At 51.1% G+C, this 64,465-nt stretch overlaps 10 protein-coding genes across 11 annotated transcripts; 4 read left to right on the top strand and 6 right to left on the bottom strand.

The window, feature by feature from the left end:
* Positions 1-3,836: 3,836 nt before the first annotated feature.
* LOC136374724 (SLAM family member 5-like) lies at positions 3,837-6,411 on the bottom strand. The gene is made up of 5 exons (XM_066340116.1): positions 6,315-6,411; positions 5,879-6,172; positions 5,530-5,802; positions 4,666-4,803; positions 3,837-4,307 (listed from the first exon to the last, which is right to left on the bottom strand). Exons 1-5 carry the CDS (start codon positions 6,361-6,363, stop codon positions 3,904-3,906), a joined length of 1,158 nt encoding a protein of 385 aa, XP_066196213.1. The 5' UTR covers positions 6,364-6,411; the 3' UTR covers positions 3,837-3,903.
* A 1,189-nt stretch (positions 6,412-7,600) lies between these two features.
* On the bottom strand, positions 7,601-11,551 carry LOC136374731 (SLAM family member 5-like). Its single transcript, XM_066340123.1, has 4 exons — positions 11,355-11,551; positions 10,920-11,213; positions 10,572-10,844; positions 7,601-7,749 (listed from the first exon to the last, which is right to left on the bottom strand). The coding sequence occupies exons 1-4, from the start codon at positions 11,407-11,409 to the stop codon at positions 7,601-7,603; spliced, it is 771 nt and encodes a 256-aa protein (XP_066196220.1). The 5' UTR covers positions 11,410-11,551.
* Positions 11,552-13,081: 1,530 nt separating this feature from the next.
* Positions 13,082-17,614, bottom strand: LOC136374730 (SLAM family member 5-like). The gene is made up of 6 exons (XM_066340122.1): positions 17,368-17,614; positions 16,183-16,275; positions 15,734-16,027; positions 15,385-15,657; positions 14,743-14,868; positions 13,082-13,092 (listed from the first exon to the last, which is right to left on the bottom strand). Exons 2-6 carry the CDS (start codon positions 16,238-16,240, stop codon positions 13,082-13,084), a joined length of 762 nt encoding a protein of 253 aa, XP_066196219.1. The 5' UTR covers positions 16,241-16,275; positions 17,368-17,614.
* Positions 17,615-18,152: 538 nt separating this feature from the next.
* On the bottom strand, positions 18,153-21,925 carry LOC136374726 (SLAM family member 5-like). The gene is made up of 5 exons (XM_066340117.1): positions 21,256-21,925; positions 20,820-21,113; positions 20,472-20,744; positions 19,858-19,971; positions 18,153-19,483 (listed from the first exon to the last, which is right to left on the bottom strand). The coding sequence occupies exons 1-4, from the start codon at positions 21,308-21,310 to the stop codon at positions 19,865-19,867; spliced, it is 729 nt and encodes a 242-aa protein (XP_066196214.1). The 5' UTR covers positions 21,311-21,925; the 3' UTR covers positions 18,153-19,483; positions 19,858-19,864.
* Positions 21,926-23,977: 2,052 nt separating this feature from the next.
* LOC136374729 (SLAM family member 5-like) lies at positions 23,978-27,458 on the bottom strand. Its single transcript, XM_066340121.1, has 6 exons — positions 27,379-27,458; positions 25,841-26,134; positions 25,494-25,766; positions 25,352-25,381; positions 24,824-24,925; positions 23,978-24,474 (listed from the first exon to the last, which is right to left on the bottom strand). The coding sequence occupies exons 1-6, from the start codon at positions 27,431-27,433 to the stop codon at positions 23,978-23,980; spliced, it is 1,251 nt and encodes a 416-aa protein (XP_066196218.1). The 5' UTR covers positions 27,434-27,458.
* A 2,065-nt stretch (positions 27,459-29,523) lies between these two features.
* Positions 29,524-32,800, bottom strand: LOC136374722 (CD48 antigen-like). The gene is made up of 6 exons (XM_066340114.1): positions 32,653-32,800; positions 31,666-31,758; positions 31,217-31,510; positions 30,880-31,143; positions 30,115-30,127; positions 29,524-29,659 (listed from the first exon to the last, which is right to left on the bottom strand). The coding sequence occupies exons 1-6, from the start codon at positions 32,798-32,800 to the stop codon at positions 29,524-29,526; spliced, it is 948 nt and encodes a 315-aa protein (XP_066196211.1).
* A 3,667-nt stretch (positions 32,801-36,467) lies between these two features.
* On the top strand, positions 36,468-42,829 carry CD244 (CD244 molecule). 2 transcript variants are annotated; one of them, XM_066340124.1, is made up of 8 exons: positions 36,468-37,144; positions 38,500-38,790; positions 39,187-39,318; positions 40,021-40,097; positions 41,062-41,103; positions 41,636-41,704; positions 42,290-42,349; positions 42,563-42,829. In XM_066340124.1, exons 1-8 carry the CDS (start codon positions 36,661-36,663, stop codon positions 42,620-42,622), a joined length of 1,215 nt encoding a protein of 404 aa, XP_066196221.1. In that variant the 5' UTR covers positions 36,468-36,660; the 3' UTR covers positions 42,623-42,829. The 2 variants fall into 2 exon arrangements, with proteins under 2 accessions (XP_066196221.1, XP_066196222.1); XM_066340125.1 differs by lacking the exon at positions 40,021-40,097.
* Positions 42,830-44,798: 1,969 nt separating this feature from the next.
* Positions 44,799-50,206, top strand: LOC136374723 (SLAM family member 8-like). Its single transcript, XM_066340115.1, has 4 exons — positions 44,799-44,975; positions 46,932-47,255; positions 48,627-48,887; positions 50,007-50,206. The coding sequence occupies exons 1-4, from the start codon at positions 44,921-44,923 to the stop codon at positions 50,087-50,089; spliced, it is 723 nt and encodes a 240-aa protein (XP_066196212.1). The 5' UTR covers positions 44,799-44,920; the 3' UTR covers positions 50,090-50,206.
* Positions 50,207-52,058: 1,852 nt separating this feature from the next.
* On the top strand, positions 52,059-59,272 carry SLAMF1 (signaling lymphocytic activation molecule family member 1). Its single transcript, XM_066340118.1, has 7 exons — positions 52,059-52,224; positions 54,141-54,461; positions 55,170-55,466; positions 57,150-57,251; positions 57,616-57,680; positions 58,784-58,930; positions 59,038-59,272. The coding sequence occupies exons 1-7, from the start codon at positions 52,173-52,175 to the stop codon at positions 59,080-59,082; spliced, it is 1,029 nt and encodes a 342-aa protein (XP_066196215.1). The 5' UTR covers positions 52,059-52,172; the 3' UTR covers positions 59,083-59,272.
* Positions 59,273-60,646: 1,374 nt separating this feature from the next.
* On the top strand, positions 60,647-64,057 carry LOC136374728 (SLAM family member 5-like; the record flags this gene model as incomplete). Its single annotated transcript, XM_066340119.1, has 3 exons — positions 60,647-60,724; positions 63,416-63,706; positions 63,785-64,057. Coding segments are annotated over exons 1-3 (619 nt in total), but the record flags the coding sequence as incomplete, so codon positions are not given.
* Between the last annotated feature and the right edge of the window lie 408 nt (positions 64,058-64,465).

The following is a 64,465-nucleotide window of genomic DNA, read 5'->3' as shown; positions in this document are numbered from 1 at the left end:
GGCTTCGGCCTGGTTGGTGAACATCACCATCAGTCATCCTTTCCGGTGGAATCTCACCCATCTCAGGCAATCTCACCATCCCAGCGATGAGAACCCTCCCACCCTCCTCTGGCTGACCCCCAGGACCAGCTCCAGGAGCCCTCTGGGTCCATCCCTTCTCTCCCGTGACCACCCCATGATCTCAGTCACGACCATTATGTTACTATTTCACTATTTCAAGGAAGAAGGAACCGATTTCATCAAATTTCTTTCCACTTCCCAATTCCAATGAAATCACATGTTGAAAGCCCGGAACTGAGTGTTTTCTTCCCAATTTTTCTAACACGGAACTGATCCCAGCTCGGAATTTTTGGCTCCCTCAGCCTCAGGCTCCTCTTGGACACGGACAATGGAATCTCTCTGAGCTCATGGAAGGAAAAAGCTGCTGGGGGAGATACAGTTACAGGAAATTCGCTGTTAAAAAACCCATGAGCTGGTTCATATGTGATAAAACCACTCGGGGGCTGCAGAGACGGGCTGAACCTTGCACAATTTCTCTATTTTCAGCCAACCCACCACCTGATGAAACCACCAAAACTCGCAAGGAGCAGAAGGAGCTGCAGGTGGAGCAGGAGAACACCTGGGCCAGAGGCTGCACCAGAGGTGGACCTGGGCACAGCTTTTAGAAGGTTCCCGTGGCCAGGGGAGGGGCTGGGGCAGGTTTCCCCCCTTTGGTTGCCCCATTGTTCCCTTTGGTTGCCCCATCTGAGGGGGGCTGCCCCAATCCAGGCCCATGACCCTCATTTCGTCCCTGAAACCTTTTAGTTTTTATAAAAATTCTTTTCCCAGAAAATTTTTTGTCTCAAAGCGAAAGACGCGTTTTTACAAACTGTGAATTTTTGTTCACTCCTTTGCCTGAGAGGGATTTCTACTCGATGTCCCTCTGGTTTAACTGGTGTCATTTCAAAAGTCTGTCTTTGTTTCGCCAATCAAATTGGCCTGTGTAAAATAATATATAAAAATATATTTTATATATATATATATAATATATTTTTATATTATATATATTATATATGTATATATAAATATATACTTTTTTTAAAAAAAATAGAAGTAATTTTTAGCCTTCTAAAGTGAAATTCTGGAGAGGTTTGGGTCGGGAGGTGTATGTTATAATGTTAATTAATTAACGTTATAATATTTATTAATTAACATTATGATGTACATTATGGTATGTGTGTTATAATGTACATTATTTTATGTGTGTTATAATGTACATTATGATACGTGTATTACAATTTACATTATGATAGGTGTGTTATAATGTAAATTATAAATGTCTATTATAAAACTGACTTTTCCCAAGGTGTGTGCTCTTACAATTAATGACTTTGTGGCGAGGATATCAGTTTTTATTTCCGCTGTCAGTAAAGAAAATGAGGCAGAGTGACAGTAGTGATGCAATAGCTCCTTGAACTGTTTGGTCAGGGAAACACCCAATAATCATTTTAAAAATTTCTGCTATTGATAGAATATGATTAAATTGTCTCTTTGACCAAAATAACACCAATAAACATGAATAAAAACTCTGCTATTGATAAATACACTGAAATTTTCTGTTTGATCAAAATAACACAAATAAACACATAAAAAAACCCCTCTGCCATCAATTTATCAATTATCTCTCATCTGAAAAAAATCTATAGACCAAACTCTGATAACAAAGACACAAGCAAAGAACACACCAAATGTGCTCTAAAAAGGGCAAACCCGAAAATAGGCCATGCAAAACAGTTCCTAGAATACAGAAACATGTTTATGAGAAAAAATACCAATATTCAAGCAAACTGAAGCCGTAGAAATGGTATTTAAAGAAAACAACTCTGAAATAAAAGGTTGTGGATTCAGCTGAACGCTGCACTTCCTTTTTGCTTTTTCTCTTCCCTAATTGCATTGTTTTTTGTCATCAGTATTAAACCTGTTTTTCTTCACGTTGACCAAGAAAGTCAAAACTTTTTGGTTTTTTTATCACGGAGGGAATTTAAATTTTCCCGCTGCACCTCCTGAAACCTTCCCCTGCCCCGACCGTCCACGGTCACTTCCCGTGGGATGACCTCTGGCCAGGAGCTCCCCGGGCAGCAGCTGGACACAGCTGGAGCAGAGGTGGACCTCGGGCTCCCACCCACACCTCAGAGACCCACGGCAGCCCCAGATGCCAACATCTGGCACAAACCCAACCCCGCCGAGCTGCTCCCGCCCTCCCCTGACCCTAAAACCCCCCAAAACCACCCCAAAATCTGGTTCCCGAGGGACCAGGAGCACGGGGCACTCACAGGTTTGGGTGAGGAGCGTGAGGACGGCGAGGAGCTGGATCCAAAACTCCTCCATGGGTGTCCGGGGCACAGAGAGGATCTGGGACACAGCACTCAGGAAATTCTCGTACCGAGAAAGAACAAAGAAGAACTGCCTCGGCCTATCAGTTTTTGGGGGTTGGCTGAATGTGGTTTGTGGTAAATGGGTTTGAGGAGTGTCAAGTCACCCTCACCCCAGAGCGTTTAAAGGAAAAATAATTTCATTTTCCAGACGAAGGTGAGAATGGCTCGAGAGCAGCGGAGACAGAGTGTCACCGTGGTCACGTGTGGGACAAATGACTCAGGTGCTCCATGATGACCAGCCTGGACAGCGTTATCCCAGCGAATATCAGAGTTTGGGAATATCATGGATTGGAGATCTCCAGGGTGACCCTCAACCAGATCCTGGACTGGTTTGGGTGGGAAAGGACCTTAAAGCTCATCCCTCTGTCCCAGGTGGGTCATGCCTGTCCAGCCCAGCCTTGGACACTCACAGGGATGGGGAATCCATGGAATCACCTGGGCCGGGGCCTCCTCATCCTCCCAGGGAACAATTCCTGCCAAAATCCCGCCCAGGTTCCCCCTCTGTCGTGTGAACCCCTTCCCCTTTTCCAGGCTCTCCATCCCTTGGGAAAAGTCCTCCTTCATTTTTTCCTGAAGGCCCTTCAGGTTCTGCAAGGCACCGGAGAAGGTGGCACCAAAAAAATCCGTCGGGAGGATTTTGGGGCTGAAATGAGGAGAATTTGGGGGCTGAAAGAAGAATTTTGGGATTTGGAATGAGGAGGACTTTGGGGTTGGAATGAAGGAGGACTTTGGGTGGAAAGGGCATTTTGCGGTTGGTTCTTCCTCCCAACATGTCCTCATCCTGCCACTGCCGTGTCCAGGGCTGAGGCCACTGGGAGCCATCGTGATGTCCCAACTGTCCCCAGTGCTGGTGACAAAAGTAAACCAAAACCTCTCCAAAACACGGAGGAGGAGGAAGAGGAGGAGGAAGAGGAGGAGGAAGAGGAAGAGGAGGAAGAGGAAGAGGAGGAGGACAAGGAGGAAGAGAAGGAGGAGGAGGAGGAAGAGGAGGAGGAGCAGCAGCAGCAGCAGGAGCCGGAGCAGGAGGAAGAGGAGGAGCAGGTGGGGGGCCCAGGGTTTGGATTGGATGGAGAGGAAGGATGCAGGAATTCGGGAATTCCAGGGAACAACGCTGGCAGGAGCAGGGTGGGCTTTGGGGGTATCTGGCAGGAGTTGGGTATTGGTGGATATTGTGAATATTTGTGAGAATTTGTGAATATTTGTGAATATTCGGATAGTTGCTAATTTGTTAATATTTGATTTTGGGCTCTTTGCCCCAGCTGCCACTCTTGTGGCCCAGGATGTGAACATCCCCCTCAGGATAGTTCAAAATTCCGGATTTTTGCGTCCCTTGAGGTGTCACCGTGCCCTGACAGCCACGGGTGACAGCACCAGGAGCTCTGTCCTCACCGGGGGACCACCTGGGGGTGGGGAGGGGACACACAGGGGAGGTTGTTGAGTCTGGCTCCTGCCAGGTGATCTCTGAGGGCACGGAGTGAGTCACGCTGGTCTATGGCCAGTCCTGGGGATGGTCAGGGCTGCTCCGTGTCAGGTGTCGGCATTGATCAGAGCTGGTCTGTGTCCGGTCCTGGTGATGGTCAGAGCTGGTCCATGGCCAGTCCCAGCATTTTTCTGAGCTGCTCCATGAATTTTGACGGCAACGGACAGAGCTGGTCTGTGGCTTGTCCCGGCGTTCGGCAGAACTGCTCCATGAATTTTGCCGGCGATGGGCAGACCTGGTCAATGCAGACCTGGTCAATGGCCAGTGGAAGTGATGGTCAGAGCGGGTCTGTGGCTGGTCCTGGTGATGGTCCAAGACAACTTGCGGTGTCAATACAGTCCCGGTGGCCCGGCTCAGCCGTGGCAGAAATCTCCGCTGAGCAGCTTTGCCGCCCCGGCGCCACGGCCAGTAACCTGTTGGAAGGGCAGAAGAAAGAGAGATTTTCCTGGATTCTGTTCATTTTTAAATGTGCTTCACCACAATGTGAATGTGTGTCAATCTTCAAACCCAGCCAGCTGATTGGCTCTTCAAACCCATCCAGGTGTTTGGCTCCGCCCCACAGGGAACCACACCCACAGCCCGTGGGCTGTTTCTCAGCTGAAACCCCAACAAACGGTTAAACCATGAGAGGGAGACAAGACTGAGTCAGGAGAGCCCCAAATCTGCCCCAAATCACCCAAAATCCACCCAAAATCTGCCTCATCCCGGCTCTGGCCCCTCCCAGGTCCCACCTCCTCCCCAGGGCTCCAGGGATGGTTTATCCGCTCTCACCTCGGGATTTGCGCAGGAAAATGAGGAAACCCAATAAAATCACGACCAGGATGCCAAATATGACCCCGACCGTGACCCCGACTGTGACCCCGACTGTGACCCCGACTGTGACCCCGACCCCGCTGCTGGAGGTGGCACCTGGAAAAAGGGAGAAGATCCCAAAATCAATCCGCTTCTTCCTGGCCTCGGGAATTTGGCCTCCAACCCCTCCCCGATCCCTCATTCCAGGAGAACTCAATCCCAGCCAGGGCAGAGGATGAGGACGAGCGGCTTGGCCGGAGCAGCAGCGGGAGAATCCCCAAAATCCTCAAAATCCTCAAAATCCCCAAATCCCCAAATCCCCAAATCCCCCCAAATCTCCCAAATCCCACATTTGTTGGTTTGGAAAGGAACTCCTCAGGATGAGGATGAGCAGCTTGGCAGAAGCGGCGGTGGGAGAATTCCAGAATCCCCAAATCCCCACCTGGCTCACAGGGGAGGGGGATCAGCCCAGCCCAACCTCAACATTCCCATCCCATCCCAGTCCCATCCCAATCCCAATCCCAATCCCAATCCCAATCCCAATCCCAATCCCAATCCCAATCCCAATCCCAACCTTTCCCAGGCTCTCAGGGGACTGGGATCAGCTCCTCTCACCTTTCCCCCCGTTTTTCCCTGAGCCTCATGGGAAGTGAGATCAGCCCATCCCAATCCCAACATTCCCATCCCACCCACCCCAAAATCCAACCCTCCCATGGCTCTCAGGGGACCGGGATCAGCCCATCCCAACCCCAACATTCCCAACCCAAACATTCCAATCCCAACCTCAAAATTCCCATCCCACCTTCCTGTGCCCCTTTCCCTGTCCCTGTCCCCGGCTCTCACCTGGGAACAGCTCCTCGGGATTGGTGACAGTGACACTCCTGCTGCTGACAGCGTTCCGTGCCGTGCACCTCAGTGGCCCCAGGTTGTCCCAGGTGGATTTATCCACCACCGCCAGCACAGCAGACTTCTCTCCCCACTGCTGGCCCCACCCTGTCCAGGTGTAGGAGACGTTCCCAAAGCCATCTCCGGGCACGGAGCAGCACAGGGAGAGGAGGCAGGAGCTGCCCAAGCAGTCCTGGGCCTCACAGGTCACCGTGGGCTCTGGCAGCTCCCCTGGGGACACAGGGGGGTCAGAAATTTCTCTTTTTTTTTAGTGTAAAACCCCCAAAACAACACTAAAATCACCTACTGTACACGAGGAGGGTGAAGGTGGATATTTTTCCATTTATGATTACAGAGTAGGTCCCGGCATCCTCCATCCTCAGCTGGGTGATGCTGAGTGCCCGGCCCCTCTCAGAGACAATGAAACGGGTTTGGTATTCCTCTTTTGAAAATTTGAATCGAGGAGAACCCCCAAATTCCACAGTCACTATGGGATCATCCCCAAATCTCCACAGCGCTGCATTTCCGCCTGTGTCAGGGCTGCGGAAGGTCACGGCCCCACCCACGGCCCTGATCAGCTCCGGGGTGTCACTGGCGCTGCCTGGGGACAGAAAGTGGGGACAGAACACGGGGTGAGGGTGGGATGGAGGTGCTGAACCAAGACGAGGAATCCGATCCCTGCCTCAGCCCCAAAACCACCCCGAAATCTCCTTCCCCAGGGGCCAGGAGCACGGGGCACTCACCGGTTTGGTGGAGGAGCGCGAGGAGGGCGAGGACCCAAAACTGCTCCATGGGCTGAGACAGAGATTTGAAAATTCCAGCGGGTCCTTTAGAGGAAAGTGAAGAACACGGATGTTAAATAGCGCTTTAGAATAGACGAGATCACATTTTAGAGGACACTCAGTGCACACCGAACGCCCTTTGGGATATTTTTAGGCACCGGCAGCATCGGGAGCCTCAGGTGATGACCAGAACCAGCCCAAGGAGCAGAGTAACAGGGCCGAGAACGCAGATAAAGGAAAGAACAGACTCTGAGGTGGTGAAAACACACCCAAGGGGCCAAAGCAACACGGGAGAGATGAAGGTGAAGGGATAAAACAGAGGAAGAGTTTGTTTCTTCATCCTTGGAGGACCACCGGAGACCACCACAAGGGGCTGAGCGCGCCCAGAAAGGGCGTGGAGTTAATCATTGCACCAAGCGAGGGCGGGTACCCCTGCACGGGTGAGCTGCGGCTGTGAGATTTTAAACTCCGGACTTTGTACCGAGTGTGTTTGCAGTTAGCCGGTAATGGACAGAGCAAGGCAAACAGGGAAATATATTGTAGAAAAAGGAGAAGAGTAACCCTCCCTGCCAACGGTCAAGGGAATTTCAGTGAATTTTTGCCTGAAGAGTTGCTGGTCTGTGGACGATCAGAGAAGTTTTTGCTGGCTGTGGTGTGGGTACCAGTGTGCCAGAGACACCCCGTGTTCTGGGAGGCTGAAGGGCTGAAAGATTCGGAGCGAGGTTCTGTATGCGTGTTGTGCGTTCAGTGACATGTATTCAGAGTGTTCACCGCAGAAGAAGCTGTGCATCGTTTAATTCTCAGCCCTCCCCAGGCTCCTTCCCTGCAGGGCTCGGTCCCCGTCAGATTCCCCCAGACCCTTCCCAGTTCTGTGTGGTCCCCACTTGGATTCCCCAAGACCCTTCCCAGCTCCGTTCAGGTCCCTGCCCTGATTCCCCCAGACCCTTCCCGGCACGGCTCGGTCCCCCCTCGCTCACCTTCGCTGCCTACTCCGTCCCCGCAGGAGCTGTCCTATGCTGCTCACCGCTGCACACCTTCCCTCCAGCTCACCTGGCTCAGGTGCTCCTTCCACCTTGACCTTTACCCCCAGCGTCACCGGCAGGGGGCGGGTAGAGGCCGTGCCAGCAAAGATCCGGTAAACTGAATCCGAGGTGCATCTCAGATATTATCTCTGCGGTAATGAATCTGTAACTGCAACAGTCCAATGCCTTTCTGGTTTTCTGTAGTAAACACCTGAACACCTGTGGTTATCTCCTCACATCTGCCTCCCCTCCCAGCAGCGGTGGAAGCCTCATCCTGTTCTCCCCTCGGCACCCGTCGCTGGGACCCCAACGGGACGGCGGCAGGCAAAGGTGGTTAAACTGCCGAGAGCGGACAGCGAGGGCAGCCAGGAAACCTACATCCGGGAGTATCAATTGGTTTTATATCTAATTAAGCTTTCTGTGGAATAAAACAAAGTCCTTCAGAAACCCCCTGTGGATTTCTAGACCGCCTGAGGGGTGCTGTGAGCCGCCACACCTCACTGGATCCGGTGTCTGAAATAGGGATAAACACCCAGTAAACTCATTCCGGGGGCGGTCTGCGGGGGATATTAGACACAGAGTTCAAAAACTCAGGGACACGGATGCACCAGTCCCGGAGAGGGTTCAGTGCTGGCCAAAGCCCCTGACCAGAGTTCTTTACTCCTTCCCTGCTGGGAGACAGGGGTGAGGAGGTGGAGGACAAAACAGGCCCAGAATTTAAAGAGGAGAAAGGGAACTTTATTGAATGTGCTAAAATTAATTAGGATTAAAATGAAGTTAAAGGGACATAAATAAAAACAAAAAAAAGAATTACAGTAAAAAAGAGATAATACTGAAAATGAAGATAAAAAAGGAAAAGACCAAAATCAAAGCAAACCTCTGAAACACTTCTCCTTCCCCCCACAGCCTCTTTCCTTTCCCACTGACACCTTAAAGAGACAAAACCTGGGACTTTCAGTCAGTGTACCAACTCAAAACAATCCTTCTTCACTTCCTTTAGCGAGAGGAGTCTCCCTGGCCGTGCCGTGGAGATTTCTCCACAAGGAACAGTTTTAATTTCCACGAGCACCGGCCGCCCGGAAATCTGCAGTCATGGATCCTGCCCACCTCTCTCCGCGTCCCTGGGCCGTGCCAACAACTGGGGGCTCTTTCTAAGGAATGGGCTGTTCCAGGGTGAAAACAAAAGTTCTTTCAGCCCGTCTCTGGGGACAAACTTCTCACGGGGCCACGGCTCCATCTGCTCATTCCAAGGCCGGCGCTTCTGCCGGCGGCTGTGGCTGGAACGGGACATCCCGTCCCCGGCGCGTTCCGTGAGTGACAGTGACACACAGACCCCGAGACAGCAAATGTATCTTCAGCGCAGCCTCACAAAGGACTTCCAGCCCCAGGCTGAGGCATCTCCTCAGAGCCCTCCGGTGCAGGTTTTGGCTCCTTCCTCACTGACCCCAGTGCGCCCAGGTTGTTATCTCTACGTGTCTTCACCCTTTTCTTTCTCCTCACTCGGGGAGGGAATTGGTGTTCGGAGGTCTTCAGGTTCTAGGAATTGATTATTTACAGAGTTCTGTAGTGCTGAAGGGCTCATGTCTACAAGGGTCTCCATGGGAGAGGTTGCTGAGTCTGGTTCCTGCCAGGTGGTTGCTGAGGGCACGGAGTGAGTCACACTGGTCTATGGCCAGTCCTGGGGATGGTCAGAGCTGGTCCATGACTGGGGCCGGCATTGGTCAGAGCTGGTCTGTGGCCGGTGCCAGTGTGGGTCAGAGCTGCTCCATATCAGGTGCCGGCGTTGGACAGACCTGGTCCCTCGCTGGTGCCGGCGTTGGTCAGAGCTCCTCCATGTCAGGTGCCGGCGTTGGACAGACCTGGTCCCTCGCTGGTGCCGGCGTTGGTCATAGCTCCTCCATGTCAGGTGCCGGCGTTGGACAGACCTGGTCCGTGGCCGGACCCGGCGTTCGTCAAAGATGCACCATGACTTTTGCCAGCTACGGGCAGAGCTGGTCCTTGGCCGATGCAAGTGATGGAGAGAGCTGGTCCGTGACTGGTCCCGGTGATGGTCAGAGCTGGTCCATGCCCAGTCCCAGTGATGGTCAGAGCGGGTCCATGGCCAGTCCTGGTGAAGGTCCCGGCCAAGTTGCGGTGTCGCGACAGTCCCAATGACCTCTTCCAGCAGAGATGGAAATCCCAACTGAGCTGCTTCGCCGCCCCGGCGCCATGGCCAGTAACCTGTTGGAGGGGCAGAAGAAAGTGAGATTTTCCCTGGTTTTGTTCGTTTTTAAATGTGCTCCACCACAATGTGAATGTGTGTCAATCTTCAAACCCAGCCAGCTGATTGGCTCTTCAAACCCATCCGAGGGGTTGGCTCCACCCCACAGGGAACCACACCCACAGCCCGTGGCCTGTCCCACAACTCAAATCCCTGTCTGTTAAACCATGACCAGGAGATAAGATTGAGTCAGGAGAGCCCCAAATCTGCCCCAAATCACCCAAAATGCACCCAAAATCTGCCTCATCCCGGCTCTGGCCCCTCCCAGGTCCCACCTCCTCCCCTGGGCTCCAGGGATGGTTTTCTGATCTCACCTCGGGATTTGCAGAACAAAACGAGGAAAAGCAACAAAACTACAACTGTAGCTCCAGTCCCAAGTATCACCCCAGCTATGACCCCATTCCCAAGCTCGATGCTGGAGGGGGCGCCTGGAAAAAGGGAGAAGGTCCCAAAATCAATCCGCCTCTTCCTGGCCTCAGGAATTTGGCCTCCAACCCCTCCCCAATCCCTCATTCCAGGAGAACTACTCCCAGCCAGGGCAGAGGATGAGGACGAGCGGCTTGGCCGGAGCAGCAGCTGGAGAATCCCTAAGATTCTCAGAAATCCCCAAACCCCCAAATCCCCCAAATCCAACATTTGTTGGGTTGGAAAGGAACTCCTCAGGATGAGGATGAGCAGCTTGGCAGAAGCAGCGGTGGGAGAATTCCAGAATCCCCAAACCCCCACCCGGCTCACAGCGGAGCGGGATCAGCCGAGCCCAACCTCAACATTCCCATCCCACCCCAACCCAAAATCCAACCCTCCCATGACTCTCAGGGGACTGGGATCAGCCCATCCCAACCCAAACACTCCCAACGCAAACATTCCAATCCCAACCTCAAAATTCCCATCCCACCTTCCTGTGCCTCTTTCCCTGTTCCTGTCCCCGGCTCTCACCTGGGAACAGCTCCTCGGGATTGGTGACAGTGACACTCCTGCTGCTGACAGCGTTCCGTGCTGTGCACCTCAGTGGCCCCAGGTTGTGCCAGGTGGATTTATCCACCAGTGCCAGCACAGCAGGCTTCTCTGCCCACCACAGACCCCACCCTGTCCAGGTGTAGGAGATGTTCCCAAAGCCATCTCCAGACACGGAGCAGAGCAGGGAGAGGAGGCAGGTGCTGTCCAAGCAGTCCTGGGCCTCACAGGTCACCGTGGGCTCTGGCAGCTCCCCTGGGGACACAGAGGGGTCAGAAACCTCTTGGTTTTTTAGTGTAAAACCCCCAAAACAACACTAAAAACACCTACTGTACACCTGGAGGATGAAGGTGGATATATTTCCATTTATGGTCACAGAGTAGGTCCCGGCGTCCTCCATCCTCAGCTGGGTGATGCGGAGTGCCCGGCCGTCCTCAGAGACAGTGAAACGGGTTTTGTATTCCTCTTTTGAAAATTTGAATCGAGGGGGATCCCCAAATTCCACAGACACTATGGGATCATTCCCAAAACTCCACAGTGCTCCATTTCCCCTTGTTTTGGGGATGCGAAAGGTGATGGCCCTGCCCACGGCCCCGATCAGCTCCGTGGTGTCGGTGGCGCTGCCTGGGGACAGAAAGTGGGGACAGAATACGGCGTGAGGGTGGGATGGAGGTGCTGAACCAAGACGAGGAATCCAATCCCTGCTCAGCCTCAAAACCACCCCGAAATCTCCTTCCCCAAGGGCCAGGAGCACGGGGCACTCACCGATTTGGTGGAGCAGGGTGAGGACGGTGAGGAGCTGGACCCAAAACTCCTCCATGGGCTGAGACAGAGATTTGAAAATTCCAGCGGGTCCTTTAGAGGAAAGTGAAGAACACGGATGTTAAATAGCGCTTTAGAATAGACGAGATCACATTTTAGAGGACACTCAGTGAACACCGAACACCCTTTGGGATATTTTTAGGCACCGGCAGCATCGGGAGCCTCGGGTGATGATCAGAACCAGCCCAAGGAGCAGAGTAACAGGGCCGAGAACGCAGATAAAGGAAAGAACAGATTCTGAGGTGGTGTAAACACAACAAAGGGGCCAAAGTAACACGGGAGAGATGAAGGTGAAGGGATAAAACAGAGGAAGAGTTTGTTTCTTCATCCTTGGAGGACCACCAGAGACCACCACAAGGGGCTGGGCGCGCCCAGAAAGAGCGTGGAGTTAATCATTGCACCAAGCGAGGCCGGGTACCCCTGCACGGGTGAGCTGCGGCTGTGAGATTGCAAAATCCGGACTTTGTACCGAGTGTGTTTGCAGGCAGCCGGTAATGGACAGAGCAACGCAAACAGGGAAATATATTGCAGAAAAAGGAGAAGAGTAAGCCTCCCTGCCAACGTGTCAAGGGAATTTCAGTGAATTTTTGCCTGAAGAGTTGCTGGTCTGTGGACGATCAGAGAAGTTTTTGCTGGCTGTGGTGTGGGTACCGTGTGCCGGAGACACCCCGTGTTTTGGGAGGCTGAAGGGCTGAAAGATTCGGAGCGAGGTTCTGTATGCGTGTTGTGCATTCAGTGACGTGTATTCAGAGTGTTCACTGCAGAGGAAGCTGTGCATCGTTTAATTCTCAGCCCTCCCCAGGCTCCTTCCCTGCAGGGCTCGGTCCCCGCTCAGATTCCCCCAGACCCTTCCCAGTTCTGTATGGTCCCCACTTGGATTCCCCAAGACCCTTCCCAGTTCCGTTCAGTCCCCGCTCGGATTCCCCCAGACCCTTCCCGGCACAGCTCGGTCCCCCCTCACTCACCTTTCGCTGCCTGCTCTGTCCCCGCAGGAGCTGTCCCATGCCGCTCACTGCTGCACATCTTCCCTCCAGCTCACCTGGCTCTGGTGCTCCTTACACCTTGACGTTTACCTCCAGCGTCACCCGTCAGAGGGCGGGGTAGAGGCGGCGCCAGCCGAGACCCAGTAAACTGAATCCAAAGTGCATCTCAGATATTATCTCTGGGGTAATAAAGCTGTAAACTGCAACAATGTTATGACTTTCTGGCTTTCTGTAGTAAACACCTGAACACCTGTGGTTAACCCTTCGCAGCTGCCTCCCCTCGCAGCAGCGGTGAAAGCCTCATCCTGTTCTCCCCTCGGCACCCGCGCTGGGACCCCAACGGGACGGCGGCAGGCAAAGGTGGTTAAACTGCCGAGAGCGGACAGCGAGGGCAGCCAGGAAAGCGACACCCGGGAGTAAAAATTGGTTTTATATCTAATAAAGCTTTATGTGGAATAAAACAAAGTCCTTCAGAAACCCCCTGTGGATTTCTAGACCGCCTGAGGGGTGCTGTGAGCCGCCACATCTCACTGGATCCGGAGTCCGAAATAGAGATAAACACCCAGTAAACTCATTCCGGGGGCGGTCTGCGGGGGATATTAGACACAGAGTTCAAAAACTCAGGGACACGGATGCACCAGTCCCGGAGAGGGTTCAGTGCTGGCCAAAGCCCCTGAGCAGAGTTCTTTACTCCTTCCCTGCTGGGAGACAGGGGTGAGGAGGTGGAGGACAAAACAGGCCCAGAATTTAAAGAGGAGAAAGGGAACTTTATTCAAAGTGCTAAAATTAATTAGGATTAAAATGAAGTTAAAGGGACATAAATAAAAATAAAAAAATAATTACAGTAAAAAAGAGATAATACTGAAAATGAAGATAAAAAAGGAAAAGACCAAAATCAAAGCAAACCTCTGAAACGCTTCTCCTTCCCCCCACAGCCTCTTTCCTTTCCCACTGACACCGTAAAGAGACAAAACCTGGGACTTTCAGTCAGTTTACCAACTCAAAACAATCCTTCTTCACTTCCTTTAGCGAGAGGAGTCTCCCTTGCCGTGCCGTGGAGATTTCTCCACAAGGAACAGTTTTAATTTCCACCAGCACCGGCCGCCTGGAAATCTGCAGTCGTGGATCCTGCCCACCTCTCTCCACGTCCCTGGGCAATGCCAACAACTGGGGGATCTTTCTAAGGATGGGCTCTTCCAGCGTGAAAACAAAAGTTCTTTCAGCCCGTCTCTGGGGACAAACTTCTCACGGGGCCACGGCTCCATCTGCTCATTCCAAGGCCGGCGCTTCTGCCGGCGGCTGTGGCTGGAACGGGACATCCCGTCCCTGGCGCGTTCCGTGAGTGACAGTGACACACAGACCCCGAGACAGCAAATGTATCTTCAGCGCAGCCTCACAAAGGACTTCCAGCCCCAGGCTGAGGCATCTCCTCAGAGCCCTCCGGTGCAGGGTTTGGCTCCTTCCTCACTGACCCCAGTGCGCCCAGGTTGTTATCTCTACATGTCTCCAGCCTTTTTCCTCACTCGGGGAGGGAATTGGTGTTCGGAGGTTTGTTTGTCTTGAGGTTCTAGGAATTGATTATTTACAGAGTTCTGTAGTGCTGAAGGGCTCATGTCTACAAGGCTCTCCATGGGAGAGGTTGCTGAGTCTGGTTCCTGCCAGGTGGTCGCTGAGGGCACGGAGTGAGTCACGCTGGTCCTGGTGATGGTCAGAGCTGGTCCATGACTGGGGCCGGCATTGGTCAGAGCTGGTCCGTGGCCAGTGGCAGTGTGGGTCAGAGCTGCTCCATGACTGCGGCCGGCGTTGGTCAGAGCTGGTCCGTGGCTGGTGCCGGCGATGGAGAGAGCTGGTCTGTGGCCTGTCCTGGTGATGGTCCCAGACAACTTGCGGTGTCGATACAACTTGCGGTGTCCTGGTGGCCTCGCCCAGCCGTGGCAGAGATCTCTGCTGATCTGCTTTGCCGCCCTGGCACCATGGCCAGTAACCTGTTGGAAGGGCAGAAGAAAGAGAGATTTTCCCCGGTTTTGTTCGTTTTTAAATGTGCTCCACCACAATGTGAATGTGTGTCAGTCTTCAAACCCAGCCAGCTGAGTGGCTCTGCAAACCCAGCCATCTGATTGGCTCTGGAAACCCAGCCAGGGGATTGGCTCCATCCCATAGGGAGCCACACCCACAGCCCGTGGGCTGTTTCTCAGCTGAAACCCCAGCAAATGGTTAAACCAAGACAGGGAGATAAGACTGAGTCAGGAGAGCCCCAAATCCACCCCAAATCTGCCCCATCCCGGCTCTGGCCCCTCCCAGGTCCCCCCTCCTCCCCAGGGCTCCAGGGATGGTTTATCCGCTCTCACCTCGGGATTTGCGCAGGAAAATGAGGAAACCCAATAAAATCACGACCAGGATGCCAAAAATGACCCCGACCGTGACCCCGACTGTGACTCCGACTGTGACCCCGACCCCGCTGCTGGAGGGGGCGCCTGGAAAAAGGGAGAAGATCCCAAAATCAATCCGCCTCTTCCTGGCCTCAGGAGTTTGGCCTCCAACCTCTCCCCGATCCCTCATTCCAGGAGAACTCAATCCCAGCCAGGGCAGAGGATGAGGACGAGCGGCTTGGCCGGAGCAGCAGCTGGAGAATCCCCAAAATCCTCAAAATCCCCAAATCCCCAAACCCCCAAATCTCCCAAATCCCACATTTGTTGGGTTGGAAAGGAACTCCTCAGGATGAGGATGAGCAGCTTGGCAGAAGCAGCGGTGGGAGAATTCCAGAATCCCCAAACCCCCACCTGGCTCACAGCGGAGCGGGATCAGCCCAGCCCATCGCAAACATTCCCATCCCACCCCAACCCAAAATCCAACCCTCCCATGACTCTCAGGAGACTGGGATCAGCCCTTCCCAACCCAAACATCCCCAACCCAAACATTCCCATCCCAACCTCAAAATTCCCATCCCACCTTCCTGTGCCCCTTTTCCTGTCCCTGTCCCCGGCTCTCACCTGGGAACAGCTCCTCAGGGTTGGTGACAGTGACACTCCTGCTGCTGACGGCGTTCCGTGCTGTGCACCTCAGTGGCCCCAGGTTGTGCCAGGTGGATTTATCCACCATGGTCAGCACAACAGACTTCTCTCCCCACCGCTGGCCCCACCCTGTCCAGGTGTAGGAGACGTTCCCAAAGCCATCTCCAGACACGGAGCAGAGCAGGGAGAGGAGGCAGGTGCTGCCCAAGCAGTCCTGGGCCTCACAGGTCACCGTGGGCTCTGGCAGCTCTCCTGGGGGCACAGGGGGAGTCAGAAATCTCTTGGTTTTTTAGTGAAAAATCCCCAAAACAACACTAAAATCACCTACTGTACACCTGGAGGGTGAAGGTGGATATTTTTCCATTTATGATTACAGAGTAGGTCCCGGCATCCTCCATCCTCAGCTGGGTGATGCTGAGTGCCCGGCCCCTCTCAGAGACAGTGAAATGGGTTTTGTATTCCTCTTTTGAAAATTTGAATCGAGGAGAATCACCAAATTCCACGGTCACTATGGGATCATTCCCAAATCTCCACAGTGCTCCATTTCCGCTTGTTTCAGGGCTGCGGAAGGTCACGGCCCCACCCACGGTCCGATTCTGCTTCGGGGTGTCACTGGGACTGGCTGGGGACAGAAAGTGGGGACAGAAAGTGGGGACAGAACACGGCGTGAGGGTGGGATGGAGGTGCTGAACCAAGACAATGAATCTGATCCCTGCCTCAGCCCCAAAACCACCCCGAAATCTCCTTCCCCAGGGGCCAGGAGCACGGGGCACTCACCGGTTTGGTGGAGCAGGGTGAGGACGGTGAGGAGGGTGAGGACCCAAAACTGCTCCATGGGCTGAGACAGAGATTTGAAAATTCCAGCGGGTCCTTTAGAGGAAAGTGAAGAACACGGATGTTAAATAGCGCTTTAGAATAGACGAGATCACATTTTAGAGGACACTCAGTGAACACCGAACGCCCTTTGGGATATTTTTAGGCACCGGCAGCATCGGGAGCCTTGGGTGATGACCAGAACCAGCCCAAGGAGCAGAGTAACAGGGCCAAGAACGCAGATAAAGAAAAGAACAGACTCTGAGGTGGTGAAAACACACCCAAGGGGCCAAAGCAACACGGGAGAGATGAAGGTGAAGGGATAAAACAGAGGAAGAGTTTGTTTCTTCATCCTTGGAGGACCACCGGAGACCACCACAAGGGGCTGGGCGTGCCCAGAAAGGGCGTGGAGTTAATCACAGCGCCAAGCAAGGGTGGGAACCCCTGAGCGGGTGAGCTGTTCCTGTGAGATTGTAAACTCCGGACTTTGTACCGGGTGTGTGTGCAGGCAGCCAGGGAGGGACAGAGCAAGGCGCACCAGGGAATGTTTGGCAGAAAAAGGAGAAGGGGAACCCCCCCTGCCAGGGCGTCTCGAGGGAATTTCAGTGAATTTTTGCCTGAAGAGTTGCTGATCTGTGGGCGGGGGTGGCGGTCAGAGGTGTTTGTGCTGGCTGTGTGTGGGTACCGTGTGCCGGTGACACCCCCGTGTTCTGGGAGGCTGAAGGGGGTGAAAGATTCAGAGTGAGGTTCTGTGTGTCTGTTGTGCGTGTTGTGCCTGTTGTGGGTTCAGCGATGGATATTCAGAGGCTTCATGCAGAGGAAGAAGCTGTGCGTTGTTTAATTCCCAGCCCGCCCCAGCCCGAGAGAAGCATTTCATTCCAGGGAATTCAGGACGGCCCGGAGAGCGAATAGGTCGATGGATTTTTCCCATCTCCGGAGTTTCTCCATCTCCCGTACCCACGGGACCGGGGAGCCGCGTGGGGTGGGCGGTGCGGGAGGGTTGGAGGGCTCGCTTTCCCCACGCCACGGGTCTGTCGGAGTGACGAGCCGCTGGAGCCCGGCTTCCCCCGCTCCTTCTCTTCCCGGCACGGCTGGATCCCCGCTCGCATTCCCCCAGACCCTTCCCGACCCCTCTCGGTCCCCGCTCACCTTTCTCTGCCCGCTCCGTCCCCGCAGGAGCTGTCCCATGCCGCTCACCGCCGCACTCCTTCCATCCAGCTCACCTGGCTCAGGTGTGACTCAACTCAATGTCTCTCCCTGCATCTTGACCTTCCCCTCCCAGCTCCAGCATCACCCACGGCGGGACACCCGGTGCAGGGTTTGTAACCCGCGTACAAAGCGCGCCTCAGATATTATCTCTGCGATGACACAGGTGTGACTGCGACAGTCCAAAGGCTTTACAGCCTTCTGAATGTGGACTTTTCCTCTTTTGATCCCCTCGCAGCTGTCTCCCCTCCCAGCAGCGGTGGAAGCCTCATCCTGTTCTCCCCTCGGGACCCGCGCTGGGACCCCAACGGGACGGCGGCAGGCAAAGGTGGTTAAACTGCCGAGAGCGGACAGCGAGGGCAGCCAGGAAAGCGACACCCGGGAGTAAAAATTGGTTTTATACGTGATAAAGCTTTCTGTGGAATAAAACAAAGCCCTTCAGAAACCCCCTGTGGATTTCTAGACCGCCTGAGGGGTGTCATGTGCTGCCACACCTCACTGGATCCGGAGTCTGAAATAAGGATAAAGACCCAGTAAACTCATTCTGGGGCGGTCTGCGGGGGATATTAGACACAGAGTTCAAAAACTCAGGGACACGGATGCAGCAGTCCCGGAGAGGGTTCAGTGCTGGCCAAAGCCCCTGACCAGAGTTCTTTACTCCTTCCCTGCTGGGAGACAGGGGTGAGGAGGTGGAGGACAAAACAGGCCCAGAATTTAAAGAGGAGAAAGGGAACTTTATTCAATGTGCTAAAATTAATTAGGATTAAAATGAAGTTAAAGGGACATAAATAAAAACAAAAAAAAGAATTACAGTAAAAAAGAGATAATACTGAAAATGAAGATAAAAAAGGAAAAGACCAAAATCAAAGCAAACCTCTGAAACGCTTCTCCTTCCCCCCACAGCCTCTTTCCTTTCCCACTGACACCTTAAAGAGACGAAACCTGGGACTTTCAGTCAGTTTACCAACTCGAAACAATCCTTCTTCACTTCCTTTAGTGAGAGGAGTCTCCCTGGCCGTGCCGTGGAGATTTCTCCACAAGGAACAGTTTTAATTTCCACCAGCACCGGCCGCCCGGAAATCTGCAGTCGTGGATCCTGCCCACCTCTCTCCGCGTCCCTGGGCCGTGCCAACTACTGGGGGCTCTTTCTAAGGATGGGCTGTTCCAGCGTGAAAACAAAAGTTCTTTCAGCCCGTCTCTGGGGACAAACTTCTCACGGGGCCACGGCTCCATCTGCTCATTCCAAGGCCGGCGCTTCTGCCGGCGGCTGTGGCTGGAACGGGACATCCCGTCCCCGGCGCGTTCCGTGAGTGACAGTGACACACAAACCCCGAGACAGCAAATGTATCTTCAGCGCAGCCTCACAAAGGACTTCCAGCCCCAGGCTGAGGCATCTCCTCAGAGCCCTCCGGTGCAGGGTTTGGCTCCTTCCTCACTGACCCCAGTGCGCCCAGGTTGTTATCTCTACGTGTCTTCACCCTTTTCTTTCTCCTCACTCGGGGAGGGAATTGGTGTTCGGAGGTTTGTTTGTCTTGAGGTTCTAGGAATTGATTATTTTCAGAGTTCTGTATTGCTGAAGAGCTCATGTCTACAAGGCTCTCCATGGGAGAGGTCACTGAGTCTGGTTCCTGCCAGGTGGTCGCTGAGGGCACGGAGTGAGTCACGCTGGTCCGTGGCCAGTCCCGGTGATGGTCAGAGCTGCTCCATGTCTGGGGCCGGCATTGGTCAGAGCTGGTCCGTGGCCGCTGCCAGCGTTGGTCAGAGCTGCTCCATGTCTGGTGCCGGCGTTGGACAGACCTGGACCGTGGCCGCTGCCAGCGTGGGTCAGAGCTGCTCCATGTCTGGTGCCAGCGTTGGTCAGAGCGGGTCCGTGGCTGGTGCTGGTGATGGTCAGAGCTGGTCTGTGGCCGGTCCTGGTGATGGTCAGAGCTGGTCCGTGACCGGTCCTGGTGAAGGTCCCGGCAACCTTGCAGTGTTGCGACAGTCCCAATGACCTTGTCCAGCAGAGGCGGAAATCCCAACTGAGCTGCTTTGCCGCCCCGGCGCCATGGCCAGTAACCTGTTGGAGGGGCAGAAGAAAGAGAGATTTTCCTGGGTTTTGTTCGTTTTTAAATGTGCTCCACCACAATGTGAATGTGTGTCAATCTTCAAACCTAGACAGCTGATTGGCTCTGCAAACCCAGCCATCTGATTGGCTCTTCAAACCCATCCACGTGTTTGGCTCCACCCCACAGGGAACCACACCCACAGCCCGTGGGCTGTCCCGCAACTGAAACCCCAACAATCTGTTACACCATGACAGGGAGATAAGACTGAGTCAGGAGAGCCCCAAATCTGCCCCAAAATCCACCCAAAATCTGCCCCATCCTGGCTCCGGCCCCTCCCAGCTCCCCCCTCCTCCCCTGGGCTCCAGGGATGGTTTTCCGCTCTCACCTCGGGATTAGCGCAGGAAAATGATGAAACCCAATAAAATCACGACCGGGATGCCAAATATGACCCCGACCGTGACCCCGACTGTGACCCCGACCCTGCTGCTGGAGGGGGCACCTGGAAAAAGGGAGAAGATCCCAAAATCAATCCGCTTCTTCCTGGCCTCGGGAATTTGGCCTCCAACCCCTCCCCAATCCCTCATTCCAGGAGAATCGATCCCAGCCAGGGCAGAGGACGAGCGGCTTGGCCGGAGCAGCAGCGGGAGACTCCCGAAATCTCCCGAATGCCAGAACCCTTGAATTCCACAAATCCCACATTTGTTGAGTTGGAAAGGAACTCCTCAGGATGAGGATGAGCAGCTTGGCAGAAGCAGCGGTGGGAGAATTCCAGAATCCCCAAACCCCCACCTGGCTCACAGCGGAGCGGGATCAGCCGAGCCCAACCCCAACATTCCCATCCCACCCCAACCCAAAATCCAACCCTCCCATGACTCTCAGGAGACTGGGATCAGCCCTTCCCAACCCAAACATCCCCAACCCAAACATTCCCATCCCAACCTCAAAATTCCCACCCCACCTTCCTGTGCCCCTTTTCCTGTCCCTGTCCCCGGCTCTCACCTGGGAACAGCTCCTCAGGGTTGGTGACAGTGACACTCCTGCTGCTGACGGCGTTCCGTGCCGTGCACCTCAGCGGCTCCAGGTTGTGCCAGGTGGATTTATCCACCAGTGCCAGCACCTCAGACTTCTCTCTCCACTGCTGATCCCACCCTGTCCAGGTGTAGGAGATGTGCCCAAAGCCATCTCCAGACACGGAGCAGAGCAGGGAGAGGAGGCAGATGCTGTCCAAGCAGTCGTGGGCCTCACAGGTCACCGTGGGCTCTGGCAGCTCCCCTGGGGACACAGAGGGGTCAGAAACCTCTTGGTTTTTTAGTGTAAAACCCCCAAAACAACACTAAAAACACCTACTGTACACCTGGAGGATGAAGGTGGATATATTTCCATTTATGGTCACAGAGTAGGTCCCGGCGTCCTCCATCCTCAGCTGGGTGATGCTGAGTGCCCGGCCCCTCTCAGAGACAATGAAACGGGTTTGGTATTCCTCTTTTGAAAATTTGAATCGAGGAGAATCACCAAATTCCACAGCCACTATGGGATCATCCCCAAATCTCCACAGCGCTGCATTTCCACCTGTGTCAGGGCTGCGGAAGGTCACGGCCCCACCCATGGCCCTGATCAGCTCCGGGGTGTCACTGGCGCTGCCTGGGGACAGAAAGTGGGGACAGAACATGGGGTGAGGGTGGGATGGAGGTGCTGAACCAAGACGAGGAATCCGATCCCTGCCTCAGCCCCAAAACCACCCCGAAATCTCCTTCCCCAGGGACGAGGAGCACGGGGCACTCACCGGTTTGGTGGAGCAGGGTGAGGACGGTGAGGAGCTGGACCCAAAAGTGCTCCATGGGCTGAGACAGAGATTTGAAAATTCCAGCGGGTCCTTTAGAGGAAAGTGAAGAACACGGATGTTAAAATAGCACTTTAGAATAGACGAGATCACATTTTAGAGGACACTCAGTGAACACCGAATGCCCTTTGGGATATTTTTAGGCACCGGCAGCATCGGGAGCCTCGGGTGATGATCAGAACCAGCCCAAGGAGCAGAGTAACAGGGCCAAGAACGCAGATAAAGAAAAGAACAGACTCTGAGGTGGTGAAAACACACCCAAGGGGCCAAAGCAACACGGGAGAGATGAAGGTGAAGGGATAAAACAGAGGAAGAGTTCGTTTCTTCATCCTTGGAGGACCACCGGAGACCACCACAAGGGGCTGGGCGCGCCCAGAAAGGGCGTGGAGTTAATCACGGCGCCAAGCAAGGGTGGGAACCCCTGAGCGGGTGAGCTGTTCCTGTGAGATTGTAAACTCCGGACTTTGTACCGGGTGTGTGTGCAGGCAGCCAGGGAGGGACAGAGCAAGGCGCACAAGGGAATGTTTGGCAGAAAAAGGAGAAGGGGAACCCCCCCTGCCAGGGCGTCTCGAGGGAATTCCAGTGAATTTTTGCCTGAAGAGTTGCTGATCTGTGGACGATCAGAGAAGTTTTTGCTGGCTGTGTGTGGGTACCGTGTGCCGGTGACACCCCGTGTTCTGGGAGGCTGAAGGGGGTGAAAGATTCGGAGCGAGGTTCCGTGTGCCTGTTGTGCGTGTTGTGCCCGTTGTGGGTTCAGCGATGTGTATTCAGAGGGTTCATGCAGAGGAAGAAGCTGTGCGTTGTGTAATTCCCAGCCCGCCCCAGCCCGAGAGAAGCATTTCATTCCAGGGAATTCAGGACGGCCCGGAGAGCGAATAGGTCGATGGATTTTTCCCATCTCCGGAGTTTCTCCATCTCCCGTACCCGCGGGACCGGGGAGCCGCGTGGGGTGGGCGGTGCGGGAGGGTTGGAGGGCTCGCTTTCCCCACGCCACGGGTCTGTCGGAGTGACGAGCCGCTGGAGCCCGGCTTCCCCCGCTCCTTCTCTTCCCGGCACGGCTGGATCCCCGCTCGCATTCCCCCAGACCCTTCCCGACGCCTCTCGGTCCCCGCTCACCTTTCTCTGCCCGCTCCGTCCCCGCAGGAGCTGTCCCATGCCGCTCACCGCCGCACTCCTTCCGTCCAGCTCACCTGGCTCAGGTGTGACTCAACTCAATGTCTCTCCCTGCATCTTGACCTTTCCCTCCCAGCTCCAGCATCACCCACGGCGGGACACCCGGTGCAGGGTTTGTAACCCGCGTACAAAGCGCGCCTCAGATATTATCTCTGCGATGACACAGGTGTGACTGTGACAGTCCAAAGGCTTTACAGCCTTCTGAATGTGGACTTTTCCTCTTTTGATCCCCTCGCAGCTGCCTCCCCTCCCAGCAGCGGTGGAAGCCTCATCCTGTTCTCCCCTCGGGACCCGCACTGGGACCCCAACGGGACGGCGGCAGGCAAAGGTGGTTAAACTGCCGAGAGCGGACAGCGAGGGCAGCCAGGAAAGCGACACCCGGGAGTATAAATTGGTTTTATATCTAATTAAGCTTTCTGTGGAATAAAACAAAGCCCTTCAGAAACACCCTGTGGATTTCTAGACCGCCTGAGGGGTGCCGTGAGCTGCCACACCTCACTGGATCCGGTGTCCGAAATAGGGATAAACACCCAGTAAACTCATTCCGGGGGCGGTCTGCGGGGGAAATTAGTCACAGAGTTCAAAAACTCAGGGACACGGATGCACCAGTCCCGGAGAGGGTTCAGTGCTGGCCAAAGCCCCTGAGCAGAGTTCTTTACTCCTTCCCTGCTGGGAGACAGGGGTGAGGAGGTGGAGGACAAAACAGGCCCAGAATTTAAAGAGGAGAAAGGGAACTTTATTCAATGTGCTAAAATTAATTAGGATTAAAATGAAGTTAAAGGGACATAAATAAAAACAAAAAAAGAATTACGGTAAAAAAGAGATAATACTGAAAATGAAGATAAAAAAGGAAAAGACCAAAATCAAAGCAAACCTCTGAAACGCTTCTCCTTCCCCCCACAGCCTCTTTCCTTTCCCACTGACACCTTAAAGAGACGAAACCTGGGACTTTCAGTCAGTTTACCAACTCGAAACAATCCTTCTTCACTTCCTTTAGCAAGAGGAGTCTCCCTGGCCGTGCCGTGGAGATTTCTCCACAAGGAACAGTTTTAATTTCCACGAGCACTGGCCGCCTGGAAATCTGCAGTCATGGATCCTGCCCACCTCTCTCCGCGTCCCTGGGCCGTGCCAACAACTGGGGGCTCTTTCTAAGGATGGGCTGTTCCAGCGTGAAAACAAAAGTTCTTTCAGCCCGTCTCTGGGGACAAACTTCTCACGGGGCCACGGCTCCATCTGCTCATTCCAAGGCCGGCGCTTCTGCCGGCGGCTGTGGCTGGAACGGGACATCCCGTCCCCGGCGCGTTCCGTGAGTGACAGTGACACACAAACCCCGAGACAGCAAATGTATCTTCAGCGCAGCCTCACAAAGGACTTCCAGCCCCAGGCTGAGGCATCTCCTCAGAGCCCTCCGGTGCAGGGTTTGGCTCCTTCCTCACTGACCCCAGTGCGCCCAGGTTGTTATCTCTACGTGTCTTCACCCTTTTCTTTCTCCTCACTCGGGGAGGGAATTGGTGTTCCGAGGTTTGTCTTGAGGTTCTAGGAATTGATTATTTTCAGAGTTCTTTAGTGCTGAAGGGCTCATGTCTACAAGGGTCTCCATGGGAGAGTTTGCTGAGTCTGGCCCCTGCCAGGTGGTCGCTGAGGGCACGGAGTGAGTCATGCTGGTCTGTGTCCAGTGCCTGCAAGGGTCAGAGTTGCTCCGTGTCACGTGCCAGTGTTGGACAGACCTGGTCCGTGGCCGCTGCCAGCGTGGGTCAGAGTTGCTCCATGTCAGGTGCTGGTGTTGGTCAGAGCTGGTCTGTGGCTGGTGCTGGTGATGGAGAGAGCTGCTCTGTGGCCGGTCCCAGTGATGGTCAGAGCTGGTTCGTGGCCGGTCCTGGTGAAGGTCCCGGCCAAGTTGCGGTGTCGCGACAGTCCCAATGACCTCTTCCAGCAGTGGCAGAAATCCCAACTGAGCTGCTTCGCCGACCCGGCGCCATGGCCAGTAACCTGTTGGAAGGGCAGAAGAAAGAGAGATTTTCCCCGGTTTTGTTTGTTTTTAAATGTGCTCCACCACAATGTGAATGTGTGTCAATCTTCAAACCAAGCCAGCTGAGTGGCTCTTCAAACCCAGCCGGGGGGGTTGGCTCCGCCCCACAGGGAACCACACCCACAGCCCGTGGGCTGTCCCGCAACTGAAACCCCAACAATCTGTTACACCATGACAGGGAGATAAGACTGAGTCAGGAGAGCCCCAAATCTGCCCCAAAATCCACCCAAAATCTGCCCCATCCCGGCTCTGTCTCCTCTCAGGTCCCCCCTCCTCCCCAGGGCTCCAGGGATGGTTTTCCGCTCTCACCTCGGGATCTGAATAACAAAATGAGGAAACCCGATAAAATCACCATCACAACTGAGACCCCGACTGCGATCCCGATCCAGACCCCGCTGCTGGAGGGGGCGCCTGGAAAAAGGGAGAAGATCCCAAAATCAATCCGCCTCTTCCTGGCCTCGGGAATTTGGCCTCCAACCCCTCCCTGATCCCTCGTTCCAGGAGAATCGATCCCAGCCAGGGCAGAGGATGAGGATGAGTGGATTGGCGGGAGCAGAGGCAAGAGAATCCCAGAGTTGTTGGTTGGAACCTCTCGGGGTTGGAGTTTGGGGCTACCACTCCTCAGCCCCCTCCCTGGGAGCTGCGGGAAGATCCGGAACATTCCCTGGGAAGGGTTTTTGGGAGGAGCTGGAGGGGGCTGGGCTCAGGCTGCCCAATGCCCTGTCTGGATGGACATGGAAAAGCTGCTCCGGACACTTGGGGACACTCGGGGACACTTGGGGACACTCGGGGACACTCAGGGACACAGCTGGACAAGGACAGGGGGTGGCAGCTCACCTGGTCCAGGAAGGTGTGTGGAGTTTCCTGCTGAGGGGAGAGAACAGGGACAGGGGTCAGCGCTGCCCTGGGCACCCCGAGATCTGGAGAGTGGGATCACATTCCCATCTCACCTTTCCCTGTCCCTGTCCCCGGCTCTCACCTGGGCACAGCCCCCCGGGGTTGGTGACAGTGACACTCCTGCTGCTGACGGCGTTCCGTGCCGTGCACCTCAGCGGCTCCAGGTTGTGCCAGGAGGATTTATCCACCAGTGCCAGCACAGCAGACTTCTCTCCCCACCGCAGACCCCACCCTGTCCAGGTGTAGGAGACGTTCCCAAAGCCATCTCTGGGCACGGAGCAGAGCAGGGAGAGGAGGCAGATGCTGTTCAAGCAGTCCTCGGCCTCACAGGTCACCGTGGGCTCTGGCAGCTCCCCTGGGGACACAGGGGGGTCAGAAAATTCTCTTTTTTTAGTGTAAAAACCCCAAAACAACACTAAAATCACCTACTGTACACGAGGAGGGTGAAGGTGGATTTTTTTCTCCCAGAGGTCACAGAGTAGGTCCCGGCGTCCTCCATCCTCAGCTGGGAGATGCTGAGTGCCCGGCCGTCCTCAGAGACAGTGAAACGGGTTTTGAATTTGTCTTGATAAAATACTGGTCGAGGGGGATTCCCAAATTCCACGGTCACTATGGGATCATCCCCAACACTCCACCGTGCTGCATTTCCCTCTGTGTTGTCAATGCGGAAGGTGACGGCCCCGCCCACGGCCCTGATCAGCTCCGTGGTGTCACTGGCGCTGCCTGGGGACAGAAAGTGGGGACAGAACACGGGGTGAGGGTGGGATGGAGGTGGGATGAAAAGCTGGGATCGAGGCGGGATGAAGATAAGATGAAGATGGAATCAAGGTGGGATCAAACAGGGATCAATGTGGAATCAAGGTGGGATCAAGGATGAACTCAAGGTGGGATCAAGGATGAACTCAAGGTGGGATGGAGTTTCTGAGCCCAGATCCCGAAGCCCACTGGGCCCGGGGTCTCTGGAGGCTCAGGGGGCTCACGGGAGGGTCCCTGGGAGGAGGAAGAGCACGAGGCCACCCCCAGGTGCTTTTTGGTTTCCAGGAGAGGAACCAAAAGGGAAACGGGAACCAGGAGCTGCAGATGGGAAGGTCCGGAGGGGAAGGGTCACTCTGGGTGACCTCAGCAGGACACGGACCTCCAGGTGAGATCTCACCATTGCAGTTGGACTCTCACCATTCCAGGTAGGATCTCATCATTCCAGATGTAATCTCATGATTCCCGTTGGGATCTCACCATCCCAGCGATGAGAACCCTCCCACCCTCCTCTGGCTGACCCCCAGGACCAGCTCCAGGAGCCCTCTGGGTCCATCCCTTCTCTCCCGTGACCACCCCACGATCTTGTTTACCACCATATCCCCATTTCAAGGAGGAAGGAACCGATTTCCTCATTTTTCTCAACTTCTCATTTTCCCAAGGAAAACTGAAACCCACGCTGCCGAGTCTAGACTGGGAATTGAGTTTTTCTTCCCAATTTTTTCTAACGGGGAACTGATCCCGGCTTGGAATTTTTGGCTCCCTCAGCCTCAGGCTCCTCTTGGACACGGACAACTGAATCTCTCTGAGCACATGGAAGGAAAAAAAGCTACTGTGGGAGAAAAACTGACAGAAAATTCACAGTTTAACAAAACATGAACTGGTTCTTGTGTGATAAAATCTCTCAGGGGCTGCAGGGAGGGGCTGAAACTTGCAGTTTCATTTTCAGCCAAAACCCACCACCTGATGAAACCACCAAAACCCACCAGGAGCAGAAGGAGCTGCAGGTGGAGCAGGAGAACACCTGGACACAGCTGGAGCAGAGGTGGACCTCGGGCTCCACCCACACCTCAGAGACCCACGGCAGCCCCAGATGCCAACATCTGGCTCAAACCCAACCCCGCTGAGCTGCTCCCGCCCTCCCCTGACCCTAAAACCCCCCAAAACCACCCCAAAATCTGGTTCCCGAGGGAGCAGGAGCACGGGGCACTCACAGGTTTGGGTGAGGAGCGTGAGGATGGCGAGGAGCTGGATCCAAAACTCCTCCATGGGTGTCCGGAGAACGGAGAGGATCTCGGACAACAAGCACTCAGGAAATCGTGGTAACGAGAGAGGAACCAGACAGAAACTGCCTCGGCCTATCAGCTTTTGGGGAGTAGCTGAATGTGCGTGTGATAAGTGGCTTTGAAGAGTGTCAAGTCACCCTCACCCCAGAGCGTTTAAAGGAAAACTAACCTCATTTTCCAGAACAAGGTGAGAATGGCTCGAGAGCAGCGGAGACAGAGTGTCACGGTGGTCACGTGTGGGACAAATGACTCAGGTGCTCCATGATGACCAGCCTGGACAGCGTTATCCCAGCGAATATCAGAGTTTGGGAATATCATGGATTGGAGATCTCCAGGGTGACCCTCAACCAGATCCTGGACTGGTTTGGGTGGGAAAGGACCTTAAAGCTCATCCCTCTGTCCCAGGTGGGTCCATGCCCTGTCCAGCCCGGCCTTGGACACTCCCAGGGATGGGGAATCCATGGAATCACCTGGGCCGGGGCCTCCTCATCCTCCCAGGGAACAATTCCTGCCCAAAATCCCGCCCAGGTTCCCCCTCTGTCAGTGTGAACCCATTCCCCTTTTCCAGGCACTCCATCCCTTGGGAAAAAGTCTCCATCAATTTTTCTTAAGCTCCTGAATTTGTCACCTCTGCCATCTGATTTGGGGTTGGTTTGGTGTAGAACAGAAAACAAAGGGCAGGAAATGCTGCTGACAATTGTCTTTATGTACGTTACTTGAGTTAACAACCCACTGGGGACTGGTTTTGGTGTGAGAAAAAAAAAAAACAACCGAGAAGTCTCCCTGGTGGCTTTAAGGGGCCCTGAGGGATGGAAATATCTCAGATATCCACAGAAACACCTCCAGTGTCCATCGGGAGGGTTTGGGTTTGTAGCCATGCAGAAACACCAATCCAGTGCAGAGGTTTGGGTACTCCAGTCGGAGTTTCCCACCCATGCACCAGTCCCGGACAGGGTTCAGTCATGGCCAAAGTCCCTGACCAGAGTTCTTAATTCCATCTCTGCTGGGAGACATGGGTGAGGAGGAGGAGGGCACAACAGACCCAGAGCTTTAAAGGGTAGAAAAAAAAATTTTATTCGAAGGAATAAAATTAATTAATTAAATAATTAATTGATTTAATCAATAAGTTAATTCATTAAATTAAAAATTATTTAATTCGAGGTTGATTTAATATTAAAGAAATTGAGATTAAAAGAAAACTACATTTAAAAAATGAAACAACAATTAAATGAGAATAAAAACAGAAAATCGGAAGAAATCTTGGGAGCATTCCTCCTTCTCCCCACAGCCTCTTTCCTTTCCCACTGACACCGTAAAGAGACAAAACCTGGGACTTTCAGTCAGTTTACCAATTCAAAACAATCCTTCTTCACTTCCTTTAGCGAGAGGAGTCTCCCTGGCCGTGCCGTGGAGATTTCTCCACAAGGAACAGTTTTAATTTCCACCAGCACCGGCTGCCCGGAAATCTGCAGTCGTGGGTCCTGCCCACCTCTCTCCACGTCCCTGGGCCGTGCCAACAACTGGGGGCTCTTTCTAAGGATGGGCTGTTCCAGGGTGAAAACAAAAGTTCTTTCAGCCCGTCTCTGGGGACAAACTTCTCACGGGGCCACGGCTCCATCTGCTCATTCCAAGGCCGGCGCTTCTGCCGGCGGCTGTGGCTGGAACGGGACATCCCGTCCCCGGCGCGTTCCGTGAGTGACAGTGACACACAGACCCCGAGACAGCAAATGTATCTTCAGCGCAGCCTCACAAAGGACTTCCAGCCCCAGGCTGAGGCATCTCCTCAGAACCCTCCGGTGCAGGGTTTGGCTCCTTCCTCACTGACCCCAGTGCGCCCAGGTTGTTATCTCTACGTGTCTTCACCCTTTTCTTTCTCCTCACTCGGGGAGGGAATTGGTGTTCGGAGGTTTGTTTGTCTTCAGGTTCTAGGAATTGATTATTTACAGAGTTCTGTGGTGCTGAAGGGCTCATGTCTACAAGGGTCTCCATGGGAGAGTTTGCTGAGTCTGGCTCCTGCCAGGTGGTCCTTGAGGGCACAGAGTCACACTGGTCCGTGGCCAGTGCCGGTGATGGTCAGAGCTGGTCTGTTGCTGGTCCTGGTGAAGTTCCTGGCCACCTCACAGTATCGATACAGTCCCGGTGGCCCGGCTCAGCCATGGCAGAAATCTCAGCCAAGGTGCATTGCCGCCCCGGCGCCATGGCCAGTAACCTGTTGGAGGGGCAGAAGAGAAAGAGATTTTCCCCGGTTTTGTTCGCTTTTAAATGTGCTCCACCACAATGTGAATGTGTGTCAGTCTTCAAACCTAGACAGCTGATTGGCTCTGGAAACCCAGCCATCTGATTGGCTCTTCAAACCCAGCCAGCTGATTGGCTCTGGAAACCCAGCCAGCTGATTGGCTCTGGAAACCCAGCCAGCTGATTGGCTCTTCAAACCCAACCAGGGGGTTGGCTCCACCCCACAGGGAACCACACCCACAGGCTGTCCCGCAACTGAAACCCCAACAATCGGTTAAACCATGAGAGGGAGATAAGACTGAGTCAGGAAAGCCCCAAATCTGCCCCAAATCCACACAAAATCCACCCAAAATCTCCCCCATCCCGGCTCTGGCCCCGCCCAGGTCCCCCCTCCTCCCCTGGGCTCCAGGGATGGTTTTCCGCTCTCACCTCGGGATTTGCACTGGAAAATGAGGAAACCCAAAAAATCATCAGGACCAGGATGCCAAATATGACCCCGACCGTGACCCTGACTGTGACCCCGACCCCGCTGCTGGAGGGGACGCCTGGAAAAAGGGAGAAGATCCCAAAATCAGTCCGCTTCTTCCTGGCCTCGGGAATTTGGCCTCCAACCCCTCCCCAATCCCTCATTCCAGGAGAACTCAATCCCAGCCAGGGCAGAGGATGAGGATGAGTGGCTTGGCCGGCGCAACAGCGGGAGAATCCCCAAAATCCTCAAAATCCCCAAATCCCCAAATCCCCAAATCCCCCAAATCTCCCAAATCCCACATTTGTTGGGTTGGAAAGGAACTCCTCAGGATGAGGATGAGCAGCTTGGCAGAAGCAGCGGTGGGAGAATTCCAGAATCCCCAAATCCCCACCTGGCTCAGAGCGGAGTGGGATCAGCCCAGCCCATTCCCAACATTCCCATCCCATCCCAGACCCATCCCAATCCCAATCCCAACATTTCCCAGGCTCTCAGGGGACTGGGATCAGCCCATCTCACCTTTCCCCCCGTTTTTCCCTGACCCTTATGGGAAATGAGATCAGCCCATCCCAATCCCAACATTCCCATCCCAACCTCAACATTCCCATCCCACCCCACCCCAAAATCCACCCATGGCTCTCAGGGGACCGGGATCCGCCCATCCCAAACATTCCCACCCCACCCCACCTTCCTGTGCCCCTGTCCCTGCCCCTGTCCCCAGCTCTCACCTGAGCACAGCACCTCGAGGTTGGTGACATTCCTGCTGCTGACAGCGTTCCGTGCTGTGCAATTCACCAGCTCTGGCTTGTCCAGGGAGGATTTCTTCACCCCAAACTTCACAGACTGCCCTTCCCACCGCTGACCCCACCCTGTCCAGGTGTAGGAGACATTCCCAAAGCCATCTCCAGGCATGGACCAGTGCACGAAGATGTTGCAGCTGATCCCCGAGCAGTTCAGGGTCTCACAGGTCACCGTGGGCTCTGGCAGCTCCCCTGGGGGCACAGGGGGGTCAGAAACCTCTTGTTTTAATGTAAAAACCCAAAAGAGAACACTAAAGTCACCTACTGTACACCTGGAGAGTGAAGGTGGATATATTTCCATTTATGTTCACAGAGTAGGTCCCAGCATCCTCCATCCTCAGCTGGGTGATGCTGAGTGCCCGGCCGTCCTCAGAGACAGTGAAACGGGTTTGGTATTCCTCTTTTGTAAATTTCCATCGAGGAGGATCTCCAAATTCCACGGTCACTATGGGATCATTCCCAAATCTCCACAGTGCTCCATTTCCACTTGTTTCAGGGCTGCGGAAGGTGACGTTCCCGCCCACGGTCCGATTCTGCTTCGGGGTGTCACTGGGACTGGCTGGGGACAGAAAGTGGGGACAGAAAGTGGGGACAGAACACGGGGTGAGGGTGGGATGCAGGTGCTGAACCAAGACAATGAATCTGATCCCTGCCTCAGCCCCAAAACCACCCCGAAATCTCCTTCCCCAGGGGCCAGGAGCACGGGGCACTCACCGGTTTGGTGGAGCAGGGTGAGGACGGTGAGGAGGGTGAGGACCCAAACGTGCTCCATGGGCTGAGACAGAGATTTGAAAATTCCAGCGGGTCCTTTAGAGGAAAGTGAAGAACACGGATGTTAAATAGCGCTTTAGAATAGACGAGATCACATTTTAGAGGACACTCAGTGCACACCAAACGCCCTTTGGGATATTTTTAGGCACTGGCAGCATCGGGAGCCTCGGGTGATGACCAGAACCAGCCCAAGGAGCAGAGTAACAGGGCCGAGAACGCAGATAAAGAAAAGAACAGACTCTGAGGTGGTGAAAACACACCCAAGGGGCCAAAGCAACACGGGAGAGATGAAGGTGAAGGGATAAAACAGAGGAAGAGTTCGTTTCTTCATCCTTGGAGGACCACCGGAGACCACCACAAGGGGCTGGGCGTGCCCAGAAAGGGCGTGGAGTTAATCACGGCGCCAAGCAAGGGTGGGAACCCCTGAGCGGGTGAGCTGTTCCTGTGAGATTGTAAACTCCGGACTTTGTACTGGGTGTGTGTGCAGGCAGCCAGGGAGGGACAGAGCAAGGCGCACAAGGGAATGTTTGGCAGAAAAAGGAGGAGGGGAACCCCCCCTGCCAGGGCGTCTCGAGGGAATTCCAGTGAATTTTTGCCTGAAGAGTTGCTGATCTGTGGACGATCAGAGAAGTTTTTGCTGGCTGTGTGTGGGTACCGTGTGCCGGTGACACCCCGTGTTCTGGGAGGCTGAAGGGGGTGAAATATTCGGAGCGAGGTTCCGTGTGCCTGTTGTGCGTGTTGTGCCCGTTGTGGGTTCAGCGATGTGTATTCAGAGGGTTCATGCAGAGGAAGAAGCTGTACGTTGTTTAATTCCCAGCCCGCCCCAGCCCGAGAGAAGCATTTCATTCCAGGGAATTCAGGACGGCCCGGAGAGCGAATAGGTCGATGGATTTTTCCCATCTCCGGAGTTTCTCCATCTCCCGTACCCACGGGACCGGGGAGCCGCGTGGGGTGGGCGGTGCGGGAGGGTTGGAGGGCTCGCTTTCCCCACGCCACGGGTCTGTCGGAGTGACGAGCCGCTGGAGCCCGGCTTCCCCCGCTCCTTCTCTTCCCGGCACGGCTGGATCCCCGCTCGCATTCCCCCAGACCCTTCCCGACGCCTCTCGGTCCCCGCTCACCTTTCTCTGCCCGCTCTGTCCCCGCAGGAGCTGTCCCATGCCGCTCACCGCCGCACACCTTCCATCCAGCTCACCTGGCTCAGGTGTGACTCAACTCAATGTCTCTCCCTGCATCTTGACCTTCCCCTCCCAGCTCCAGCATCACCCACGGCGGGACACCCGGTGCAGGGTTTGTAACCCGCGTACAAAGCGCGCCTCAGATATTATCTCTGCCATGACACAGGTGTGACTGTGACAGTCCAAAGGCTTTACAGCCTTCTGAATGTGGACTTTTCCTCTTTTGATCCCCTCGCAGCTGCCTCCCCTCCCAGCAGCGGTGGAAGCCTCATCCTGTTCTCCCCTCGGGACCCGCGCTGGGACCCAACGGGACGGCGGCAGGCAAAGGTGGTTAAACTGCCGAGAGCGGACAGCGAGGGCAGCCAGGAAAGCGACACCCGGGAGTATCAATTGGTTTTCTATGTGATAAAGCTTTATGTGGAATAAAACAAAGTCCTTCAGAAACCCCCTGTGGATTTCTAGACCGCCTGAGGGGCGCCGTGAGCCGCCACACCTCACTGGATCCGGTGTCTGAAATAAGGATAAACACCCAGTAAACTCATTCCGGAGGCGGTCTGCGGGGGATATTAGACACAGAGTTCAAAAACTCAGGGAGACGGATGGGTGGAGTCCTGTTGGAGGGTTTTATCAACTGGGAAAAGGAACACGAACAAGGAATGAGAGAGTTCGGGATACAGGAGGAAGGGAGAGGAGAACACGGGAGCAGCCCAGACTGGGCAGAGACCAGTGTGAGAACTGGTTTGGCCGCTGGAAAAATGAGTGTCGGGGACAAAGCTGAGGTGGACACAAGAGACACAGTCCTCTGTGTGCAAAGTGCATTTCTAAACCCATTCCCCCTTTTCCAGGATCTCCATCCACCTGGGAAAAAGTCTCCATTTTTTCCTGAAGGCCCTTCAGGTTCTGCAAGGCCACGGAGAGGTGGCCCCAAAAAAATCCTTGGGAGGATTTTGGGGCTGGAATGAGGAGGAATTTTTGGGTCTGAAAAAAGAATTTTGGGGTTTGGAATGAGGAGGATTTTGGTATCTGGAAGGAGGAGAATTTTGGGGCTGGAAGGAGAATTTTGGGATGGGAATGAGGAGGACTTTGGGGTTGGAATGAGGAGGATTTTGGGGCTGGAATGAGGAGGAATTTGGGGTCTGGAATGAGGATAAATTTTGGGCTGAAATAAAGAGGATTTTGGGGCTGAAACGAGGAGGATATGGGGGTTGGAAAGGACATTTTGGAGTCAGTTCTTCCTCCCCAAATGTCCCCATCCTGCCACTGCCGTGTCCGGGCTGAGGCCACCGGAGCCACCGCGATGTCCCCAGAGACAAAAGGAAACCAAAACACCCCCCCTAAAAAACACCAACCCCTCTAGCGGCAATTAAAATTAATTCTCCGCCACTTTCGGGGCTGAGCAGCGGCAGCAGGAGGAGGAGGAAGAGCAGAGGAAGTCCCCGCCAGCCCCGAGGGGTCCCCGCAATTTCCGCGGCTCTTTCGGGGGGGACAGTCCCCAGATGTCCCCTCCCGGGTGTCCCCGCTGTCCCCTGGCGCTGCTGGCGCTGCTGCTGGGCCTGGCTGGGCGCCGAGGTGAGGAAGAGTGGGGTTGGGATGAAGAGGAAGGATGCGGGAATCCCGGGGAAACTCCAAGGAAAAGCTGGAGCGGGGAGAGAAGTTTTTGGGAGGGATGGAAAGGCGAATTTTGGGTTGTTTTGGGTTTTTTTTTACTCCGTTTTCTCACCTCGTTCTGCCCAGGGAAAAGTCGGGGCCAGTTCCTCTTGCCCCGGGCAGAACTTCGGATGTGGAATTGGGCTGAAAAGTCACGACTTCCCCGTCCCGGCAGCTCCAGAACCCGCAGCTTTGACTTCTCCTCTTTTTTTCCAAACTCTTTTTTTTCCAAACTTGAATCTTTCTGCTCGAAGGATTTTCCCAGGATTTTGGGGCAGCTGCTGATGGCCCAGGTTTTTGGGGTTTTTTTTCCTTAAAGACAGAGATTTGGGGTGTGGAATCCGCGGGATTTGGTCCTGGAGCTCCTCCAGGTGTCTGGAGCATCTTCTGGACACGCCTCGGTGGGGCCTCGGCAATTTTTTGGCCCCTGAAAACTCCGGGATTTGCAGAATCCTGGGATTTTTGAGGTCGGGAAAGAGCCCCCAGGTCATCGAGGGGTTGGTTGATCCTCATCTGGTCACCTGGAATTCCAGAACTTTCCTCCGGCACCTCCAGGGATGGATCTGACCCTCCCCAAACCCCTCCTGATGATTCCCGACCCTTTTTCCATGGAAAAATCATCCCAAATTTCCAACCCTGGCCCAGCTCGAGGCTGTTCCCTCCTGTCCCGGCGCCGTTCCCTGGGATCAGATCCCAAATTCCCCTGGAGGATCCCAAATTCCCCTGGAGGATCCCAAATCCCCCCTGGATCCCCCTTTTTCCCAGGCTGAGCCCCCCCAGCTCCCTCAGGAGAACCCCGGGATTCTCCCTGAGCAGCCAGAAAAGACAATTTTTTGGGAAAAAAAACCCTTTTCCACAATCCCACCCATAAATAATCCCCTCTCCCACTCCTCCAGGAGAAGGATTTTCCTCCTTTCTCCGCTCCAAACCTCCGGAATTCCCGATTTTTTCCCTGAGCCTTGGGGCGTCTCCCCACAACCTGCAGCAAATCTCAAATTTTGGGATTTCCATAACCCAACCAGCGGCTCAGGATGCGCCAGGGGGAGGAATTTCCTGGCAAAGGGGGGGAAAAAAACCCCAAAACCCCTTTGGGATGGGTGGGATTTGAATTTAGGGGGGATTTCGTGAGGCGGAGGCGCGCCGAGGTGACCACAAGGAGCACTCAGGAAGTGGCCGGATGTTCCGTGGGGTTATTTTTAGGGTCCTGCGACATCCGGGGCCGCTCTCGACAAGAGAAAATTCAGAAAGTTGAGAAGAAAAAAAAAAAAATAAATAGACCCCAAAAAATAAATAAAAAGGGGGCGAGGGAGGGGATGAAATTCCCTGGGTTTGGGAAGGGGAAAAGGGGCTGGGGGGAGAGGGAATTTTGGGATTGGGATGGGGAATGGGCACAAAACCGGTTTGGGATAATGGGGAGAAAATGGAATTTTGGGGATGGAGAATGGGCACAGAACCAGTTTGGGATAACGGGGAGAGAGGAAATTTTGGGATGGGGAATGGGCATAAAAGTGGTTTGGGATGATGGGGAGATAAATGGAATTTTTGGGATGGAGAATGGAGACTTGACCAGTCTGGGATAAGGGGCAGAGTGTGGGAATTTTGGGATGGAGATGGGGAATAGCTGAAGAACCAGTCTGGGATAATGGGGAGATAAATTGAAGTTTTGGGATGGGGAATGGGCACAAAACTGGTTTGGGATAATGGGGCAAAGTGGAATTTTTGGGATGAGGATGGAGATGAGGAATAGATGAAGAACAAGTCTGGGATAATGGAGAGAGAGTGGAAGTTTTTGGAATGGGGATGAGGAATGGGCACAAAACCCGTTTGGGATGATGGGGAGAGAATGGAATTTTTGGGATGGGGAACAGACCCTTGACCAGGATAACGGGGAAAGAGTGGGAACTTCGGGATAGGAATGGGAAATAAACACTTGACCAGTTGGGGATAATGGGGCAGAGAGTGGAAATTTCGGGATGAGGAATAGACACAGAACCAGTTTGGGATGACGGGGAGGAAATCCAATTTTTGGGATGAGGAACGGGCACAGAACCAGTCTGGGATAACGGGGAGAAAACTGAATTTTTGGGATGGGGAATAGACACAGAAACACTTTGGGATGGCGTGGAGGGAACGGAATTTTTGGGATGGGGACGGTGAATGTCCCCCTGGGACCCTGCAGGTCTGGGCTGGGGGTGTCACCAGCAGTGACCGTGTCCCCTTGGGACCTGTGGAACCTCTCCTGGGCTCACAGCCTCCTCCTGGGTCTGTTTTAGGAGTTTTGGGATCCCTGGAATGCCGCGATCGAGCCGTGTCCGCCGGATCTTCGCTGTGCCTGGAGCCGGAGAAACCCCCGTGGGAGTGGACAGAGATCCACTGGAGAGCCAAAAAGGATCCCAGGACTCAGGAGAGGATCCTGACAGCCAACAGGACAGGGATCGTGTCCCGCCCCAAGGGATCCTTCCAGGGCAGGGCGGAATTCCGGCTGGAGCCGCTGGCGCTGTGCCTGTCCCCGGTTCTCCGGAGGGATCACGGCGTCTACACGGCCGAGTTCGAGAATTCCTCCGGGATTTTCTCCCGGTGCTTCCAGGTCACTGTGTGGGGTAAGCGCGGCTGAGGCCTCGTGTCCCTGTGTCCCTCTGTCCCCTCTGTCCCCTTTGTCCTCGTGTCCCTGTGTCCCCCTATCCCCTCTGTCCCCCTATCCCCTCTGTCCCCTCTGTCCCCTCTGTCCCCGTGTCCCTCTGTCCCCTCTGTCCCTTTTGTCCTTCTATCCCCATGTCCCTTGTCCCCATGTCCCCTCTGTCCCTCTGTCCCTCTGTCCCCCTGTCCCCTGTCCCCTGTGACCCTCCCTGTCCCCACAGACCCCATCCAGGAGCTGTCCCTGAAATCCCAACTCCTGCGGCGGGATCCCGGCTGGTGTCTCATGTCCCCTCTGTCCCCTGTCCCCTGTCTGTCCCCTCTGTCCCTCTGTCCCCTTGTCCTCCTGTCCCCTGCTACCCCTGTCCCTCTGTCCCCTGTCCCCTATTTGTCTGTCCCCTCTGTCCCTCTGTCCCCCTGTCCCCTGTGACCCCTGTCCCCGTGTCCCCTGTCCCCTGTGACCCTCCCTGTCCCCACAGATCCCATCCAGGAGCCGTCCCTGGAATCCCAACTCCTGTCACGGGATCCCGGCTGGTGTCTCCTGTCCCTCTGTCCCTCTGTCCCCTGTCCCCTGTTTGTCTGTCCCCTCTGTCCCCTTGTCCTCCTGTCCCCGTGTCCCCTGTGACCCCTGTCCCCTATCCCCTGTCCCCTGTCCCCGTGTCCCCTGTCCCCTGTGACCCTCCCTGTCCCCACAGACCCCATCCAGGAGCCGTCCCTGAAATCCCAACTCCTGTCACGGGATCCCGGCTGGTGTCTCCTGTCCCCTGTCCCCTGTCCCCTATTTGTCTGTCCCCTCTGTCCCTCTGTCCCCTGTCCCCTGTGACCCCTGTCCCCTGTGTCCCCTGTCCCCTGTGACCCTCCCTGTCCCCACAGATCCCATCCAGGAGCCGTCCCTGGAATCCCAACTCCTGCGGCGGGATCCCGGCTGGTGTCTCCTGTCCCCCTGTCCCCTGTCCCCTGTGACCCCTGTCCCCTGTCCCCTGTGACCCCTGTCCCCTGTGACCCTCCCTGTCCCCTCAGACCCCATCCAGAAGTCGTCCCTGGAATCCCAACTCCTGCGGCGGGATCGCGGCTGGTGTCTCCTGTCCCCTGTCCCCTGTGACCCCTGTCCCCTGTCCCCGTGTCCCCTGTCCCCTGTGACCCTCCCTGTCCCCACAGATCCCATCCAGGAGCCGTCCCTGGAATCCCAACTCCTGCGGCGGGATCGCGGCTGGTGTCTCCTGTCCCTCTGTCCCCTGTCCCCTGTCTGTCTGTCCCCCGTGTCCCCTCTGTCCCCTGTCCCCGTGTCCCCTGTCCCCTGTGACCCTCCCTGTCCCCACAGATCCCATCCAGGAGCCGTCCCTGAAATCCCAACTCCTGCGGCGGGATCCTGGCTGGTGTCTCCTGTCCCTGCTCTGCTCCAGCCCCGGGAACGTTTCCTACACCTGGACCTGTCCCGGGGATCCCGTGGAATTATCGGAATTCCCAGAAATCCCGAAATTCCCAGAAATCCCAGAATTCCAATCCTGGATCATCCGGAGGGTCCCCGAAGGCGCCGAACCCCAAAATTGCCGCTGTAACGTCAGTAACCCCGCGGGGTGGAGAACGGCCAGCGCCAACCTCACCTGCCCAGGTGTGTTCGGGAACCTTCTCCACGGAGTTTGGGAGATTTCCCACGGAATTTGGGAGATTTTCCACGGAATTTGGGAATTTTTCCACGGAATTTGGGAATTTCAGGGAATTAGGAGGGGATTTTTCCATGGAATTTGAAGTTTTTATATACATACACACATATATATATTATATATATATATATATAATATTTCTTATCTTTAGCCTACAATTATTTAATTTAAAATTTAATTTAATTTAATTTAATTCTTATCTTTAACCTATAACATTATTATTAAATTCGATATAAAGTGAAAGTATCAATTTCAGGATCCAGGGAATTCCTGGAGGGATTTGGTTGGGGAGGGACCTTTAAATCCCCTCCCCAATTTTGGGATTTTGGGAATTTTTTTTCCAGGAATTCCGGGGAATTTCAGCCACTGGATGCTGGTGACCGTGGCCTTGACCTTGACCTTGACCTTGACCTTGACCCTGCTGCTTGTGGGCTGCTGCTGCTGGAGGAGGAGGAGGAGGAAGAATTCCCGGGAAGGTTTGTGGGGAATGTCGGAGCGGGATCCCCAAAATCTGGGAATTCTGATCCCAAACTGACCCTTGGAACCCCAAATTTGGGGATTCTGATCCCAAACTGACCCCTGGAACCTCAAATTTGGGGATTCTGACCCCAAACTGACACTTGCAATCCCAAAATCTGGGAATTCTGACCCCAAACTGACCCTTGGAGCCCCAAAATCTGGGAATTCTGACCCCAAACTGACCCTTGGAGCCCCAAAATCTGGGAATTCTGACCCCAAACTGACCCTTGGAGCCCCAAAATCTGGGAATTCTGACCCCAAACTGACCCCTGAAACCTCAAATTTGAGAATTCCGATCTCACATTAACCATTGGAACCCCAAAATCCGGGAATTCTGACTCCTGGAATCTTCCAGTTTTGGAATTCTGATCCCAGAATGACCCTTGGAAGCCCCAAATTTTGGGAATTCTGACCCCGGGATGGCTCTTGGAACCCCGAAATTTGGGAATTCGGATCCTAGACTGACCCTTAAATCCCCCAAATTTGGGAATTCTGATCCCAGAATGACCCCTAAACCCCCCAAATTTGGGAATTCTGACCCCAAACTGACCCTTAAACCCCCCAAATTTGGGAATTCTGACCCCAAACTGACCCTTAAATCCCCCAAATTTGGGAATTCCGACCCCAAACCCCCCAAATTCGGGAATTCTCTCCCCCAGGGCCCCCCGGAGGCCCCCCGGAGCAGCCGCTGACTCTCTACGCCGAGGTGGGGCCGAGGAAACCGCGCCAGGAGCCCGTGAGTGCCCCCAGGGAATTAACGGCCTCTAATTAATAGTGCATAATTAATGTCATTAGTGATCGGCCTCATAAATAATGAAAGGAATGATTAATGCAGTGTATTGGAGTGGGATATGATACAATATAATGTAATATATCTGATGTGATGTAATGATATAAAATAAAATAAAATAAAATAATATAGTATAATAATAAAGTATAATATAGTATAATATAATATAATTACAATAACACAACATAACAATATAATAAAATAGAATAGAATAGAATAGAATAGAATATAGTAATAAAGTATAATATTGTGTGATATAATACAATATAATATAATTACAATAACAATACAATACAATACAATGTAATATAATATAATATAATATAATATAATATAATATAATATAATACAATACAATACAATACAATACAATACAATATAATACAATATAATATGAAAACAATAAACCCAATAAAAAGGAACAAAGATAAAAAGAAACAATAAAAAGAAATAACGAACAATAAAAAAGGGGCAATCGATGCTAAATAACAAATAAAACCAACGAATAATAGATAATAAATAAGCCCGACAATTAATAAATAATAAGAACTAATGAACACGCAATAAGAAATATTAAGCCTTGATAATAACTATTAATGAACAAATTAATAATAATTCATAACAATTTTTCTAAATGGACAACACATAAATAATGAACAATAAACGGTAAACAACAAGCAATACACAATAAACACTAAATAATAAATTAAAAATAAATTGAAAATAAAAATAAAAATGAAAATAAAGATTAAACCTTTGCTTTTCCATGAGGAAATTCCTTCTGTTTGGGAATATCCCAAATTTGATCTTTTAATTTGAGGATGTCCCAAATTTTAATTTTTTTTATTTGGGAAGATCCCAACCTTTGATCTTTTTAACCATTTTTGGATTTTTATTTTAGTGTCCGCAGGAAGGAGCCACCATTTACGCCGTGGTCAATCCCAGGACTCAGGTGAGAGCCCCTTAATTTCAATTTTTATTTGAATTTTATAGGAAAAAAAATACATCTTTTTTCAAACTTAAAAAAAAATTATCCAATTTTAAAATTTGATTTACAAAATTTTATTCCAAAATTTTTTATTTCCGAAACCTTTATAATTTGATTGACGTTTTATTCCATTTTTTTATTTCCAATCTGTTTAAAATTTGATTTAAAAAAAAATCATTTTATCACGTTTTAAAAAACTTTATTCCCGTTTTATTCCCAAAGTTTTTAAGATGTGATAAAAAAATTTCATTTTCTCAAAATTTGTCACATTAAAAAAAATATTCCTTTTTTTTTTTTAGGGAATTTTTAGGGAATTGGGAGGGGAATTTTTCTGTGGAATTTGGGGATTATTGAGATATAATTTTTATATTTTATATATTAATTATATTATATTGTATTGTATATTATATTATATTATATTATATTATATTATATTATATTATATTATATTCTTTATATAATACCATGGTTTATATTTTTTCCTCCCCTCTGGCAGGAACATCCCAGGAATTGGGAAAAATCCCAAAATTTAACCCTTTATTCCACGGTCCAGTTCACTCGGCGGGTGAGAAATTGTCCCCAAATCCTGAAATTTTGGGATCATCGTCCCACTTTTCCTAATGGGAATATTTAAATTTTTCCTTTTTTTTCCCTCTCCCTTTTTTTCCTCCCCATTTTTTCCCCTTTTTTCATTTTTTTTTTCCCTTTTCCCTCTTTTTTCCCCCTCATTTTCCCCCTTTTTATCCACGTTTTATCCCCTTTGTATCCCCCTTTTTTATCCCAATTTTCCCCTCTTTTTTCCACCTTTTCTCTCCCTCTTTTTTCCCTTTTCCCCCCTTTTTATCCCCCTTTTAACCCCTTTTTAAAAACTTTTTTCTTCCCTTTTTATCCCCCCATTTTCCCCTCTTTTTCCCCCATTTTCCCCCTCTTAATCTCCCTTTTCCTCCCCTTTTTCTCCCCTTTTTCTTCCCCTTTTCATCCCCTTTTTTCTGTTTTTTCCCCATTTTTTCCCTTTTTTCCCTTTTTTAATACCCTTTTTTATTCCCCTTTTTTCTCCGCCTTTTTCCCTCCTTTTTTCTCCATTTTTTAACCCCTTTTTTCCCTTTCTTTCCCTATTTTTCCCCGTTTTCCCCCATTTTTTCCCCCACAGCCTTCCTCCACCCAGAGGAAGAGGCTGGACCGAGCTTTGATCTCCACCGCTTACTTGGAGGTAACAAAAAAACCCATTTTTAGGGGAGATTTTATCCTCAAAAAACCTCCCAAATCCTAGATTTTTGGGGGAATTTTGATCCCCACCAAAAAACCCAAATCCCGGATTTTTTGGGGATTTTTGATCCCCCCAAAAAACCCCCAAATCCCGGTATTTTTTTAGGATTTGTGATCCCCAAAATAATCCCAAATTTCACCTTGTTTTTTCTCGCAGGATATCGGAGGTTACCAGAGTTTGGGATTCCCAAAACCTGCCGGACACCAGCGTCCCTAAAATCCCCCAAATTCCCACAGGAATAAAAAAATATCCCAAAATTTCGTGGTTTTCATCTCAAAATTCAACCCTCGGAGCGAAGATTTGGGGGATTGAAAGTTCCGGAAGGGATGGATTTGGGAAAATTGGGAATTTTGTGGATTTGGTTGGGATTTTTTTAGGGTTTGGAAAGTTTGAGAATTCTGTAGTTTAAATTTTTAAATTAAATTTTAATTTTTTTTTTTTTGGTGTAAATATATCTGAGCTGTGTAATTAACTTGTTTCATTAATTAATCGGGCACAGGGACGGAGCAGGAATTTTAGGGGGGGGGGTGGATTTTGGGAAGGATTTTAGGGGAATTATCCTCTTTTTTCCCCCCACTTTTTTTTTCCTTCCCCCCTCTTTTTTTCCCTTTTTTTTTCTCCTTTCCCCCCTTTTTCCCCCTTTCTCCTCTTTCTTCTCATTCTCCCATTTCCTCTTTTCCTTCTTTCTTTCCCCTTTTCCTCCCTTTTCCTCTTTTTCTTCCCTTTCCCCCTTTTTAATCTTTTTATCCCTGTTCCCTTTTTCCCACTTTTTCCCCTCTTTCCCCCCCCCCCCGCTTTTCCCCCACTTTTTCCCTTTTTTTCCCTCTTTTTTCCCTCTTTTTGCCTCGTTTCCCCCCTTTTTTTCCCCACTCGGTCATCCAGAGGAATCTCCAGGAATTCATCCAGGAATTCCGTCCTTTTCTCTTCTTCTGTGGAAAAAATTATCCCAGATTTCTAACCTGGGCCGGCCATTCCCTGGGATCAGATCCCAAATCCCCCCTGGAGGATCCCAAACCCCCCCCGGCTTTGGGGTCACTCTGGTGACCCTTAGGGTCAGTGTCCCATTGGCCATGGGGACAACTTTGGGGTCAGTCTGGTGACCTATTGGCCATGGGGACGGCTTTGGGGTCACTCTGGTCACTCAGATATGGGGTCAGTGTCCCATTGTCCATTGGGATGGCTTTGGGGTCACTCTGGTCACCCTTGGGGTCAGTGTCCATTGGGGTCACAGGGTGTGGATTTGGGGTCAGTGTCCATTGGGGTCACTGTGGTGGGGATTTGGGGTCAGTGTCCATTGGGGTCACTGTGGGGGGATTTGGGGTCAGTGTCCATTGGGGTCACTGTGGGGGGATTTGGGGTCAGTGTCCATTGGGGTCACTGGGTGGGGATTTGGGGTCAGTGCCCATTGGGGTCACTGGGTGTGGATTTGGGGTCAGTGTCCATTGGGGTCACTGGGTGGGGATTTGGGGTCAGTGTCCATTGGGGTCACTGTGGTGTGGATTTGGGGTCAGTGTCCATTGGGGTCACTGGGTGTGGATTTGGGGTCAGTGTCCATTGGGGTCACTGGGTGTGGATTTGGGGTCAGTGTCCATTGGGGTCACTGGGTGTGGATTTGGGGTCAGTGTCCATTGGGGTCACTGGGTGGGGATTTGGGGTCAGTGTCCATTGGGGTCACTGGGTGTGGATTTGGGGTCAGTGTCCATTGGGGTCACTGGGTGTGGATTTGGGGTCAGTGCCCATTGGGGTCACTGTGGTGGGGATTTGGGGTCAGTGTCCATTGGGGTCACTGGTGTGGATTTGGGGTCAGTGTCCATTGGGGTCACTGGTGTGGATTTGGGGTCAGTGTCCATTGGGGTCACTGGGTGTGGATTTGGGGTCAGTGTCCATTGGGGTCACTGGGTGTGGATTTGGGGTCAGTGTCCATTGGGGTCACTGGGTGGGGATTTGGGGTCAGTGTCCATTGGCCATTGGGGTCACTGGGTGGGGATTTGGGGTCAGTGTCCATTGGGGTCACTGTGGTGTGGATTTGGGGTCAGTGTCCATTGGGGTCACTGCGGTGTAAATTTGGGTCACTCCGGCGTGGATTTGGGACATCCCCTGGGTACTTTGGTGTTTGTCCCTGTCCCATACTGTGACACCCATGAGACATCCCATAATGTCCCCAAAAACCGCCGTCTGGGGCCCCGGAAGGGAAACAGGAACCGTTGGTCAGCACCACGTGGGTTCTTCACTTTCCGCCAGTTCCACCCACCACACAGTTTTTAGGGTTTTTAAGTTCTTATTTTTAGGGGTTTTAGGGCTTTTTTTAGGGTTTTTAAAATGTTTTTTGGAATTTTTTAGGGTTTGGGGGGGTTTATTTTTAGGGGTTTTAGGGCTTTTTTTAGAGTTTTTTTGAATTTTTAGGGGTTTTTGGGGGTTTTTTTCTTGGGTGCTCCAGCCTCGGGGGTCTTTGGGGTTGGTCCCAGGCTGGATTTTGGCGTGTCCCACTCGTGGAGGTGACACCGGTGACAAAAAATGGCGCCGGGGCTGCTGCTGAACCTCCTCCTCTTCCTCCTCTTCATCACTCCAGGTACGGGGCCGAAGGGTTGGGGACGTGGATTTGGGGACAGTTGGGGACTTTGGGGTGAGGCCACCCTGTCCCCTCTCCCCACAAGGTGCCACCACCGGGTCCCACCCCACGGGAGCCACCGTGGCTGGAAAGTGGGGCCCAAAAATTCCCAGAAAGTCCCAAAAATTGGAATTGAGGGGGAAAATTTAATCCTTGAGAGATTTGGGGTGGGAAAAAATTTTGAAATCCTCGTCCCGCCCTGAATGAATTCGGGGTAAAAAAATAATCCCAAAAAAGTGCAAATGGGGGGAAAATTTAACCCCTGGGAGGAATTCGGGGTGGGAAAATTTGAAATCCTCTAAACACAAAAAGACCTCCAGGAACGGCGGGGTTATTTCGATTTCATTTTTGAAAATAAAATCGGAATTTCATTAAAAATTCCATTTTAAAATGTAAAATTGACGTTTTAAAGTGGAATTACAAGTGGGAAGAGACCCGGGGCGGGGAAAATGCGGCCTCAGGAAACGCAGCGGGGTTATTTCTGCTTTATTATTTTTGAATATTCTAATTTATTTCCATTTCAAAACATCCGAAATTCCAAAACGGGTTGAGGGAGGAAAAAAAGGGCGAAGGACCCACGCAACAAACCCCATTTCCATTTTCATATTTTATATTTTTTATTTTTATTTTTTTATTTATTTTTATTTTTATTTTTTGGTTTTATTTTTATTTTATTTTTATTTCTTTTATTTTATTTTTATTTCTTTTTTGTTTGTTTTATCTTTCATTTTTGTTTTTATTTTTATTCTTTTTTATTTTTATTTTTTCATTTTTATTTTCTTCTTTTCTTTTTTTTTTTAATTTCTATTTCTATTTCTATTTCTATTTCTATATTTTTATTTTTATTTTTATTTTTACTTTTATTTTTTTATCTTTCATTTTTGTTTTTGTTTTTATTCTTTTTTTTTTTATTTTTATTTTTTCATTTTTATTTTCTTCTTTTCTCTTCTTTTTTTTTAATTTCTATTCCTATTTCTATTTCTTTTTTTATCTTTCATTTTTGTTTTTATTTTTATTCTTATTTTTTTTTATTTTTATTTTTTCATTTTTATTTTCTTCTTTTCTCTTCTTTTTTTTTTTTAATTTCTATTCCTATTTCTATTTCTATTTCTATTTCTATATTTTTATTTTTATTTTTATTTTTACTTTTATTTTTTCTCTTTTATTTTTGTTTTTATTTTTATTCTTTTTTTTTATTTTATTTTTTCATTTTTATTTTCTTCTTTTCTTTTTTTTTTAATTTCTATTTCTATTTCTATTCCTATTTTTATTTCTATTTCTATTTCTATTTCTATTTCTATTTCTATTTCTATTTCTATTTCTATTTCTATTTCTATTTCTATATTTTTATTTTTATTTTTATTTTTTATTTTTATTTTTATTCCTGTTCCTATTTCTATTTCTATTTCTATTTCTATCTCTATTTCTATATTTTTATTTTTATTTTTATATTTTTATTTTTATTCCTATTTCTATTTCTATTTCTATTTCTATTCCTATTCCTATTTCTATTTCTATTTCTATATTTTTATTTTTATTTTTATTTTTATATTTTTATTTTTATTCCTATTTCTATTTCTATTTCTATTCCTATTCCTATTTCTATTTCTATTTCTATTTCTATTTCTATTTCTATATTTTTATTTTAATTTTAATTTTAATTTTTATTTTTTATTTTTATTTATATTCCTGTTTCTATTTCTATTTCTATTTCTATTTCTATTTCTATTTCTATTTCTATTTCTATTTCTATCTCTATTTCTATATTTTTATTTTTATTTTTATATTTTTATTTTTATTCCTGTTTCTATTTCTATTTCTATTTCTATTTCTATATTTTTATTTTTATTTTTATTTTTATTTTTATTTTTATATTTTTATTTTTATTCCTATTCCTATTTCAATTTCTTTTTTCAGCTGCCTGCTCCCAAGACCCCCACCCCCTGGAGGTGACCGCAGTCACGGGCGGGGTGACCCTCCTAAACCCCCCCGTACCCCTAAACCCCCAAAACTACTCCCAAATCCACTGGCGCTGGAAGAACCAGGTGAAAATCGCCGACCGGAAGCGGGGGGCGGAGCCCAGGTACCCCCAGACGCGTTTTGAGGGTCGCCTGGAGCTCCTGGACAACCACGCCCTAAAAATGTGTCACCTGGAGCTGGGGGACAGCGGCGGGTACCAGCTGTACCTGGAGGACGAGCAGGGCCAGGAGAAAGTCCTCCACGTCCTGCTGAAGGTCTACGGTGGGTTTGGGGACACCCAGGTGGCACCAGAGGGTCACCGGGGAGGGGAGGAGGGCTGGGGACACCGCGATGTCCTGGGGGGTTGGATCAGAGCTCCATGAGGACGTTGGTGACATCCTGAGGGGGTTGTCCTCGTGTCCTACAGGTGGGTTGGGGACATTGTGACATCCTGGGCGGGTTGTCCTCGTGTCCGACAGGTGGGTTGGGGACATTGTGACATCCTGGGCGGGTTGTCCCCTGTGTCCCACAGGTGGGTTGGGGACATTGTGACATCCTGGGTGGATTGTCCCCTGTGTTCTTCAGGTGGGTTGGGGACACTGGAATGTCCTGGGGGGTTGGATCAGAGCTCCATGAGGACGTTGGTGACATCTTGAGGGGGTTGTCCCCGTGTCCTACAGGTGGGTTGGGGACATTGTGACATCCTGAGGGGGTTGTCCAGGTGTCCCCACAGGTGGGTTGGGGACATTGTGACATCCTGGGCGGGTTGTCCCCTGTGTCCTACATGTGGGTTGGGGACACTGGGATGTCCTGGGGGGTTGGTCCAGAGCTCCATGAGGACGTTGGTGACATCCTGGGAGGGTTGTCCTCGTGTCCTATGGGTGGGTTGGGGACATTGTGACATCCTGGGGGATTGTCCCTGTGCCCTACAGGGGGGTTGGGGACACAGGGATGTCCTGGGGGGGTTGTCCCCTGTGTCCCACAGGTGGGTTGGGGACATTGTGACATCCTGAGGAGGTTGTCCTCGTGTCCTACAGGTGCGTTGGGGACACAGGGATGCCCTGGGGGGTTGTCCCCTGTGTCCGACAGGTGTTTTGGGGACATTGTGACATCCTGGGGGATTGTCCAGGTGTCCTCACAGGTGGGTTGGGGACATTGTGACATCCTGGACGGGTTGTCCCCTGTATTCTTCAGGGGGGTTGGGGACATGGGGATGATCTGGGGGGTTGTTTCAGAGCTCCATGAGGACATTGTGACATCCTGGGAGGGTTGTCCCCGTGTCCGACAGGTGGGTTGGGGACACTGTGACATCATGGGGTGGTTGTCCCCTATGTCTGACAGGTGTTTTGGGGACATTGTGACATCCTGGAGGGGTTGTCCAGGAACCTCACAGGGACATTGTGACATTGTGGGTGTCCCCGTGTCCTACAGGTGGTTTGGGGACACTGTGACACCCTGGGTGGGTTGTCCAAGAACCTTATGGGGACGTTGTGACACCTTGTGGGGGGATGTTTCTCCAGGTGTCCCCACAGGCGTTTTGGGGACACTGTGACGCCCTGGGTGGGTTCTCCAGCTGCCCCACAGGTGTTTTGGGGACACTGTGCCACTCTGGTTACCCCAGACCCCTCACCAAGACTTTGTCCCCTCCCACAGACATTGTCCCCAAGCCCCAAGTGACGGCCACCACCAATGACGAAGATGACCCGCAGCGGTGCCAGGCCACCCTGAACTGCTCCGTGTCCCTCCCGGACGTCACCTACGAGTGGTTCTGGCCCCAGGAGCCCCAGGGCAAGGCGGAGCCCGTGCTCGGGGTGACACCGGACACCGATGGGGACATCTTCATGTGCAAGGTCACCAACGCCGTGTCCTCCAGCAACGCCTCGCTGACCTACCGCCAGCCCTGCACCTGGACAGGTACGGACACGGCGGGGACGGTCCCCAAGCCACCTGTGGGGTGTGGGGACAGTCACCTGGGGTGGGACAGGGTCACTTTGGGGCATGGGGACAGTCACCTGGGGTGGGACAGTGTCCCCAACCCATCTGTAGGGCATGGGGACAGTCACCTGTGGGGGGACAGAGTCACTGTGGGGCGTGGGGACAGTCACCTGGGGGGGGACAGTGTCCCTAAAGCACCTGTGGGGTGTGGGGACAGTCACCTCAGGGTGGGACAGTGTCACTGTTGGGCACCTGGACAACCCCCAGGGTGTCACAGTGTCCCCATCCCATCTGTAGGACATGGGGACAACCCCCTAAGAATGTCCCAATGTCCCCATGAGATTCTTGCACAGCCCCTCCAGGATGTCACAATGTCCCCAACCCACGTGAAGGGCACGGGGACAACCCCCAGGATGTCACAGTGACCCCCAATCACCTTTGGGATGTCCCCAGAGTGGCTTTGGGGCGGGATTTGGGGACTTTCGGAGCAATCCCATGGCATTATTTGGGGTTGGGAGAGATCCCAAGGGGCGGTGACACCACCTCGGTCACCCCGAGGTCCCTAAACCCCAAAAATTAATTGATGGGGTTTTGGGGGCGGGTCCACGAATCCCAAAATTGATCCAAGATAGACTTTGGATGTCCCTAAAAAATTAAATTGATGGAGCTTTGGGGGCGGGTCCATTAATCCCAAAATGGTTCCAAGATGGACTTTGGATGTCCCTAAAAAATTAATTGATGGGGTTTTGGGGGCGGGTCCACAAATCCCAAAATTGACCCCAGAGGGACTTTGGATGTCCCTAAACCCCAAAAATTAATTGATGGGGTTTTGGGGGCGGGTCCACAAATCCCAAAATTGACCCGAGATGGACTTTGGACATCCCTAAATCCCAAAAATGGGACTTTGGGGGTCCTGAACCCCCCAAAATCAGGTCAGGAGGGATTTTGGGGCGTGTCCCTGAACCCTAAAATGTTCCTTTTCCCCTGGGAGCGGATCCCGATTCCCGGGGTGGATCCCAGGGCGGGAGGATCCCTGGGTGTTTGTGGGGTTGGGGATGGATTTGGGGACAATGGCGGATGTCACCGTGTCACCTCCAGGTGAGTCGTCGTCCGTCACCTGCGCCACGCCCAGCGCCGTGGTGACCTTCATCCTCCTCTTCCTCCTCCTCGCCGTGGCCTGAGGACGCCGTGGGTGTCACCTGCTGTCACCTGCTGTCACCTGCTGTCACCTCCCAGTGCCACCACGGGACCGAGATCTGGAGGAAAATTCCCAAAATAAAATCCCGGGAATCGTCGGATTTTGGGTTCATTTGGGATTCCTCCTCTCGCCTCATCCCAAAAACACTCCGGGTGGGGGGGGCCCAAAATTCCAATTTTTTTGGAATTTTGGGATTCTTTTGGGATTTCTTTCCCCTCAAAGGACAGAGTTGAGATGGTTTTTCCCCGAGGGGTCGGTTTCTGCTTTCCCAAAATAAATTAAATTTGATTAAATCCACATTTTTCGGATTTTCTGGATTTTTTTTTTACCCTTTCTCTCCCTTGGGTTGGGAAGGATTTTGGGATTTGGTGGGGGAGGAAAAACCGGGAAAAGCTCCTGGATTCGTTTTCCTCAGATTAATCTTTCTGAATTAATTTCCCTGGATTAATTTTCCTGGGTTAATTAATCCTTGATTAATTTTCCTGGGTTAATTCATCCTGGATTAATTTTCCTTCATTAATTTTCCTGGATTGATTTTTCTGGTCAATTTTCGTGGGTTAATTTTTCTGGATTAATTTTCCTGGGTTAATTCATTCTGGATTAATTTTCCTTGATTAATTTGCCTGGGTTAATTATCCTAGATGAATTAATTTTCCTGCATTAATTCATCCCAAGTTTCCTTCACCTGTATTTTTTTTAGGTTTTGTTTTGTTTTGTTTTGTTTTTTTTCTGTAAAACTCTGATTTCTAAGAAATGACAACTTTGGTTTTTTTTAAATTATTATTATTATTATTATTTTAAAAAATCTCATCAGGTGCTTTCTGGGCAGGAAGGAGGAGCTTCTCAGAACCTCCTGGGAGGGGTTTTTTGGGGTGGTTTTGGGGTTTTTTATTTCATTTCTCGGCAGCAAAACGCGGCCCAGGGTCAGATTTGGGTGAAAAAATTTGAGATTTTGGTCCCTTTTGGAGGCGCCCAAGAAAACTCCGAATTCGGGAATTCCTCGGATCCTTTGATCCCGGAGAATTCCTCAGAATTCCCGGAAAAAATTGAGGGAATTTGGATTAAAAAAAAAAAAGGCCAAAAGAATTTTCAAATTCGGATTTTTCCCGAAACTCCTCTTCCAAAACCAAACCAGATTTTTTCCTTCCACAATCGGAATTTTATTTTTTTTCCTGAAGGATCAACCCCAAATTCACCCAAAATTCACCCAAATTCACCCAAATTCACCCCAAATTTCCCCAGAACGAGGATTTGGCTTCTCCCAGGTGAGTTTTTTGGGGAATTTCCCGTCCTTCTCCTCGCTGTGGATCCCACGTTGCTCCAAGGTGGGATATTCCCAAGAAATTTGGGATTTTCCAAAATTTTTTTTTTGGGGGGGGGGGCATGGAGCGGATTTTGGGGAATTGGAGCAGATTTTGGGGAGAATAAAGCAGATTTTTGGGGGGATGAAACAGATTTTGGGAGAATGGAGCAGCTTTTGGGGAGAATAAAGCAAAATTTGGGGAGAAAAAGCAGATTTTTGGGGGAATGAAGCAGATTTTGGGAGGATGAAGCAGATTTTGGGGAAGATGGAGGAGATTTTGGGAGGATGAAGTGGATTTTAGGAGGATGAAGTGGATTTTGGGGAGGATGAAGCAGATTTTGGGGCTCTGAAGAACCACCCACATCCTTTACCAAAATCCTTTTGACACTCCCACCTCTCCAAAGCTACAAAACTCCAAAAAAACTCCTTTAAACCCCAAATTATTCCTTTATTATTATTATTATTATTACTATTTTCCCCACAGCATTTTTAGAGTTTTCTGATGGGGAAAAAAACCCAAATAAATTATTAAATTTAATTTTCTTTTTCTCCTCAGCGTCTCAAAAAAAAAAAACCCAACCCCACGCTTTGAATAATTTCCGACGGAAAGAAAGAAAAAAAGGCCAAAAAAAATTTTGTTTTTTTCTTTTAACCTGGTTTCAGCTTCAAAAAAAAAACCCCAAAAAACAGGAAATGAGAGGCCTGGGGGTGAAAATCTTCCTGTCTGCACCTGGGCCCAAACCTGGAGCGCCGTCACCTTGAAATGGGATTTGGATTTTGGCTCCGGTTCCTCCTCACCCTGGCGGCTTTTTGGGGTACGTGGCTTTATTTCCAATTTTTGGGTTGTTTTTGGGTTTTTTGGCGTTTTGGGGGGTTTTTTAGGAGGCTTTCACCTGGATTTTTTAGGGTTTTTTGAGTGGCTTTTTCTCCCAAATTTTTTTGGGTTTTGGGGTGTTTTATCCTAGATTTTGGGGGGTTTTTGGTGGTTTTTTCCCGGGATTTTGGGGGTATTTTGGGGGTGGGTTTTTTCATAGATTTTGGTGAGGGTTTTTGGATTTTGGGGTTTTTTTTGAGTGTTTCTCCCCAGATTTTAGAGGGGTTTCAGGGAGTTTTTTTCCTGGATTTGGGTTTTTTGGGGGGATGTTTTTTCCTGAATTTTGGGGTTTTTTTGACGGCTTTTCCTCTCAAATTTTTGGGGTTTTTGGGGGCTTTTTTTCATCGATTTTGGGTTTTTTTGGATAGGTTTTTTTGCAGATTTGGGGATATTTTTTCGGGAGTGGATCTGAAGGGGTTTAAGAGTTTTGGGGTGCAGGTACAGAGACAAAATTTCCTCCAGGCTCCACCAGCGGGAGATAATTTCCTTTTTTCCGCCATTTTCCCCCACTTTTCTCTGCTTTTTTTCCCCTTTTTTCCCTTTTTTTTTTCCCTCTTTTCCTTCCTATTCCCCAGTTTTCCCTTTTCTTTTCCTTTTTCCTTTTTTTATTTTGTTTCCAACGGGAAAAAAAAAGATTTTTGGGGGAAGTGGGCGGGCCCTTTCTCTGCTTTGGGGCGGTCCAGATTCGGCTCCTCCTCTTCCTCCTCCCACGATTTCCTACAAAAAGAAAAAAAAAATTTTTGCCCAGAACCGAGGGAAAATCTGAATTGAGGGAAAATCTGAATCGAGGAAAACCCGAATCGAGAAAAAAAAAGAAAAATCCGACTCGTTGGCAGAAAAAAAAAAATAAAATCTGAATTAAAAGTTATAATTGGAATTTTAAAAAATTGGCTGCGATTCCCAGAATTCCAGGAGTGGTGGAGTTGGGAAAGAGAGTCCTTTGAGTTTTGGGGTCTCCTCTTTGGGTTTGGGGTCTCCCCTTTGGGTTTAGGGTCTCCCCTTTGGATCTAGAAGTTTCTCCTTTGGATTTGGGACCCTGTGGGTCACCAGGCCGGATCCGAGTCTCCCCTTTGGATTTGGGGTCTCTTCTTTGAATTTGGAGTCTCCCTTTTGGGTTTGAGGTCGCCCTTTTGGGTTTAGGGACTCTCCCTGGGATCTGGGACCCTGTTGATCACCAGCCCGGATCCCTTTCCGCCTTTCCCCAGGCTCTGGCTCCAAGGAGATGGTTTTTGCGATCCTGGATTTATTTGGGGTCTCACCTTCAGATTTGGGGTCTCCCCTTTGGGTTTGGGGTCTCCCCTTTGGGTTTAGGGTCTCTCCCTGAGATCTGGGATTCCGTGGATCACCAGCCTGGATCCCTTTACCCAGGAACTGGATCCAAGGAGACCGTTTTTGGGATCCTGGATTTATTTGGGGTCTCACCTTCAGATTTGGGGTCTTACCTTTGGTTTAGGGACTCTCCCTGGGATCTGGGACCCTGTGGATCACCAGCCCGGATCCCTTTCCCCTTTCCCCAGGCTCTGGCTCCAAGGAGATGGTTTTTGCGATCCTGGATTTATTTGGGGTCTCACCTTCAGATTTGGGGTCTCTCCTTTGGGTTTGGGGTCTCCCCTTTGGTTTTAGGGTCTCCCCTTTGGGTTTAGGGTCTCTCCCTGGGATCTGGGATCCCATGGATCACCCGCCCGGATCCCTTTCCCCTTTCCCCAGGCTCTGGCTCCAAGGAGACGGTTTTTGGGATCCTGGATTTATTTGGGGTCTCACCTTCAGATTTGGGGTCTCCCCTTTGGGTTTAGGGTCTCTCCCTGGGATCTGGGACCCTGTGGATCACCAGCCCAGATCCCTTTCCCCTTTCCCCAGGCTCTGGCTCCAAGGAGACGGTTTTTGGGATCCTGGGCGAGCCGACGGTGCTGCGGCTGCCCCGTGCCCTGGGCCAGCGCGGCCGGGCCTTCGCGGAGGCGGCGTGGAAGGAATCCCTGGAGGGGCAGCAGAAGAAAAGGTTCCTGCTGAGGTTCTCCCGGGAGAACCTGACGGAATTCCAGCCGGGCCGGCTGCGCTTCCACCGCGACGATTTCTCCTTGGAAATCCTCAACACCAGCCGGGAGGACGGGCGGATCTACGAGTTCAGCCTCAGCCGGGGCCAGGAGGAGGAGGTCTGGCAGCTCCAGCTGCGGGTTTTGGGTAAAAAAAAAAAAAATAACAAAATAAAATTCCCTCTGGGAATGGTGGAGGTGGAGGATTTCGTCCTGGGGTTTTGCTTGGGATTTTGTGGAGTTTTTTTTCCTGAGATTTTGTGGTTTTTTCCTGGGATATCCTGAGGGGCTTTTTGGATTTTGTGGTTTTTTTCTTGGATTTTGTGGGGTTTTATCCTGGGATACTGTGGCTTTTTCCTGGGATTTTGTGGCTTTTTCCTGGGATTATGTGTTTTTTTCTTGGGATTTTGTGGGTTTTTTCTTGGGATTTTGTGGGGTTTTCTTGGGATTTTTTGGGCTTTTTTTCCTGGGATTTCCTGCTTTTTTTCCTGGGATTTCCCGGATTTATCCTGGATGTTCCTGGTATTTTTTTTCCTCCTGGGATTTCCTGGCTTTTTCCTGTGATTTCCTGGATTTTTTTTCCCTGGCTTTTTCCTGGATTTTCCTGGCTTTTTCTTGGATGTCCGTGGTGGGTTGGTGTTTTTTTTTTTTGTTGTTGTTGTTGTTTGGGTTTTTTTTTTTTTTTTTTTTTTTTTTTCCTGGAATTTCCAGGTATTTTCCCGGACCTTCTTATTTGGATTTTTCTCTTTTTTTTTCCCACCCCGGACATTCTCAACCTTTCAGGACGCCAAAACCCGGGAATAAACCTCCCCACCCGTGACAAAAATCCCAATTTTTCTTTTTTTCCTCCCCCCAGAGCGCGTTTCCCACCCCGACATCCGCATCCTCCACCGGGAATTCTCCAACGGCAGCTGCTCCCTGGCGCTGCTCTGCTCCTCGGAACGAGGGGACGAGGTTTCCTACAGCTGGGACAGCCCGAACGGCACCGCCGGGGTTTGCTTCGGCCTCGGGCCGCTGCTGAACGTGTCGCTGTCCCCCGCGATGGTGACGGGGACATCCCCGGGCTGCGTCTGCACCGCCCGCAACGCCGTCAGCAGCCGCCGGAGGGCGCTCCAGGCCGGGCCCGAGCTCTGCCGGGGCGGCCCCGACACCGGTGGGTACCAAAATCCCAGAATCCCCGAATCCTGGAACTCCAGAGTCCTAAAATTCTGGAATTCCAGAACCCCAGAGTCCCAAAATTCCAGAATCCCAGAATCCTGGAACTCCAGAGTCCTGGAATTCCCAAATCCCAGAATCCCCGAATCCTGGAACTCCAGAGTCCCCAAGTTCCATAATCCCTGAATCCTGGAACTCCGGAGTCCAAAAATTCTGGAATTCCAGAACTCCAGAGTCCCAAAATCCCAGAATCCCGGAATCCTGCAACTCCAGAGTCCCCAAATTCCATAATCCCCAAATCCTGGAACTCCAGAGTCATAAAATTCTGGAATTCAGATCCCCAGAGTCCCAAAATCCCAGAATCCCAGAATCCTGGAACTCCAGAGTCCTGGAATTCCCAAATCCCAGAATCCTGGAACTCCAGAGCCCCCAAATCCCAAAATCACAGAATCTGAGAATCCCAAAATCCCAGAATCCCGGAATCACAGAACCCCAGAATCTGAGAATATCAGAATCCCAAAATCCCTGAATCCTGCAATCCCAAAATCCCAGATCCTCAAAACCCCGGAATTTTGAAATCCCAAAATCCCAGATCCTCAAAACCCCGGAATTTTGGAATCCCGGAATCTGAGAACCTCAGAATCATGGAACCCCAAAATCCCAGGATTCTGGAACTCTGGAATCCCAGAACCCCAAAATCCCGGGATTGTGGTTTGAAAAGGGATCTCTGGAGATGTCCCAGAGTTGTCGGGACAGAGGGAATTTGGGTGGGAATTTGAGAGATTTATGTAGAAATTTGATGAATTTGGGTGGAAATTTGATGAATTTGTGGAGAAATTGGAGAGATTTATGTAGAAATTTGATGGATTTGGGTGGAAATTGGAGAGATTTATGTAGAAATTTGAGATATTTCCGTGATTAATGAATTCCCCTTTTAGACGAGATTTTTTTTTTTTTTTAATGGATATCTGAGATATTTCTATGGATATTCGAGATATTTCCATCCCTCAAACCCCTTTAAAGCTACCAGGGAGATTTTTAGGGTTTATTTTTTATTTTCTTCTGACCCCAAATTCAGGCCCCCGGTGGGTTTTTATGAGAAAAATACTCATAAAACATAAAAAACTCAAATGAGTCGAATCAAGGGAGTTCAGAGGCGTTTTCCTCTGCCCTTTGGTTTCTGCTGTGCAGCAAAAAACCACAAGACCCGGTAAAAATCGTGTCTGTGGTGACAAAGTCACAAAGTTTCTATCTAAAATTAGTGTACAGACTAAAACTCAGCCCCAGACAAAAACCAGAAGAGAAAACTGGCGGAAATCAGCCCCCAAAACCTGGTGACAAAGTGAAAAAAAAAACAAAAAAAAAACACCAAAAAATTGGAGAACAAAATTACAAAAATCAACTCAAAATCAGGGGGCAGGTAACAAAAATTAACCCAAAATCAGGTGATGAGGTGACAAAAATCAGCCCCAAAATCAGGTGACAGGTGACAAAAATCAGCCCCAAAATCAAGGGACAAAGTGACAAAAATCAGCCCCAAAATCAGAGGATAAAGCGACAAAAATCAGCCCCAAAATCATGGAACAAAGTGGCAAAAATTAACCCAAAATCAGGTGACAAAGGTGACAAAGTCTCCAGGTGACCCGGTGCCACCCCTCACATGTCCCCTCCCTGTCCCCAGGTGTCCCCAGGGTGAGGACAGAGCTCCTGGTGCTGCTGGTGGCCTTCGGCCTCATCATCGTCATCGTCATCATCGTCATTGTCACCTTCAGGGTCACCAAAGGTGAGTCAGGGCCACCAAAGGTGAGTCCCCAAATCCCAAAAACTCCCAATTTCTTGGGATTCCCAAAAATCCCAAACCTCTTGGGGGACAGAAATGCCAAAACCCCCAAAATTCTTGGGAGAGAAATCCCCAAAATGCCCAAATTCTTGGGGAAGAAACCCCAAAAAACCCAAATTTCCTGGGAAAGAATTCCCAAAATCCCCAATTTTTTGGAAAAGAAAATCCCCCCCCCCAAAAAAATTCCCGAAATTCTTGGGAGATTCCTGGATGAATTCCCAGAGATTCCTTGGGATGACCCGGACTCAGTGACCCGGGAATTCTTTCCCCACCTGGGTGACCTCACCTGGATTTTGGGACCCCACAGGTGACCCCGTGACCTCCCAGGACACCCCGGACACTGTCGGGGCCACCATCTACGCCCAGGTGCAGGTGAGGGGGGAAAATGGGGAAAAATGGGGGGAAATGGGAGAAAAATGGGGAAAAATGGGGAAAAATGGGGGAAAATGGGGAAAAATGGGAGAAAAATGGGAGAAAATGGGAGAAAAAATGGGGGAAAAATGGAGAAAAATGGGAGAAAAATGGGGAAAAATGGGGAAAAATGGGGAAAAAATGGGGAAAAATGGGAGAAAATGGGGAAAAAATGGGGAAAAATGGGGAAAAATGGGGAAAAATGGGGGAAAATGGGGAAAAAATGGGAGAAAATGGGGAAAAATGGGGGAAAATGGGGAAAAATGGGAGAAAAATGGGAGAAAATGGGGAAAAATGGGAGAAAAATGGGAGAAAATGGGAGAAAAATGGGGGAAAAAATGGGAGAAAAATGGGAGAAAATGGGGAAAAATGGGGAAAAATGGGGAAAAAATGGGGAAAAAATGGGGGAAAATGGGGAAAAATGGGAGAAAATGGGGAAAAATGGGGGAAAATGGGGAAAAAATGGGAGAAAAATGGGAGAAAATGGGGAAAAATGGGGGAAAAATGGGGGAAAATGGGAGAAAATGGGGAAAAATGGGAGAAAAATGGGGGGAAATGGGAGAAAAATGGGGAAAAATAGGGGGAAATGGGGAAAAATGGGGGAAAATGGGGAAAAAAATGGGAAAAATGGGGAAAAATTGGAGAAATGAGGGAAAATGAGGAAAAATGGGGAAAAAACTGGAGAAATGGGGAAAAATGGAGGAAAATAGGGGGGAAAGGGAGGAAATGGGGAAAATAGGGGGAAATGGGGCGGAGAAATGGGGGAAAAGGGGGAAGGTGACATTTTGGGGGTGCCACCTCTCCCGGCCACTGCTGGCCACCGAGAATCGCCGGGAACAAATCCAGGCGACACAACTTCCCCAACCCACCAAAGTTCCCCACGGTGACTTTGGGGGACAAACTCTGGGAATTTCCCCAAAAATTTCCCCAAAATTTTCCCAACCCTCCTCTGAGCCAAAACTCGGTGACGGGAATCGGGTGACCCCGTGGTGACCCCGTGGTGACCCCGTGGTGACCCCGAGGTGACCCCGAGGTGACTGCCCACCCTTTGTCCCCTCCCTCAGAAGCCCAAAGCGATTGTCCCCAAGGCCACCCCCGTGTCCTGCACCACCATCTACGCCGCGGCCACCGGGCCACCCCTGGCCCCTGAGGGACCCTCCGTGTCCCCAAGCGTGTCCCCAAAGCCTCGGGGACACTCCCCGCTGTCCCAGGTAAGAGGGGGAATGTCCCCAAACCCCTCCTGGTCCCTTGGGGACAATCCTCGCTCTCCCAGGTTTGGGATTGTCCCCAACACCCCCAATTTTTTGTCCCCTCCAAGGAGCCCACGACGGTTTACGCCAGCGTGACTCTGCCCGTGGCCTGAGGGGCTCTGGGATCCCAATTCCCGGCTGGAATCTGCTGCTAATTCCCAAAAAATCCTTTGGGAATCTCTGAGACAACCCAGAGGGACCGAGGGAAGAACTTTCTGGAACGGTTTGGGATGGTCAAGCAAGGGCTGGACGCAGACAAGGAACTGTGGAAGAGGAATTCCTGGAAAATTCCCAGTGGGATCCTGGAAATTCCAGTTGGATTCTGGGAAATTCCAATGGAATCCTGGAAAATTCCCACCCCCGTGACCCCAGGAATGGTCAAGCACCCAAATATTCCCAAATATTAGCAAATGTCAACAAAAAATTCACCAACATTAGCAGACAAAAAATAAATATTAAATACACAAATATTAAATATTAACGGTTTTATGCAAATATTAGCAATTATTCACAAAGACCAGCAGAGACGCAAATGTTAATAAATATTTGTCAAATATGCCAAGCGTTCGCAAATATTAGCAAATATCAAAATATTCCAAATATTCCCAACTCCTCTTCCTCTTCCTCTTCCTCTTCCTCTTCCTCTTCCTCTTCCTCTTCCTCTTCCTCTTCCTCTTCCTCTTCCTCTTCCTCTTCCTCCTGTCACCCCCCCAGGCCACTCCTATGGCCGAGGGGACAAGGACATGTCAAGTGTTAACAAATTTTTTTATTAATTAAAGATTGCTATTAATAATTATTTTTTTATATTTAATTGCCTCAGGAGGGTTTTTTGGGGTGTTTTGGTCTCCCTTTCTGAGGACAGTTGGGGACATCGTGGTGGCTCCGGTGGCCTCAGCCCGGACACGGCAGTGGCAGTACGGGGACATTTGGGGAGGAGGAACCGACCCCAAAATGCCCTTTCCAACCCCCATATCCTCCTCGTTCCAGCCCCAAAATTCTCCTCATTTCAGATACCAAAATTCTCCTTGTTCCAGACCCAAAATCTTCTTCATTTCAGCCCAAAATTTCTCCTCATTCCAGACACGAAATTTCTCCTCATTCCAGACACGAAATTCCTCCTCATTCCAACCCCCAAATCCTCCTCGTTCCAACCCTAAAATTCTTCTCATTCCAGACCCCAAAATCTCCATTCCAGCCTCCAAAATCCTCCTCATTCCAGCCCTAAAATCCCTGTTCCGGACCCAAATTTCTCCTCCCTCCAGCCCCAAAGTCCTTCTTGTTCCAGCCCCAGAATTCTCCTCCTTCCAGAGCCAAAATTCTCCTCAATCCAGACCCCAACATCTTCCTTGCACGGGCAGGCAGAACCCCCCTTTCCTCCTCAGCTAAGGTCACTTAATTAGCCTCCTAATCAGCCAATAACACCTAGTTTATAATGTAAGCAGAAGGAAGCGACGCAATTAACACAAAATATGTATACCAGTAATGCCGTTTGCCGCCCACCACACTGGTGTCTGTGAGCTGATGGCCCGAGCGGTCTGGGTTTGGCTGTGCTGTTCCTGAGCAAGGTCGCCACGCCTCCTCGGCAACAGATCACTCCCCAAAAGCTGATAGGCCGAGGCCGTTCTGCTTTTTGTTCTTTCTCGTTATGACAACCTCCTGAGTGCTCATTGTCCCAAATCATCTCTGTGCCCCGGACACCCATGGAGGGGTTTTGGATCCAGCTCCTCGCCATCCTCACGCTCCTCACCCAAACCTGTGAGTGCCCCGTGCTCCTGGTCCCTCGGGAACCAGATTTTGGGGTGGTTTTGGGGGTTTTAGGGTCAGGGGAGGGCGGGAGCAGCTCGGCGGGGTTGGGTTTGTGCCAGATGTTGGCATCTGGGGCTGCCGTGGGTCTCTGAGGTGTGGGTGGAGCCCGAGGTCCACCTCTGCTCCAGCTGTGTCCAGCTGCTGCCCGGGGAGCTCCTGGCAGAGGTCATCCCACGGGAAGTGACCGTGGCCAGGTCGGGGCAGGGGAAGGTTCCAGGAGGTGCAGTGGGAAAATTTAAAATCCCCTCCGTGAAAAAAAACCCTAGATTTTGACTTTCCTGGTCAACGTGAAGAAAAGAGGTTTTATAATAATGACAAAAACCAATGCAATTAGGGAAGAGAAAAAGCAAAAAGGAAGTGCAGCGTTCAGCTGAATCCACAACCTGTTATTTCAGAGTTATTTTCTCTAAACACCATTTCTACGGCTTCAGTCTTGTCGAATAGTCATATTTTTTCTCATAAACTGATCTCCATATTCTAGGAACTGTTTTGCATGGCCCCTCATAGGGTTTGATCTTTTTGGAGCACATTTGGTGTGGTTTTTTGCTTGTGCTTTCATTTTCAACTCCAGCTCAGGGTTTGGTCCATATTTTTTTCAGATGGGAGATGCTGATAATTGATTTATCGATAGCAGAGTTTTTATATATGTTTATTTGTCTTATTTTGGTCAAACAGACAATTTAATCATAATATATCAATAGCAGAGGTTTTTTTAAATGATTGTTTGGAGTTTTCCTGACCAAACAGTTCAAGGAGCTATTGCAACACTACTGCCACTCTGCCTCATTTTCTTTACTGACAGCAGAAATAAAAACTGATATCCTCACCAACAAGTCATTAAGTGTAAGAGCACACACCTTGAAAACAGCCAATTTTATAATATGCATTTATAATATACATTATAAGACACCTATCATAATGTAAATTATAATACACATATCATAATGTACATTATAACACACATATTATAAAGTACATTATAATACACATATCATAATGTCATTATGATGTTAATTAATCGACATACACCTCCCGACCCAAACCTCTCCAGCATTTCCTTCCAGCTGCAGGTGTGGGCCAGTGACGTTGTTTCACAGCACAACAACACAGACTTCGACTGTAGAAGGCTGAAAACGACTTTTTAAAAAAAATATATATTTATATATCTATTTATATATATATAAATAGATATTTTTATGTCTTATATATATATTTAAATATATGAATTTTTATATGCCTTATTTTACACAGGCCAATTTGATTGGCGAAACAAAGACAGACTTTTTAAATTACATCAGTTAAACCAGAGGGACATCGAGAAGAAATCCCTCTCAGGAAAAGGAATGAACACAAAAATCACAGTTTATAGAAACACGTCTTTCACTTCTAGAAAATTTTCTGCAAGATGAATTTCTATAAAACTAAAAGGTTTCAGGGACAAAACGAGGGTCACGGGCCGGGATTGGGGCAGCCCCCCTGAGACGGGGCAACCAAAGGGAACAATGGGGCAACCAAAGGGGGGAAACCTGCCCCAGCCCCTCCCCTGGCCACGGGAACCTTCTAAAAGCTGTGCCCAGGTCCACCTCTGGTGCAGCCTCTGGCCCAGGTGTTCTCCTGCTCCACCTGCAGCTCTTCTGCTCCTCGCGGGTTTTAGTGGTTTCATCAGGTGGTGGGTTTTGGCTGAAAATAGAGAAATTGTGCAAGGTTCAGCCCATCTCTGCAGCCCCCGAGTGGTTTTTCACATATGAACCAGCTCATGGGTTTTTTAACAGCGGATTTCCTGTGACTTTATCACCCCCGGCAGCTTTTTCCTTCCATGTTCTTGAAGAGATTCAGTTGTCCGTGTCCAAGAGGAGCCCGAGGCTGAGGGAGGCAAATATTCCAAACCAGGATCAGTTCCCCGTTAGAAAAATTGGGAAGAAAATCTCAATTCCCAGTCTAGACTGGGCAGCGTGGGTTTGGGTTTTCCTTTCGGAAATGGGAAGTGGAGAAAAATTGATGAAATCGGTTCCTTCCGCCTTGAATTGGTGACACGGTCATGACCAAGGTCGTGGGGTGTTCACGGGAGAGAAGGGATGGACCCAGAGGGCTCCTGGAGCTGGTCCTGGGGGTCAGCCAGAGGAGGGTGGGTTCTCATCGCTGGGATGGTGAGATCCCAACAGGAATCACGAGATTCCTTCTGGAATTGCTGAGATTCCACCTGGAATTGTGAGAGTCCAACTGGAATGGTGAGATCTCACCTGGAGGTCCGTGTCCTGCTGAGGTCACCCAGAGTGACCCTTCCCCTCCGGACCTTCCCATCTGTGGCTCCTGGTTCCCGTTTCCTTTTTGGTTCCTCTCCTGGGGGTGGCCTCGTGCTCTTCCTCCTCCCAGGGACCCTCTCGTGAGCCCCCTGAGCCTCCAGACAGCCCCGGGCCCGGTGGGCTTCGGGATCTGGGCTCAGAAACTCCATCCCACATTGAGTTCATCCTTGATCCCACCTTGATCCTGCCTTGCTCCCACCTTGATTCCACATTGATCCCAGTTTGATCCCACCTTGATTCCATCTTGATCTCATCTTTGTTCCACCCTGATCCCAGCTTTTCATCCCACCTCCATCCCACCCTCACCCCGTGTTCTGTCCCCATTTTCTGTCCCCAGGCAGCGCCAGCGACAACACGGAGATCAGGGCCGTGGGCGGGGCCGTCACCTTCCGCATTGACAACACAGAGGGAAATGGAGCACGGTGGAGTGTTGGGGATGATCCCATAGTGGCTGTGGAATCTGGGGATTCTCCTCGATTCAAATTTTCAAAAGAGGAATACAAAACCCGTTTCACTGTCTCTGAGGACGGCCGGACACTCAGCATCACCCAGCTGAGGATGGAGGACGCCGGGAACTACTCTGTGAACATAAACGGAAAAAAATCCACCTTCACCCTCCTCGTGTACAGTAGGTGCTTTTTGTGTCGTTTTGGGGGTTTTTAGACTGCAAAAAAAGAGAATTTTCTGACTCCCCCTGTGCCCCCAGGGGAGCTGCCAGAGCCCACCGTGACCTGTGCGGCCCAGGACTGCTTGGGCAGCACCTGCCTCTTCTCCCTGTGCTGCTCCGTGCCCGGAGATGGCTTTGGGGACATCTCCTACACCTGGACAGGGTGGGGTCTGCGGTGGGGAGAGAAGTCTGCTGTGCTGGCACTGGTGAATGAATCCTTTTGGGACAACCTGGAGCCACTGAGGTGCACGGCATGGAACGCCGTCAGCATCAGGAGTGTCACTGTCATCAATCCCGAGGAGCTGTGCCCAGGTGAGAGCCGGGGACAGGGACAGGGAAAGGTGGGGTGGGTGGGTTGAAGTTGAGATGGGCTGATCCTGATCCCCTGAAAGCCAGGAAAGATCGGGATTTGGGATGGGATGGGAATGTTGGGGTCGGGATGGGCTGATCCCACTCTCCAGATCTCGGGGTGCCCAGGGCAGCGCTGACCCCTGTCCCTGTTCTCTCCCCTCAGCAGGAAACTCCACACACCCTCCCACACCAGGTGAGCTGCCACCCCCTGTCCATGTCCAGCTGTATCCCCAAGTGTCCCCAAATGTCCTCGAGTGTCCCCAAATGTCCGGAGCAGCTTTTCCCTGTCTGGCCGGGGAGGGGCATTGGGGAGCCTGAGCCCAGCCCCCTCCAGCTCCTCCCAAAAACCCTTCCCAGGGAATGTTCCGG

The sequence above is a fragment of the Sylvia atricapilla genome, unplaced genomic scaffold (assembly GCF_009819655.1).
Source record: "Sylvia atricapilla isolate bSylAtr1 unplaced genomic scaffold, bSylAtr1.pri scaffold_112_arrow_ctg1, whole genome shotgun sequence".
NCBI classification, from domain to species: Eukaryota; Metazoa; Chordata; class Aves; order Passeriformes; family Sylviidae; genus Sylvia; species Sylvia atricapilla.
Note: the sequence above shows the minus strand (reverse complement) of the source record. Positions and strands in the feature narration are given on the sequence as shown.

Excerpts from the sequence above, each read along its gene's own strand:
- LOC136374724 (XM_066340116.1), bottom strand. The coding sequence starts at position 6,363 with ATGGAGCAGTTTTGGGTCCTCGCCCTCCTCGCGCTCCTCCACCAAACC. Across the intron at positions 5,803-5,878 it reads CTTCACCCTCCTCGTGTACA|GGGAGCTGCCAGAGCCCACG; the intron begins GTAGGTGATTTT and ends CTGTGTCCCCAG. Across the intron at positions 4,804-5,529 it reads TCCCGAGGAGCTGTTCCCAG|GTGCCACCTCCAGCAGCGGG; the intron begins GTGAGAGCCGGG and ends CCCTTTTTCCAG.
- LOC136374731 (XM_066340123.1), bottom strand. The coding sequence starts at position 11,409 with ATGGAGGAGTTTTGGGTCCAGCTCCTCACCGTCCTCACCCTGCTCCAC. Across the intron at positions 11,214-11,354 it reads CACCCTGCTCCACCAAATCG|GCAGCGCCACCGACACCACG; the intron begins GTGAGTGCCCCG and ends TTCTGTCCCCAG. Across the intron at positions 7,750-10,571 it reads TCCCGAGGAGCTGTTCCCAG|GTTTCCTGGCTGCCCTCGCT; the intron begins GTGAGAGCCGGG and ends TCCCGGATGTAG.
- LOC136374730 (XM_066340122.1), bottom strand. The coding sequence starts at position 16,240 with ATGGAGCAGTTTTGGGTCCTCACCCTCCTCACCGTCCTCACCCTGCTC. Across the intron at positions 15,658-15,733 it reads CTTCACCCTCCAGGTGTACA|GAGAGCTGCCAGAGCCCACG; the intron begins GTAGGTGATTTT and ends CTGTGCCCCCAG. Across the intron at positions 14,869-15,384 it reads CCCTGAGGAGCTGTTCCCAG|GCGCCCCCTCCAGCAGCGGG; the intron begins GTGAGAGCCGGG and ends CCCTTTTTCCAG.
- LOC136374726 (XM_066340117.1), bottom strand. The coding sequence starts at position 21,310 with ATGGAGCACTTTTGGGTCCAGCTCCTCACCGTCCTCACCCTGCTCCAC. Across the intron at positions 21,114-21,255 it reads CACCCTGCTCCACCAAACCG|GCAGCGCCAGTGACACCCCG; the intron begins GTGAGTGCCCCG and ends TTCTGTCCCCAG. Across the intron at positions 20,745-20,819 it reads CTTCATCCTCCAGGTGTACA|GGGAGCTGCCAGAGCCCACG; the intron begins GTAGGTGTTTTT and ends CTGTGTCCCCAG.
- LOC136374729 (XM_066340121.1), bottom strand. The coding sequence starts at position 27,433 with ATGGAGGAGTTTTGGATCCAGCTCCTCGCCATCCTCACGCTCCTCACC. Across the intron at positions 25,767-25,840 it reads CTTCACCCTCCTCGTGTACA|GGGAGCTGCCAGAGCCCACG; the intron begins GTAGGTGATTTT and ends CTGTGTCCCCAG. Across the intron at positions 24,926-25,351 it reads CACACACCTTCCTGGACCAG|GCGCCCCCTCCAGCAGCGGG; the intron begins GTGAGCTGCCAC and ends CCCTTTTTCCAG.
- LOC136374722 (XM_066340114.1), bottom strand. The coding sequence starts at position 32,800 with ATGCGAGCGGGGATCCAGCCGTGCCGGGAAGAGAAGGAGCGGGGGAAG. Across the intron at positions 31,759-32,652 it reads CCACGCGGCTCCCCGGTCCC|GACCCGCTGGAATTTTCAAA; the intron begins GTGGGTACGGGA and ends TTTCCTCTAAAG. Across the intron at positions 31,511-31,665 it reads CACCCTGCTCCACCAAACCG|CCAGTCCCAGTGACACCCCG; the intron begins GTGAGTGCCCCG and ends TTCTGTCCCCAG.
- CD244 (XM_066340124.1), top strand. The coding sequence starts at position 36,661 with ATGGCGTGGAGGGAACGGAATTTTTGGGATGGGGACGGTGAATGTCCC. Across the intron at positions 39,319-40,020 it reads GAGGAAGAATTCCCGGGAAG|GGCCCCCCGGAGGCCCCCCG; the intron begins GTTTGTGGGGAA and ends TCTCTCCCCCAG. Across the intron at positions 42,350-42,562 it reads TCTCCACCGCTTACTTGGAG|GATATCGGAGGTTACCAGAG; the intron begins GTAACAAAAAAA and ends TTTTTCTCGCAG.
- LOC136374723 (XM_066340115.1), top strand. The coding sequence starts at position 44,921 with ATGGCGCCGGGGCTGCTGCTGAACCTCCTCCTCTTCCTCCTCTTCATC. Across the intron at positions 44,976-46,931 it reads CCTCCTCTTCATCACTCCAG|CTGCCTGCTCCCAAGACCCC; the intron begins GTACGGGGCCGA and ends TTCTTTTTTCAG. Across the intron at positions 47,256-48,626 it reads CGTCCTGCTGAAGGTCTACG|ACATTGTCCCCAAGCCCCAA; the intron begins GTGGGTTTGGGG and ends CCCCTCCCACAG.
- SLAMF1 (XM_066340118.1), top strand. The coding sequence starts at position 52,173 with ATGGGATTTGGATTTTGGCTCCGGTTCCTCCTCACCCTGGCGGCTTTT. Across the intron at positions 55,467-57,149 it reads CCGGGGCGGCCCCGACACCG|GTGTCCCCAGGGTGAGGACA; the intron begins GTGGGTACCAAA and ends CCCTGTCCCCAG. Across the intron at positions 57,252-57,615 it reads CACCTTCAGGGTCACCAAAG|GTGACCCCGTGACCTCCCAG; the intron begins GTGAGTCAGGGC and ends GGGACCCCACAG.